This window comes from Quercus robur, chromosome 10 (assembly GCF_932294415.1).
Source record: "Quercus robur chromosome 10, dhQueRobu3.1, whole genome shotgun sequence".
NCBI classification, from domain to species: Eukaryota; Viridiplantae; Streptophyta; class Magnoliopsida; order Fagales; family Fagaceae; genus Quercus; species Quercus robur.
The window spans coordinates 37,598,027-37,664,174 of NC_065543.1; the positions used below are offsets into that span (position 1 = coordinate 37,598,027).

The following is a 66,148-nucleotide window of genomic DNA, read 5'->3' on the forward strand; positions in this document are numbered from 1 at the left end:
CATCCTTTATGACCATACACTCATATCAAGACCTTCTAGAGTAATAATATTCTCTATCCATACTCAAGTAAGTGGTGGCTCTAGGATTTTTTCCTAGGAGGCTCAGCAGTGGTGGAGCTAAGAATTTATCTTGGGGGACAAATAAATTTTTTTTTTTTTATACGTACAACTTCCATATTATATACATTATACAATAATCTAAAATAGTATTCTAAATATAATTTAGTATAAATATTAGTAAGACAACAAACACTTAATGCAAAAAAATATATAATTAAATAACTAATCATACATGTGATCAGCCTCTTGGAGTTGGACTAATGGTAAATGTGAAACTAAGGAAAAAAAATAGTAATTAATATAAGTTTTTACTTTTAAAGTGCATGACTTCCTAACCATACATGTAGTCAATCTTTTCGAATTGAAGTAAGCACTAAAAGACTTCTTGAATTTGGAAATCTATAGAGCATTTATCAAACTACTTTATCAAATAGAGAGAAAAACTAAGAAAATATAGAAGGGAAAAAGAAAGATAGAGAGAATGAAAAAATAATCACAGATATAGATATAGATCTATTGGTTATAACAGTGGTGTACTTTTTTGTTGATAATAAAGAAAAGTGTAGGGAAAAACAACTTTATTCTGCTGTCAGTGGAAAAGGAAGCTAAAGTCCTAGAAAATAAATAAATAAATAACGAATAAGCAAAAATTTGAAATGATCACATTCAATTTATATCAACTGGGTTTAAACAAAATTTAGAGTCAGGGATTCAAAATTTTATTTTAGAGGCTCAAACAAAATTATTAAAAATTATATATATATATATATATAAATGGCCATGTTAGGGGATTGAATTGAACCCCTGGACTTAAGGTAACATCGCCCCAAGTTGGGGAAAGAAATAGGGCCAGGTATAGGCAGTTGACTTATAATGAATTGAGCTTTAATGGATTCAATAGATTATGTAGATTAAGCCATCTACTAATTAAGAAAGGAAAATAATTGTATACTCTCGGAGTACCATAAATATGTACTCTCTCCTCTCACATGAATGATAGCTCCCACTAATTAAATTCATGCCACCATCCATGTGAGAGGAGAATACACATTTATGGTACTCTGAGAGTACCTAATAATTTTCCATTAAGAAGTATAAGTCAAGCTCATCTAAGACAGCCTTAGCTAGTGATCCATACACAGGATGGGGGGATAGGGGTTTGGGACAATTGAAAATGTATTGCTTTCCACTCCCTCCTTTTCATTTTGCTTAATTTTCTACCCCCACCTCACATTATAAATATGAGTTGCCTAATATTTTCCTCATCATAGTTGTCCTCTTAGTAGATATACATACAAACTATCAAAATATTTTGAGCTAGTTCTGCTTTCAATCGATGGAATTCTCTTCTTCCAAAATGAATCATGAACCCAAAAGCAATGAGAAAGTAGACTATAGGTCTAACGATTACAAAGAGAAAATCTCAACCTTCCCAAAAGGAAAAGGATGGTTGTCTGATGGAGTCCACCATTACCAAGGTTTTTGGTATAGTTCCTTCTACTTAGAAGGACTCTTGTTAGCTCACGAACATTTCAAGCCTCAACCCAACGACCTCATTTTGAGCAGCACTCCAAAATCAGGCACAACATGGCTTAAGGCCTTATCTTTTGCCATCGTGACACGATCCAGTTTCGATGCTTCTAAGAACCCTTTGCTCACAACAATGCCACATGAGTGTGTACTCTCTCTAGAGAGTGATCTAGCACATAACTCATTTCACCAGAATCTAGACACTCCACTTGTAGGTACGCATGTTCCCTACACTTCCTTACCTAAATCTATAATAGATTCTAGGTGTAAAATAATTTATATATGTAGAGATCCTAAGGATGCATTCGTATCTCTATGGCACTTTCTTCGCAAGGCAAGTCATAAGGGTGTCGAACAATCGGCTAGAGAAGATGCTGAGTTTGAAGAGGCATTTAAGCTCTTCTGTGATGGAGTATCTTATTCTGTACCATATTGGGATCATGTGTTAGGTTATTGGAGCGCAAGCTTACAATCTCCGGACAAGGTACTATTTTTAAAATATGAAGATTTAAAGAATGACTCTGTGTTTTATGTAAAGAAAATGGCTGAATTTATGGGTTACCCTTTCTCCTTGGAGGAAGAGGGCAAAGGAATGGTACAAAAGATCGTAGACCTATGTAGTTTCAAGAATTTGTCCAAATTGGAGGTGAATAAAAGTGGAAGGCTTCATGATCGCCCCTATGCAATTGAAAAAAATGCATTTTTTAGGAAATGTGAGATTGGAGATTGGAAAAATCACCTTACATGGCTGCACATCTTGACCAAATAATTGAGCAAAAACTAATAAATTCTGGCTTGACATTGAATGCCCCATCTAAGGCATGAATACCATGGCGTACCACCCATTATTGTTACCTTTTGATTGAAATAGTAAAAACCTGGAATCTCAAAAGGTTTTTTTTTCTATTTCTTTTTTTTTTTTTTTTTTTTGATACATGTAACTTCAACCATGTTGGTTTATCATTCAAGGGCAAGGGTTGGATCCAGTGCATCTGTGTACCGATGCACTGGACCCATTGAGATGTGTACATGTGGTAATTATTTGACATGTACAAATTCCAAAAGGTTGTTTCATCATTAAAACGAAATATCTAATGGATGGATATCTTATTTGCCCAAAAGTTATTTTCTAACTTGAATGAATTCAACTTCAAGGGTTCAGTAATATGAGGACCTCTTGACAAAAAACACAATAAAAGAATAAAACTAATGCAAGTAGAATCAACCTAAGAAATTGAAGAAACTTGTACTAATCCGACACTAAATTACACTATTTCAACTTGCATTAAGGTAATTAGGTAAATAAACTACCTAAGCTACATGCACTATCATATTCCTAGACATGTTGACAAATCTTTATTAGAATGGGGGATAATCAAGCAAAGAAAGAGACATGATGTGGGGTGGGCCGGTGGAAGATAAAGGAGAAAAGAAAGCCCAAAAAGGACTGGAAAATCCTTAGATAACGCCAATGAGGAAATACAAATTTCAACGTTTGTTTTGTCTCTCTCAAAAAAAAAAAAAAAAAGTGTACTGTCTGGCTTGCATGCTACTACCTGGGTTTGGCATTTTAAGTTATTTTTGGCGAAGGCATGCATTCTTGAAACCTCCTTGGAAGTCTTTTTCAATTTCTTTTCTAAAGCTTAGGGATACACAACATGGACCATAAACCCCACAATTTGAAAGAAGCCAGTTTAGGGTCTCTTTAAGATCTTCTTATTTTGTTGAAACTGAAAACTTTTTATTGAAAGTACTGTAAATAAAGGTAAAAATTAGCTGAAATAATACAGTAAAACCAATAAATAGTATCAAAAAGTGCAATAGAACCCATGAATAATAAAATAAACTAACTTTTTAAGTTGGAGCCAAAAGTACACTTAGTGTTATTTGTACCTTTCAAATGTGGCATTTTCATGTTTAAGAACTAGTTCTGCAGCCTATCGATCTGAAATATAGACGACAAAAGATGCTAAACCACTCAAGGGAAAAAAATAATAATAAAAGTGAAATTGACGACTTTCTTTCAGTTCTAAAACTACAGTGGCAACCAGGAGTACTGTAATTCAATAACATTACATTCTCTTTTTATATAATTACAGTTCAAAACTCTCCTTCATCATTGTAGTGAACCGTGGTGGGAGCTAACTGAACATGTAACCGCTAGATAGAAAGTTGATAACAATATAGTCCCAAAATTTATATCAATACAATGAACAGAATTTCCTGTAGAAGTTACTGCAAACAAAAATACAAGAACATGAAAGGTTCTTTTTTGTTTAAATATTATTTTGGTTCAGTTACATTATAATTTAAAAAAGATGAAATATTATTACAAGAATTGCTAACAAATAATTCTACAGCTTGTCGAAGGGGAAGAAGCAAAACCCCATTAGCCCAAAAAGAATCCTCCAAACCTGTTCACCTAGTACATTTAAACTTTCTAATGTATAAAAATTGTTCTTTTCCTTTCAAAACACTATGATGGAAAAATGAAAAAGAGAACCTTCTATCAAAGTCAAAATTTCCTACTTCTGACTCTACAATTATGCGATCACAGATTGGAGTTCAAAAATAATGATCATCGCATAAGTAACCAGCAATCAAGAAGTAGCAGATTTTAACTTGTGACACAATCTTGGAGATATGGGTGGCTTTGATTTATGTACCGTTCCCATAGAGGCTTATACCTGCGAATGGCCAACTTTAACCATGGCTTCATATTCCCATTAAAGTGAATCACCGCCGCACTCTCAATTAAACGGTTGTCAATATTTATATCATAACCCAACCCTAACACATGCCATCTCCGATCAAGTGGCTCTGTGAGACCATAGAAAGTTAGAAGACCAGCAGGAAGGGTGCCCAGCTGCCAAAGTGTCCCGTCAGCATTCTGCTCCTGCCATTGATGATACCGTGCAGTCACATTTTCTTTCCTCCATGCAATCAAATCAAAAACATTCATACCAAATGCCCATCCACACGTTTGTGGATCAAACTTTGAACTGATAATTGAGTTCGAGAAATTGAGATATTTGTAATAACGATGAAACGCTTCCAGACAAGTTTCCACTGCCCCATTCACATTTCCATGCAAATCCAACGAAAAAAGTGGTGTCAGATCCTTTTGGACAACAACATCATCATCAAGAAAAACTACCTTCTCAAGCTGCGGATAGATCTCTGGAATGTAAAACCGAAGGTGATTCAGCAATGACAGGTACTTTGGGTTCCGCAGTTTTGGCTCAATCTTCAAATCTTGATCTCCCCCAAAATAGTAGGCCCGTGAATCTGGATCAAGGAGTTGTTTCACAATGGGAGCATAAGATGCATTTAACCAAGAAAATTCCTCAATGTTCCGCACTTCTATGGTGGACCCTTTGAAGTCATTATTAAGGAACCAAGCCTGTATTGCTCCATAGTTAACTCCATTTGTGACAATGTGGAAGACCAACTGCTTTGGATGATCAGCATTGGAGACAGTAGAGTTGACAACTACAGAGGTAGCCAGCACATTATCTGAAAAGATACAGAAATGGTAGAGATTGTTGTCTGTAAGGCGAGGAGAGTTTCTCTTGTCATCTGCAAGTTCTTGCAGAACTCGCTTAATAAGCCAATCGGCTGTGAGTTTAACATTAACACAATGAAGGCTCTTAGGTAGTGCTTCAGCTGCCAATTGACCAAACACTGTGCTTTGGACTGTTGCTGCATTTGCACGCTCTTCAAGTGCCTGAATGTGGGATTTCATTGTCATTATTGTGGTTGCAATGTCATAATGGGCGTTTTGTGCCTTAAATATGAGAAATGATAAGCTTTTAATTATTGGCTCTGCTTCCTCTAATGTGATGGGCTCCCCTCTCATGGCAGCTTTCGAAAGCAAAAGCTGACAAGTTCTGATCTTTGAGCTCAGCTCCCACGCAAGGTGAAGGTTATTGTGCTCTTTGGCAATAATGACATAAGCCTTGGCAAGTATCATTTGCTGTGCTAGTTGCCGGGAAAATGAGGTAGGACTCAATATTTCTTCAGTAAAATTCAACTCCCTGTGGGCAACCCGTTCAATTCTTGCATTTCTCTCCTAGTAAAGGGAGCTAAGTTAGTCAAACAACAAATTCAAAAGTGATAAGCCATATTATAAACTTTGCCGTAGTAGAAGTCAATTCAGAATATGAAACAATGATTTGAAAATAATTTACCTTTTGTAGATTAATAATATACTGAAAAGGGAAGGGAACCAAAAAAAAAAAGTCTGGCTTGTCCACAAGCAAATCAAACAAATCAAGATACTATATACCACAACAATATATATGATTTTATCACTAATAGAAACTAAAAAAATACATCTTAGGAAGACCCTCAATGTCCATCAAGGTTAGAAAAAGCAGAGATGAAATCTACATTTAAAGTGTCTATCTTCATAAATGATGATCATGGACAGCCCATGCAAAATTGTGTCAGCTATTCATCTTTTTATCTTTCTTTTTCTGGTAGAGGTCCCTCCCAATTCAACCCGAAGATCCTTTTTCGTTATCTTTCAATTCACAAATTATTAAATTTCTGTTACAACTTGATTCAAAATCTCTATTTGCATAGTTGTTTTGGCTTGGCCTAAATGAAAAGCCACAATATCAATAAAGGAAATTCTAGAAATAAAATATACTTAAATAAAAATAAATCCTAGAAATTGGAATTGGCTCATACAATATCCACCTTAAAGTTGAAGATTTTTTTACATTCATGATTAATTGAGGTGAAGATTACTGGTAGCGGTAACAATTATATTGTAGTGACTCAGATTTTCTCCAATAGCAGTGACAATGGTTGTCACGACCCAAAGAACTACCAATCACATCTACGCTATACCCCAAAAAAATTAGTCAAGTTACAATTAGAGTTCCTCATAATCGCTTATATAGCCCTGATTAACCTAGTAAATAATGTGAGACTCGACATATGTCTGCACAACACTATCAAATAATCAAATCTATAATATGATCCACATAATACAGAGGGCACCACAATCTCCCCCCTTAAAATTCCAACATCTTTGTCAAAGCCCACGTTACACTGCATTGCCTCAAGCCATATGATGTTATCCGGATAAATATAATACCATTTAACACAACAGGATAAAAGTGCCAACCAAAACTACACAATACCCCAAAAGAATTAGTCAAGTTACAGTAAGGGTTTCTCATAATCATGTATATAGCCCAAATCAACCTAGTAAACAATGTAAGACTCAACACACACACACACGTGCAACCCACAATCAAACAGTCTCATCCAATCTAATCCACATAATGTCAGGCACCACAGTGGTGGTGACAGTTCATTGATATTGCTAGGATATTTAAATAGGTGGTGGTAGTGGTTGTAAAGGCAGTCACAAAATAGAGGCACCAGTGAATAGCTACCAAAATATAGATGGGTGGCCGGGTGGCCATGTTAGTGACAAACATGTATTTTGATTTTTCTCCCCGCATCATTTTTTCTTCTCCAATTACTATCATTAGGTTTCTTATTAGAACAGGAAATGCCTTCACTCAAAGCCCCACTTCAGTTCCAGGGCTTCCCTATAAAGCAAACACTATCAAACAAATGCACATAACATATGAAACAACATCTTTAGTTTTTGTTTGAAATGGCAGATAGAGCAATGTCCTTACCAGCAAAATAGCTATGTGCTGGCACTAAGCATATACGTGTCCCTCAGCTCCAATTCTCACTTGTAAATTAAAGAGGTTTTATGTAAATAATAATGAACAGTAGAAACCAGGTCAGATGGCGTACATAACACCACACAAAATACATGTCTCCAACGAGCAGAAAATGGCATGTAGCACAATCCAAACAGTTGGTTCTAGTTGAGAACAGCTTTTTATTTATTTAAGTGACATTACAAACCTATATTCAGAATGATACATCCAGAAGCTTCATGTCTATATTTTGACAATCTATTGTTAAATTTTGTAACTCTGAAAGTAACTGGGAACATTTTACAACTGATTGTTGTATTTGGAAACATCAGTTTTTGGAATTGGATAGAAAATGAGCCACAAATTGGGATACGCAATCTGAATTAATCGCCCAGGGCCTAGGGTAATCAAGTATATAAGAAAAATCATAATTAAATAGGCATTAGATTTGTTATTTTTTCAACATGGGAATAAGTTATGACTAACAGTATAAAGAGTTCTGAATGGAGAGTTTTATGAGCAAAATGAGGATCATCAACTGTCTTCCTAAAACACCAACATACTAGAAATCAATACTTGAGAATATAATGTGAAACATATAACACCAGAGATTTGGTAAATTCTTGGACATAAAAATCTTAGCTCTATGAGTCTAAGGTTTATGTCAGTATAGCCATTCATATGACCTTGTTTAAGGGATCTTCTACAAAGAGACATAGGACTGTTTTTAGGATAACAATAACTACTTTAAATCTATTGTCAATAAAACTGCTGAAGAGCTCTAAAAGCTTAGTCATTTTGCAAACGCATACATGTAACAGAGGATTATTACCAATGTAGGTTTCACCAGAGCTTTGACTTTTATTTTTTATTGGTAACTTACTCTGTTGGGTCTTGAACCCATAAATGCAAATTTAACCTCACAGAATGCACTTGGCCATCATCTGAGATTGTTACTGGATTGCATCCAAGAAAGCCCATTGATTAGATTAAATTGCCTCCAAGTGCAAGATCAAGTGCTGAAGTTGAAATCTTTGCTAGTTATTAAGGGTGATTCATGATGACTTGCAAAGAAAGATTGTACTTAGTAAATAGCAATACAAAACTCAAGCTAATATTCAAAGATGCTTGGCTGAATTTCAAGGAGATACGGTTATGGTTCATATACAACATGAGCAGTTTCCTAAGGTGCTTACAAGAAGCTTCATTCCAAGAATGTTGGTCCATACAAGATTGTGAAGAAGATTCTTTGATAGGTATGTCCCTGAGTTACCATTAGACATGGGCATCAGTAATGTGTTCAATGTTGAAGATTTAATATTGTATCTAGGACATTATGTTGATGAGAATGAGGCATAGGCTGTTGTTCAATTGCCAACAACCCCTAACATAAAGGAAGAAATCAAAGATGTCCTTGATGATCAAATTGTGTCAACAAGAGGCAGTGGCCTGGTGGGTACCTAAAGCATATGGCTAAATGGAAGAATCGTCCTCTTTTGGAGTGTTCTTGGTTTACTGCTTTTCATGCATAGAGTAGCCTTTCGTATATATATCATTCTTACTCATCAAAAAAAAAAAAAAACCGCAACCTTTATGAATGCCTTCGTTCTTTTTTTCTCACCAACATCGAGATTTTCCAAGCCGGGCAGAGATGATGGGGAACATAACATGCAACCGGGTTTGAAGCCTTACAAGAGGCAAGGAAAAGCTGGTTCTAGTGCTCAAGAATTAATTTGTGATGTTTTCAGATGGAGAGCTCTCTTGGGACCTTGCCTAGTTAGTCTAAGTTAAATGGAGTCTTATTTTATTCTTTATTTGATGTTGGATCAGTTTTAGTTCAATGATGGAAGTTTGGTAATTTTCAGATTCTGGAATGAGCTTCCAGATTTCCGGAATGGGCTGTTCTTGGCTATACCAAAGGCCACAAGTCTTGTTTTGTGTTTTGAGTTCTTTTCCTATTTGGTTCAGAAGTTCTAAGATACTTTTTTATTTGTCATTAGTAATCCTAATCTTTCTAGGAAGGGGTTATTTAGGAGTACTAGTCCTATGAAAATATAACAAGAGCCTATATAAAGGCTTTATTGTATGACTAATATAAAAGTGAGATTGATTTTAATAAAATTACAGCAGCTTATTTTAAGCTTTGAGGGTGTGATTGTCTTATTCTACCTAAGTGTGATTGCTTGGGGTAACATAGGTATGATTGCCTAGTATTTTATCTTTCTTTATTTCATGTTTTATTCATTGTTTTAATACTAAACAGTCATCAACACATTTAAGATTTCATCAAGAACCTAATTTAGTATTGAATTCCTAAAGATCCTACAACATAGCGGCACTACTTGTAAAAAGCATACAAAAAATTAATGTAATGCATATTATTGGCTAAGAAGCATGGACATGGATGCGACACGTGACAAGGTGAAATAGAAAAAAATTCCTACAAAATTAGGATATGATAGGTGGAGATACGATAAGAAATCCTAGTTCAACTAAAATTAGGTATTAGTCTTCTATTTAAAGAGTTGTAGTACTTTCTATTGGGTTGATTATTAATGAATGTTTTCACAATTTAAGAGCTATGCTTTCTTTTATGGTTTCTGTGATGCAATCTTCTCCAAGGTGTGATGCCAAGGAACCCTAGGTGTGATGCTTAGGAAGTCTAGGTGTGACTCCTAGAATTTATCTATTTTCTTTAATTTTACTATTCACGGTACTATTCACAGCAACCCAAATCTTGATTTTCTCCTTTGCTTTCATTCCAAAACCCTATTAATCCTTGTCCCCTTTGAAAACCCTATAATCCCTATTACTTTCTAGCCTATTCCCCACCAAAACCTAACCCTAATTCCTCAAAACCCAAGCTATTCCAGATCTGCCCCTGGTGTTCTAAATCAGATTTTGTGGTTCCCCCTTGTCCTACGTCAATCCACCACAACTTAACAGTCCAATATAAATCAGATCCCTAAAGAGACAACCAACTCTAATTCCTAGTCTTAGACCAGTTGGACAAAACTGACATCCCAATGGTAAATTTCCCCTGTAAAAGACAAAAGCTCCTCCACTGAGGTATCCCTGTCATGTGCTATATGAAAAATTTCAGAGAAACTCTCTCAAAGAGGTAGCACCACACACCAAGAATCATGCCAAAATTTAATACTAATAAAACGCTTAAAAGTTTCCCACCCCTTCCTAATATTCTTCCATGGGCAAACCCCATATAGGCCGTGAACACTGTTATAGTAACCAACACCCCCCCCCCCCCCCCCCCAACATACTAACATACTTATTAGTTGCCACTACCCTTCTCCACAAAGTGTTGTGTTCTGCCACAGCCATTTCCCCAGCAGAGCCTAATAAAGAATTATTTGATGCTTCTTATTGTGAAACACAGCATTGAAAAAAACAACCAGGTTTCTTACATTGACACACCATGGGATCAGTATCATAACAAGCTCAATACAAGAGACATATACACAGGAAAATTAAGCTAATAACAATCTAAAACAACTCAAAGAATGATATTTCCCATTTGGCTTGGTAGAGCTTATTCTTTCAGCTTTTTGAAAACAGTTGTACCTAGAAAAAATTAAGGTTTAAAAAAGCTGTACTTTGAAATTGTGGAGTAATGGGGAGATAGTTGATCATCTGTTGTTACACTGCTCTGTTACTCTGAATTGTGGAGTTTTGCATTAAAAGATATTTTGAGATTCAATTAGTGTTACCAGAAAAGGTCATTGACCTATTGTTTGGTTGGAGGAATTGGTTTGGCAAGCATTTGTCAAACATTTGGAATTTGGTCCAGAGCAAGGGGATTCAATACCACTAGTTTGTACATAATTCTATTCTTGTGTATTCTTTAGCCTACTCTATGTCCTTCCTACATGGCATAGTCTTTTTGCAATAAAACAAATCTTACTTATCCCCCCCAAAAAAAAAAGAAAAAAAAATTGTACTTTGAAAAAGTGTGGTTTCAAAACAACATACCAAACAGGTTAATCACATTGACTACATTCGAACATATAAACCAACTTCCATGCACTTCAAATTAGATGCCTAAATGTTGGTTTCAACATCCAATTCAAAATTATTGAAAAGCTTAGATCATATCAAATCCTATTAATTGCACAGTCCATCCTAACCACAGCACCAAAAGTCAGAAACCAATTCAAATCACATACAAGCTGCAAAATCAAAAGGGTATCCTCAAAATCAAATCCATTAACCAAAGAGAAGCAAAGCAAATGAAAGACATAGCATAGCAACATAAAAAGGGGTCAATACTCAATAGTATCCTTACCAAAGCTGTGTTTTCCACCCGATCTTCATGTTGATTATGATGAAGTACAAACAAAACGAGGCCTGCAATGGAGAACAAGCCAAGCAGCGCCCAGATCCAATGCGAAAACTTCCTTCGAACCGGGCGCCGGTACTCGGCTGCCCGCCGCCGCATCTTCCGCCGATTCCTTCCACAATTCACCACCGAATCAAGGATTCCACGCCAACACCGACACCCATATCGCAAATTCAATCCAAAAAACTCCGCCGCCAAAAATCAAGTTTTGAAACTGACCCACATCCCAGATTCAATCAATAACCCCAAACAAAACAAGGCCTATGCTTATGCCTATGCCTATCTCTCTCACCTTATCAAAACTTTTCAACTTCTGGGTCACACCCAGATAAGCATACAATCAAGGATTGGAGAGAGTGAAAAACACTCGGAAAACCATGTGTGTTTGCTTGAGAAGTGGGTGATGAAAATGAATCGAGCAGGGAGTGACGGTGAATCTGTAAGTGTGTGTGTGTCAGTGCTTGGAAAAAACAGAGGAATTGAATTTTCAATTTAATATAGAATTTAACCGAAGCTTTTATGTACGTGACAGGAAACATGGTAAAAGCCTTAGCACATGAAACCATGTGTGATGTATTTTTATTTTTTACTATTTTAGCAACCTAGTAAACTAAATAAACTATGACAGTGTTTGCTCAAAAAAAATAAATAAATAACTACTTTTTCTGTTTTGGAAATTAAATATCAGAACTTACCAACTTAATTGGAGTTTCATTAATAAATAATAAAGAGTAATGTTAAGTTCACAATATTTTCACAATAATTTTATAACAAATCTTGAATGACAATTTTTTTTTTTTTTTTCATAAATGACAAGTTATTACTGATGAGTAAAAAAATTATGTTAGTAGAGTATACCACAAATTAGATGTCTAAAATCTTTCTAGTGAAATGCATACTTTTTTTCTCAACAGTAGTGAAATGCATACTTAATAAAAAGATTGTTTGTGTGTGTTTCACTTAGCTTAATCACTAAAGTTTCTTGAGCTCGAATCTCACCAACACAAATTGATATATTAAGGTATTAACTTAATAATAAAAAATAATTATTATAAAATAGATATCATGGATTCAAATTCTATCATATTTGTTTTAAAACTAAAGAATCGGATTGAGTATGGGAGAACATTTAGTTTTAGAGAAGCAAATTATAACAAGTGAGTTTTTTTTTTTTTTTAAGAATGAAGTGAGATTACTTTAATTTTCATTTTCCTGTTGTGATATTATAGGTTTTTTTTTTTTTTTTGGTAGAATGATATAATAGTTCAGTCCATGGAAAATAGTATCCTAATTAGTCTAACCACTCTGCCCATACAAGGAAGTGTTGTAACTTGCAAGACTATGCAGATGCAATATATTTGGTCAACTTAAAATTTCTGAAATGTCGCAAATTTGATATTACAAATCAACAAAGTGTAAAAAACACTGATTTGTACATTTAGTGAACAAAAAAAATATTGATTTGTAATCTTAATCTATTACTATTTTATAGTTATTTGTAATCTTAATCTATTAGTATTTTATTGTTATTTTGTAAGTGATAGCCTAGAATTCAACGTTTTATCAAGGCATGATACTAACAAACAAAGATGGCCCCAAGAATCTCGATAATACCTTTCAAAAAAAAAATCTCGATAATAGTTCCATAAACAATCTTTTGTGCTTTCCCCAAGCAAGGATAGAGAATCTATCATGCCTTGAGACACTAGCAATGGATCTCACGATCTAAAAATAGTAGGAATAAGTGTTCTTTACCATTCCCCAAAAAAAAAAAAAAAAAAAAAAAAGGTGTTATTTACCATTTAACAAAAGGAAAATGTCAAAATTACTATTAAGACTTCTCACACATGTTACTTCAATTTCTCATTTTTCAATAAGTTCAATTTATAAAATCTTTTATAGTTGAATAATGAAAGGATGGATTCAAATCACACACCTTTACCAAAAAGAAAATCCAATAAGACCTTAAATTAATGGTAAAGAGCAATTATTATAAAATGGATATAAGTTTCAAATCCTATCATATCTATTAAAAAAAGCCCACATTTGGAACATGTTTAACCCAAATTTTATTTTGTGAAAAATGGAATTTTCATAGTTACCAAAAAAAAAAAAAAAAACAATTACCACATATAAAATTTAAGCCAGGTTCAATAAAAACAAGCATTGAGACTTGCTTGATCAAAAGACCAGCCTAATAACCCAGAACCCATTTCTAGTAAACCTTGTTAATAAATTTGCTAATACATTTCAACATAACAGCAGATTTGGGCATAAGATTAAGATATTGGACTTGACTTGTTACTTAAATTATTCATTGGGACCCTATGAAATTCAGATCATTGTTGTGGGACATGTCATTTACTGGTTACCCAGCTCTGACTAGATATCACATGTAATTGTTATATGATGCTCCCAATTTGTTCCCATATGCTTCACTCATGAGTGGGCAGTGAACATGTATATGGATATTATAGGCCACCCACTTGGTTGAATGCACATATATGACTTAAACTTGACCTATAAAAGGACCAATATCAAACTTTCAAGGTTAAACTAAGTTTGAATTATTTGACAATTTCTAGTCCAAGTTTCTTGATCCCATAAAACAGTGCAGCCTGTAATCAAACATATAGGACCATATTCAAAGTTGTATATCATTACAGTTCTTTGTTTGGTCCCCGACAGAATCTTCCATTTTCTTGACAACTTCAATCTTTCACTAAATAGTAGTAAATACTTCACTCCTCGTCAGGGGGTAGTCACTCTCTTGGGTTAATGTCAAACTCTATTCAATCTATTAATTGTTTTTAATTGCTTGTCATGTAGCATTTTATTTGTCCAGCCAAGAAACAAGAAACCAAACCAAAAAAAAAAATGGTCATCATCAGCCGGATATGCCAAATAAGGTTCGGTATAAAGGTTTAATTTTGACGATTCTTAATATTATTGTTTGAGCCTTTAATAATCATTTAATGCAATTACTGCTGCTGCTGTTGCTGCTACTACTACTCCTATTATTATTATTATTATTATTATTATTATTATTATTATCCTCCTTCAAATATGTTTTATCAACTCCACCAGGACAAACTTCTCAAAAAAAAAAAAAAAAAAAAACTCTACCAGGACAATTGATTGGGGCCTGTGTTTTCTTTCTTTTCTTTTTTTATATAATTCAATAATTGGTGTTAGTTTTAGATCCCTGAGCAGTATTTAACCAATTTTCAGGCCAAAAGTTGTAAATTAAATCAATTATGAAAGCTTTAGGTTAAATAATTAAGCATACATATGAAGTATAGCAAAAAAGTAAATATGACACAAGATATGGTGACCCATGAAACCTTATGAAACAACTTGTTCCAAAGGAAAAACTTAGGGAGATTTGACTTAATCAATCCCGAAGTAAACAATTTCACTATAAGTTGGTGTGGGGGATTTTCCTGCGCACACTCAGCTCGTTGTCCGCTTTGAGGAGCCAAGCCCGCACGGATTTGTCCTCGTCCCCGAGTGTGGGAACCTTGGATGGACGGATCTTCGGGCCAAGGGCTTGCCTTGTAGCCTTTTACACCGCATCCTTGGAGTCCCACATCGGTTAGAGAAGCACCCCACGCATGCCTTATAAGCCCTTGGAGCAAGGCATGGTGTACCACTTGGCCACACATGTGTGACGAGTGGTACACCATGCCTTGCTCCAAGGGCTTATAAGGCATGCGCCTCAGGGACGAGAACAAATCCGTGCGGGTTTGGCTCCCCAAAGCGGAGAACGAGCTGAGTGTGCACGGAAAAATCCCCCAGACTTGACCTATCCACACATTTCCAAATCCCATTGCAGCTTTTCTCCAACATAGACCTCTAGTCTACAACTCCAAGATCACACTTGAAGATTTAGATTCAACACCTTTAATGACTGGTTTAAGGTAACAACTTCTATAACATCGGATCTTAAACATCCTAAAATGAGCAACATAACTCAAATACTTCGGTAAAAAACACTCTTACCAAACGCGTTGTTTTTTTTGGAGCCCACAGTTGTTAGTGTTTAAATACTAAAAACAATTGTTCAAACACCCTAACCAAACAGACCTTAAGTTTCTTCAAAAAATATCACTGGTAGAAGATATGAGAGAGTTTTGGATACAAAAACCACAGATCTAGAATAGAAGGCACAAGAGCCACTTCTTTGAATTGCAAAACTTTACAACAATTTTGTTTTCAGAAATAAACTTCTAAAAACACTTAAAACTTATGTTTTGATCATGAATTGCCAACATACATAAGATTTAACAGATGGAAACGAAATATTTGAATTTTAAATGTTTTCGTTATATCAAACCAATTGAATTACAAGTTTCTTGATAATTGGCATGTTTTACTTTGTTTCTATAATTTTTTATTATTATTATTATTATTATTTTTTGGCCTTGTGGTGCAATAAAGTGTTTTTATGGAGAAAGGCGACACAGAAAATAACTTTAATAAGTAAAAACAAGTTAGCTTCAAATTCTCTCAAAAAATAAAATAAAATAAAAAAGAGTTAGATTCAAACAAGCAAGTCAGCTTATTGCTTAGGCAAATATGCATTACCAAATGCACACTGACTAGATGGTGCGTGAATGGATACTCAACGTCAATTTTTATTTATTTATTTAATTTATAATAACATGATATATTATTGGTTGAAAATTTAATCTTATCCCTTTGTGCTCACTGCCCGTGTAATATAACTCTGTTTTGTTGTTAATGAAGTCCTTCTTTATCATTAAAAAAAACTGTAATGTGTTTTCGTTGTGACTCATGATAAATATATTAGAATTAAAATAACTTTCGTTTTAAGGGAAAAAGCATGCAAGAAGGAAACAACTTACTTACTTCCTAAACTTTGGAAGAACTAATGGGATTGGTTAGAGGCATTCTGAAGATCAAGTTAACACAATAATTTTCAAAATCTGGGAGTGAAAAATCACAGTGATAGTTATCTTAAATGCATACCTTTTGTAATAGTTTGAGGGGGGAATGAGGTATTTTGGAATTTCGTTGGTAGAGTTGGACATGGTATTAAAAATTGGACCATTCAAAGTAATAAGTATAATTCCTGAAGCTTAAGTAATACCTGACTACCCTGTAGTAGCTGACGACACTAAGTACCCGTTTGTTTCAGCATTTATAACCCAAAAGCCGTGTTTTCAAAAAAGTCAACTCCAAATTAGTGTTTGGTAAGTATAAAACGCAACTTTTTGGAAAAAGTTGCGTTTTGAGTTTGTGAAGAATGGTGAGCTTGGTTCAGCTTTTTGTAAAAGTGCATAATGAAAAAGTGCATTTTCAAAAAACTGAGTGTTTGATAAAAACTGTTAAAAAGTGCTTTTTGAAAAAATTGAATGTTTGGCTAGTACTTATAAAAGTGGAGGTTTAAGTTGTAAATGACCAAAAAGGACAAGATATATATATAAGTGAATTTTTTGTTTTAATTATCTCTCTTAATGCAAGTTATGGACACAACATTTTTACAAAAATTTCACAATAAAGTCTATATGACAAGTTGTTAATGGTAGATAAAAAATAATAATAATGTCATTAGTAGGTTCAAATGAGAACCAATAACAAATTACTGTATAAAATTTATTATGAGAAGTGTTACGTTCACAACTTTTTTCACAATATTTTCACAACAAAATTTATGTGGAAAGTTGTTACTAGTTCTAATTTGAACCCACAATTGAAATTATTTTTTTACTAACCAATATTAACTAATAACAATCTGTTACTTAAAATTTATTATGAAAATATTGTAAAAATATTACGGTAGCATTTCTCAATTAGGATTTTTTATTTTTTATATTATTTTTCCTTTCTTCATTTCACTTACAGCCATACATTTCATTTCTTTTTCTTTTCTTTTTTTCCTTTTTTTCTCCTCCACACACATGTCCACCATCTCTACCCCCTCTTTTATTTTCCTTTTCTCCCTCATTCTCCCTCATTCAGAACGTTCCAGAAGCTCCATTCTCTCTTTCTTTCTCCAGCTCCCTCTCTCTCTTTTTTTTTTTTACTTGATTCCAAAACTCTCTCTGTGATAAGAAAATTTTCCTTTTCTCCCTCATTCAAGAACATTCCAAGGAGCTCTCATCTTTGTCCCCAACCCAGTCCAAATGGGTCAGATGGCTTCTGTCCTTTGTCTTTTTTTTTTTTTGTGGTATGATTTGATTAATTTTAAAATTGTGTTTTTGAGTTTGTATTCTGATAATCTGATTATGCTTGAGTTTAGAGATATTTGAGAGAAAGATTGTTGTGTTTGTAGTGTTTGTTCTGTAGCAGAGCAACACGGAGAGGACCTTTGTAGTAGTGTACAGTGGGCAATTTGGTAATTTAACACTGCCTCAATGGTAATATTGATGAAACGCGCACGGACTTTCTGATTATGGACCTCCTGAGCTCCATTTTGCAAATGCACGTTTTCTTCACAAACTCAAAACGCAACTTTTTCCAAAAGGTTGCGTTTTATACTTACCAAACACTAATTTGGAGCTGACTTTTTTGAAAACGCAGCTTTTGGGTTATAAACAATGAAACAAACGGGTACGAAAACGTGCATTTGCAAAATGGAGCTCAGGAGGTCCATAATCAGAAAGTCTGTACGCGTTTCATCAATATTACCGTTGAGGCAGTGTTAAATTACCAAATTGCCCACTATGCTGCTACAAAGGTCCTCTTCGTGCTGCTCTACTACAGAACAAACACTACAAACACAACAATCTTTCTCTCAAACATCTCTAAACTCAAGCATAATCAGATTATCAGAATACAAACTCAAAAACACAATTTTAAAATTAATCAAATCATAACAAAAAAAAGAAAAGAAAAAAAAAGACAAAGACAAAGGACAAAAGCCATCTTACCCATCTGGACTAGGTTGGGGACGAAGATGAGAGCTCCCTGGAATGTTCTTGAATGGGGGAGAAAAGGAAAATTTTCTTATCACAGAGAGAGTTTTGGAATCAAGTAAAAAAAAAAAAAAAGAGGGAGCTAGAGAAAGAAAGAGAAAATTGAGCTCCTGGAACGTTCTGAATAAGGGAGAATAGGGAGAAAAGGAAAATAAAAGAGGGGTAGAGATAGTGGACACATGTGTGGAGGAGAAAAAAAAGAAAAAAAGGAAAAGAAAAAGAAATGAAACGTATGGCTGTAAGTGAAATGAAGAAAGGAAAAATAATATAAAAAATAAAAAATCCTAATTGAGAAATGCTATTGTTATATTTTTACAATATTTTCACAATAAATTTTAACTAACAGATTGTTATTAGTTAATATTGGTTAATAAAAAAAAATAATTTCAGTTGTGGATTCAAATTAAAACTAGTAACAACTTTCCACATAAATTTTGTTGTGAAAATATTGCGAAAAATGTTGTGAACGTAACACTTCTAATAATAAATTTTACAGAGTAATTTGTTATTGGTTCTCATTTGAACCTACTAATGACATTATTATTTTTTTTTATCTACCATTAACAACTTGTCATATAGACTTTATTGTGAAATTTTTGTAAAAATGTTGTGTCCATAACTTGCATTAAGAGAGATAATTAAAACAAAAAATTCACTTTTATATATATAAATATATATATATATCTTGTCTTTTTTGGTCATTTACAACTCAAACCTCCACTTTTATAAGTGCTAGCTAAACATTCAGTTTTTTCAAAAAACACTTTTTAACAGTTTTTACCAAACACTCAGCTTTTTGAAAATGCACTTTTTCATTATGCACTTTTTGAAAACTTCACTTTTTCATTATGCACTTTTACAAAAAACTGAACCAAACTCATCCTAAAGTAAGTTGATGACTTTGCTTATATTCTCGTGACTGATCCCAAAAGGCTGACGATCCATATTGGGGATGACAGGAACAACTAAAGGTCATCAATGCATGGGTTAGGGATGGCCAGAATGACGTTCATGGAAGAATAAGTTGACGAGATGAAGCTCATGGGTTCAACATGTCTCTTGCGTGGTTTGCACGCATAGGTATATAAGGAAAAATCTTGCGCCCCACACTTAACCCTAATCAAGAAGATTCCTATAAGGAAAGGATTCCACAAGATACGCAAAATAAAGAGTTTCTCTCCTACAAGGAAATATCTTTTTAATCAAGGCACGAATGTCAACCCTACACTACTATAAAAAGCCCTAAGACCCTCACAAATCAAGGTACGCATAATTTTTCCCAACTTTGGCACTCTAGAGTTGTGAAAAGTTCTAACTCAACTTTCGGAGGATATTTGACCGACACCATACCGGTGCTCTCACTGGTGATTTTTCGGCGTCATCACAAAGAATCATAAAAGGGAGAGGTTCAAAGTTTTCAAGATTAGATCGATGTCCAAACGAGGTTAGACCATGATAATGTCATAATTTATTTAATAAATAAAAAATGGAACAAATTTGTAAAAATGAGCAGTCATGATTAAAAAAAAAGATATAGAGAAATTAAATAATTTTCAAGTACATTTTCACAACTTTTATATAAAAAAATACTACACAAAAAAAGTATAATTACACTTAATCCTTCAAATATAAGAAATAATTACTAAACAAGCAAATAATTTTGATATTTCACATATAATAATGTTAAGTATATTAGTCACAATAAAGATTTATGATTTTAATTATATATTGTATAATGAGAGCATTTGATTGTTTTTTTTTTTTAATATATCTAAGTTTTTGAAACTTAATCTAAAACCAACTTGTTTTCACTTTAGAGCGTTAGAAGCCTCACGCACAAGTTCTAATCCTACTGTTTGAAACTTTAACCCATTTTAATAAATAATGAGCATGGTCTAAACTGTATTTGAATCCTGTCCGGTTCTAGAAATCAGCCGCTTCAACTACGGTTTGAACAGTTCATGGACTTTTAGGGTAATTTTGGTTCTTGGTGCTTAAAACCAACCCTTGAGCAAGTTCCCAATTAACTTAATTGGACAAGTTAGTTTGGTCTGGGTTTCAAAACAATGGAATTGGTTATCAATTACTTATAAAGTGGAAGAGGTCCTAACAACATTACATTCTCTCAAGTCGATTAAGGAGACATGTTCTTAATGTATTCCCTAATGCTGTAAAATGGTAGTCTCTATCTTGTTGCATTTAATATAAAATGATAGCGATCGGTGAAAGGCAATAAATGCGGATGTGATGGGGAGGTGACCTCTTACAGATGCTCCTTTGAGATTGGGGGTAGGGAGGAGGGGTTTCAATCATGAGTCTAAGTCTTATTGGTGAGAGTTGGCCTAAGGTAGGCTTTCTATTGTCGTTGTATAGACCTTGAGAGATACTTCTCGTCCACATTTCAATATTCTAACCAATGAACTATGTCTGAGTTCCTAATCATCATACAAGCCTTGTGCTGACAAAGGATGCCACAGAGATGCTTAAGGATTCTAGCCTTTTGTCTAAGGATGGCAATTTTGCCTTGTTCTGTTTGACCTGCCCTTGACCGCTTCCTTCCGCGTAGGTATATCTTGCCCCACAAAAGAGGTGGGGTGAGATTTTAGCCTCGCACCACGGGAAAGGACAGGGATGGATTTAGACTTTTTAGACCCATCCCGTCCCACCTCGCCCCGTGTTGACAATAGTTATAATTGTAAATTTTTCATATTCTAAAAACCTACTATTTAAACAAATATATTAATATTAGTTTATTTTATTCTACTTAATGTGGCTCTCTACCCTTCGTTTCTCTTTAGCAAGGTTGGAAATAAGGTACCAAATTTGTTATGCATTGGGAGTTTGGATTATTTTGTTATGTGCTATAATATGAGATTTTTGTTTTTGTTATAATATTATATTGTTAAACACTTGGATTATATTATTAAGTTTTTGTTAAAACTTAGGTTGATTTAATGGGATAAATTTAGTTGTAATTTCAAGTATAATTTTATTAATAAACAGGTTTCATTAAAAAAAATTGTAATAATTGCAGGGCAGGGCTAGGAATGGCAACAGGTCAAGTTCGAGGTAGGTTCCTTTATATTCGAACTCGCCCCGTTTAATAAACGGGGTTCTTTTAACCCCCAAACTCGCCCCCACAGGCCTCGCCCAGCCATGTGACTTCAGGGTGCAATCCGTGGCCCAAATGGTGGCCAAATAAAATATATGTTTTGCATGAATCTTTATGCCCTGTACCATGGCCCAAGTGAAACATAAACTCAAATCAAACATAAACAAGCAAAAAATAAAACATAAAATTTGGATTCTTGGTCCTAATGGGCCCAATTCAAAATCCATTGTTTTCAATCAACCACGTGATAAACATTAAAAATAATAATAATAATGAAGAAGAAAAAAAAAAAAGCTACAAAATAAATCTAGGACCATTACAACAAGTTCAAAAGGCTACAACATCATAAAACTAACATCTTAAAAAACCAACATCATAAGAAACAAAAGCTAAAACTTCAAACTAATCTTCCATCCTCTTCATTAGGATCCACATCATCAAGAATTTGCATCTAGTGCTTGGTTACAATTCTAACTAATTTGACTCTAAGTATGTGTTACAGCAGACTCTTCCAGCCTCCCATGCTCCCTCCAATTGCTTGCAATTGACTTGGAAATTGCTTGGAGACTTAATTAACCTCCTCAACAAAACTTGGCATAGTTGAAGAACCTACAAAAAAAAAAAACAAAAAAAATGAATTAAAAAATAGAATAAACTTCATCTATAACTAGCAAATATAAAAATACAATTTTTACAGATGAAATAATACACAGAAATCCTAATATTTTTCAAGATGAAATAATAAAAAACCTATAAAATACCAAATAATATCACACAAATATACAATAATTTCAGATTTCTCATTTCCCCTTTCAAAATCACAAACACAAACACAAAAATCCTACATTTTTTTCAAGATGAAATAATAAAAAACTGTAAAACACCAAATAATATCACACAAATATATTATAATTTCAGATTTTTCATTTTCCCTTTCAAAATCACAAACACAAATACAAAAATCCTAAATCTTTTTCAAGATGAAATAATAATAAAAAAATGTAAAACACTAAAACAAGAAATTTAACACAATTAATGCATGAAGCCACCATAAATTTAACACAATCCATGTTAATATATGTTCAAGACTTTTATCAAAGCCAGTTATTTGTGTTCAGAATCATTAGATATGGAAACGAAACCAAAAAATAAAAAAGGTGGCGAATGAACTCATGAGATAAAGGGGTAGATGGCGTCAACGCAGGGAGGAGGGAGGGCTTACGGTGGGTGGCCAGCGGCAGGTTAAGAGAGTGAGAGTGAGGGCGTGAGGGTGGGTTGCGTTGGTGTCTTGGTGAAAGTGACAACTTGGGGGGAGGGGCGGCTAAGAAAGAATGAGAATTAAGAATGTGAGATTAGGGTAGTTTAGTAATTTTAATATATACGGGTTGAGTTCAGGGCGGGCTTGCATAATACCCGCACCCAACCTGAACCCATTATGGGTTGGTTTATTAAAACTCAAACCCACCCATAATGTTTCACGGGTCGGGTAAAACCCGCCTCATTAAGGTCAGGTCGGGTTGGGTAAATATTGTCATCCCTAGGCGGAACAGGGATAGGGTAAGACAAAACCACGTGAGGCAAGGGTGAAGACCCTATCCTTCGGCCTTGCCCTATCACATTGTCATCCCTTCTATTGTCAAGCTCATTTGGGCTAGTCTAGGTTGAGTGAGCTCTCACAATGGCCCGTGTACTTTGGGCCTATGTATTTTCCCCCTTCCACTAAACAATGTAGAAGATAAGACTGGATTGCATTTTATTAGTTCCAATAACAAAAGAGTAAATATGATGTTAATGCACAATTGGCCTAGATCCAAATAAAATAAAGTCAAGTACAACAATTTTATAACAAAGCTAGGTGGCATGTTATTAATGGTAGATAAAAAAGTTGTATTAGTAACGGGTCCAGGTGAAAACCAATAACAGTTTGTCATTTAAATTTTGTTGTGAAATTATTGTGTTCATATCACTACACATCTAAATATCCAATCCATGTTTATATTACCTGATGAATCCATAAAAATTATTAAGGTCGTCCATCTTAATAGACGGTTATTGCGTCATTAGTAGGCCATCATAGATGAGTAACCACCCAACACATTCAATAACGACCATTAAAAGCCTTAAACTCTTTTATCAAGACAAAGAACATTACAATTAGGGTAATAATCACCCTCATTTATGATCAACAGCTACCTAAGTCAACTATAAAAGGGACAATCTATCCGTTTGCTAAGGTACGTCAAAAAACTATTACAAAATGCTATCTACATACAAAATATATGAGCTAATAATAACTTGAGCTTTGGAGGCTCACTCACCAAGCACAATCTAGTGGTCTCTTCGATCAATCCATCATTTATTTTGCAGGTCCTACAAGATCATCAAGAGCTCCGAATTGGACGAGTGACCCAGCTGATGACTTTGGCATCATCATTACCCACACCAGAAAGTTGAACCATAAAAGCCCATAATAATAATAGGTTTTTTGTTAACAGTATCTTTAGTATTTGTTATTGACGATTTTAGAAAAGTTTTAATACAATTTTTATAAAAAAATTTAAAAAAATTAATTTTTTTTCTAAATCAATACATTCTTTTTATCTTTTCCTACAGTAATAATCTATTCCGATTCTTGAAAGTTGTTTCCTTCATCCATCCAAATTCCAAATTCCTACCGCTAAAAAAATGATTGATGTAGCACAACCGCACAAACAAAAACAATGAAACGTGACAATATGACATGACAACTAAAAATTTTGGAATCCACTTTTGGTGTGAATTTTCCAATCCTAGTCCATACAATACATTAGTGTCGGGTGAGGTGTGATTTGTGAGCCACGAGAGGAGAGTCCCACTAATAAACATCCCATTTATCTCAATTCTCAATAACCCAACCAGCCAAGCCAAGCCAAGCCTCACCCACTTCGCCAATTTCCTATCTCTCAAACATTTTCCAGGTTCCTCTCTCTCTCTCTCTTTAATATTATATTTCATTGTTACAACATTTGATGTCATGCCCGTTTGGTTGCTGAGAATATCTTGGATTTATAGATGAAAGTCTAGTTTTTGTACTGTTTGGATTTTCCAATGTTTTGGGACCCGACAACCTTAAAAACCATAACATTAACTGAGAATTAGAGATATATGTCCTTTTTTTTGGCTTCTTCTTATCCTTTTGAATTTCTTGGGGATGAGTTGGGATTGGCTGTGTGTCAGCCTTGTTCAGTCACATTTACCAATTATAGAAAAATAAAATTCTCATTCTCAGGCCTAAAAGTTTTGGAGCTAAAGTTCTCAAGCCTAAAACTTGCGAACTTGTTAGGTAGCATTAAGCTGAGAGGTTGAACATGCTATTGGGATTATATGTTTTCTTTGCTAAATTGGGCATTTGGGCTAGTGATAGAAACTCGAGAGTGTTGGTTCTGGGGTTTGACATGACTAGGAGTGTTCAATTAGGATAATGGAATGGATATTTTTGGATAGCTCGTAGCTATATGTGAATGTAAATTAGGTGCAATTAGATGTAAAGTAGGTGTGATACAAACATTTCGTTTTTTGTTTCCATTTTTTTAGATTAACTAATTTAATTTTTGTGATAATTCAATTGTTATCACAAGTGGGGAATGGGGAGTTTGAACTTGTTCTTCTTATAAAGGAGACTAGACAATGCCACTAATGAATGAATGAGATTAGCATAGAGATTCTCTGCATTGAATTTATTTGTAGAGACTGGTATGGTTTTGAAATTTTGTTGTTAATGGAAGGTTTCGTTTTGAACTGGTTGATGATTTCACAGAAGGGGCTCTTTGAAGTGGGATTTTAGAAGAATATTGGTATAAGAATATTGCTTTCCTGAAGGAGGGTTTCTATCTTTTCTGACAATTTTTTGATAAAGAGGATTATTTGAGGTGGTTAGTGCGGAGATTTTATCTAAGTCCTACGGTTCTAAGATGTTGTTGTGATTGGGATATTATTAGTGTTGATTGGACGGTCACGTCAGATTAATTTCATAGGAAATTCGATTATGTGTTGACTGGAGAGAGAGAAAAAAAAATGTCATGCTTCAGTAATAATCTTGTATGTGATTCTAATGAGCTGCAGACTGGAAGTGCTTCTAATTATGAGGAATGTTTTTTTGTTACTCTTACTCAATGCATCTTCTTATAATGGGTAGCTGTAAGATATAATTTAAGGATGGTAGACATTTTTTAAGTAGAAAGTTTATGATCTATAGTACTAGTTGTATATGTAACATACTGGCAGAATTTTTAGCATATCTTTGCATGAGAGTCTTAATTGTTCCTGTTTTATTTGTTTGTGGTGCATTGGGTAATGCCAAGTAGGTTTTAGAAGATCCAAGAGGAAATTATTCAGTGATTAAAAGATTCTTCTTTTAATTAACTTCCTCAATCCGCAGGTTGTACTAAGATGATAGAAGTCCTTTGCCAATGGCCTTTGGGCTAAATGGCACTTTTAGCCCCATTAGCATGGGGTGGTGGGTGAGGATGGGGTTTCAAATCCCCTTGGGAGTGCAAGTATTTACCTAGCACATGAAGAAGAAGTCCTTTACTTTAAATTCTTTGACATAATAATTCTGTAACTCTTGAATCATTGTCAAACTATTACCAGTAACCATGATATCGTTCACATATCAATAAGAGCTATAAAGTACAATCTAACAAGCTTAAGGGAGAGAACACGATACGCCTGACTATGTTCATGTTGACCTTTCTTATAGAACCAACAAGCCTTTAAGGTTTAACCACGCTTAAGTTGATTCTTGAAGAGTACATGGAGCTTTTTTAAGTTTAAAAATCCTGTTGGAACTTGGAAGCACTTTAGATAAAACTCTGGTGATGTCTTCATATTGACTCCATCAATTTTAGAGGAAATTCTTGAGGAACTAAAATTTACACCATCCGGTTAAGCTACCATGATTGATTCTTTGAAAGTGAGAGAGTCCCATGTTGAAGATTAGATGGAGCTTTCTTAAGTTTAAAAATCGTGTTGGAGGCACTTTATATAAAATTCTGGTGATGTCTTCATATTGACTCCCACAATATTAGATAAAAACCTTGAGGAAGTACATATTATGTGATCCGGTTAAGCTAACATGATTGATTCTTTGCAAGTGGGAGAATTCAATTCATAAATCTGAAATGAGAATCTAATAGTAGTCTATACCTTTGTAACAGAAAAATGTGAGCTTGGCAAAGTTTGGTTTTATTGTGGGAGAAAGGATCTGCTTAGCATTTTGAATAGTGTTAACAAAAGTACACATGAATATCCACATACACAACATTAACTATGTACATAATTTATACCCTAGCAATTATTGTTCTTCTTTCACTAGCTTACATTGTTATGTCAGATTCTCAAAACCTTCATCTTTTGGTAATTATCATTTCCAGTAATTCTTGTACTTGCTTTCCCCCCTCTTTTGGTTGACTGTTGCAGAGCTAAAGAGACAAATTGAGAGATAACAGGAATGAAGACACAATCTGAGAAATTTTCTCTAGATTTTGTATTGGGAGGTGTAGCGGCAGTGATATCAAGGAGTGCAGCTGCACCAATGGAAAGAGTGAAACTTTTGTTACAAAATCAAGGAGAGATGATAAAGAGAGGACAGCTCACGAGACCTTATATGGGTGTTGGTGATTGCTTCAAAAGGGTCTTGAGAGAGGAAGGCCTGTTGTCTTTCTGGAGAGGCAACCAGGCAAATGTCATACGATATTTCCCTACTCAGGTATTTTTCTTTTCCTCTCAACATCTTGTTTGCCCTTTAAGATTTTGGGCTGGATATTTTTATTTTTAACAGTATGGTTTTATGTGTATTTTTATTATGGATAAATTTATAGTATTGCTCCCTGTAATGTGAGAATCTATGGTTACTCTTTTTGTTTGTGAGCTTGTTTTTACAATTATTCTTAGAATAGAGCTGATCCTGACATTGTTGTCTTAATTTTTTTTTTTTTTTTTTTTTTTTTTTTTTATGTGATTAGTTTTTCCCTTTTCACAAAGACAAGTAATTCAAAAATTGGAATTTGTAAATATAATTTCTGCAAAAGTATGTTGAAAACTGCCCACAGGATTTATTAACATGCAGAATTCTTTATTTCATGAACTGTTTGCATTCTTTGTTTCCCATTCTGTGGAGCTTACATTTGGGGTTTCTATTATTAATTCGTATATAATCCTGGCTTAGATTTGTTAATAATAGTGTTTCAAATTTCAGTTCAGAGTATAAAATGAATTTCCTGTTATTTTCCCCCTCCTTGGGGTTATGTGCTGGTAATCTCTTTAGTAATATGCACAAATCTTCAATTTTATTATTCTTGAAAAGATCAGTTAAGTCCTACTTCAGACCAGCTTTCCTGTAGAAACGTACATTGGGTGCTTGGGATGGCTTGTTAGAAATGGCTTTTTACTCTCTATCATAAAGAACTTCAGCTATTGTCCTACCTAATCACTTGAAGGTGTTGCATTACTTAACTACATAATTATTTAAAATGTGATACTAACTAGGAAGCACGGACACTTCATTAAGGGTAACTCTATTATGTTACAATTTTTCAAAAATTGCTCATGTTGTCGTGTCATACTCGTGTCTATGTCTGTGCTTCCTAGGATATTGATGTCCAATTTTGTAAATTTCTAGCATAGAGAATCAATAATGAGCAGATAGTAAATTTCTGCTTCATTGTATCCATGCAAGGCCTATGCTTATTAGATTGCAAAAACCTTACCATATATATGCAACATTCTTCTTAGAAAAGGATATTCAAAGCTGTATACAAAAAGGATTGTTTTTCTACTATATCATTTGAAAGTTGCACTTTTGTTTGCATGCTTAATGCCATTTGACAGTACATTTTAAAAATTATTAAAAAATTTATCTGCAAATTACAATCCTGTCAAATGTTTTCACCAAACAGATGTTAAATTGTCCATAGGCTTTCAACTTTGCGTTCAAAGGTTACTTCAAAAGCATATTTGGACGCTCAAAAGAGAAGGATGGATACATAAAGTGGTTTGCCGGTAATGTGGCTTCAGGAAGTGCTGCTGGAGCAACTACTTCATTGTTTCTATACCATTTGGATTATGCACGTACTCGTCTAGGCACTGATGGAAGGCAGTGCCAATTTAATGGTCAACGCCAGTTTAAAGGGATAATAGATGTATACAGAAAAACCTTGTCAAGCGATGGAATTATTGGCCTGTACCGGGGTTTTGGGGCTTCAATCATGGGAATTACTCTGTATAGAGGCATGTATTTTGGGATCTATGATACGATGAAGCCTATTGTTTTGGTTGGGCCTTTTGAGGTAAGCCTCTATATTTAAAAATAATTTTGAGATCTTTGTTTGAATATAGTACTATGATCACGGCCCCGGTGAAGGGGAAGTCACATGGCTTCATTGTTAGTTTTTCGGATCATATGCGTCTGCTTGTAATTCTTTGAGGAGACTACTTTCTTCTAATAAATTATCTTATAAAAAGAAAATCCTGTGGCTGAGAATCTATTTAAGAGCGAGTGAATTAGCATCTTGACCTCTAACTGTATTCTGGAAGCATGATCCTTGACTACTCTGGGGGGGGGGGGGGGGGTGTGGATGTTATTTATCTCCATTGTTGATTTTTTGGATCATGTGAGTGTCCTCTTGTAATTCTTTGAGGACACTAATTCTAATAAATTATCTTATAAAATTAAAATAAAAAAATAAAAAACCATGTGCTTGAGAATCTACTCGAGAGTGAGTGAATTAGCATCTTGACTGCTAACTGTATTCTGGAAGCATGATTCTTGACAAAGTTAACTGACATTCAAATGGTTGGCTATTGTTGTGATAACAATAACTCATGGTCCCCATGTAGGAGATAGTCAGTTGGTCCAATGAATTTGAACAGCTGATATAAGGGAAGTTGATAACTTTTCACGAAATTATTTCATGATTATTTTCATTTCCAAATTTATCTGATCCTTGATCCTTGATCCTTCCATGTTCTGTTGAAATCACATGAATGACATTGTGCTTTACAAAACTATTTCAAGTTCTTTCATGCTATTCAAAATAAAGAATTGCTGCCCGTTTCTAGACTTTGTTTTCAACCCTCCAGAGTAAACCATCTACCTTTCTGCAGGGAAATTTTTTTGCTAGTTTCCTACTGGGTTGGAGCATCACAACGGTCTCTGGCGTCTGTGCCTACCCCTTCGACACAGTGAGACGGAGAATGATGATGACCTCTGGACAACCTGTAAAGTACCGTAATGCCATGCATGCTTTTAGAGAGATCGTTCACCAAGAGGGTTTTGCAGCATTGTTTCGTGGAGTCACTGCAAATATGCTTCTTGGTGTGGCAGGGGCTGGGGTACTTGCGGGATATGATCAGCTTCACAAAATTGCATACAAACATGGTCATTCCTTTGAGCCACATCAAGGAGTTCTTAAGTGAATCATGGTCATAGGATTTGTATATTATTATAGATTATAAATTTTTAACCCAAGAAGGGTCCATTGAAATTTTTCATTTAGTAAAGAGGGGAAAAGATGAAGGAAAGAAAGAAGAGGCTAGGAAGGAAGTAAACATGGATCTTTTGGGTCAGCTTCCTCCTTGAATGCAATGTCTTTGTACAGTTAATAACTCTGCTGTTTTATTTGTGATACACTTTGTACGATAATAGTTTTTATTAATAGAACTAGGTTTTTTTGGGTAGTAGTACCATTCTGTCTTATTTTGGAACTGTTTCAAAGACACGAAGTGAAAATTTTGCCCAATGTCAAGTCACATAATAGGTGGTGGTTTTGTCAGTTATCTTTTTTGGACTCACTAATATGTTCATGTATTTTCTTCTTTTGTTGTTTCATTTCTTCTTCGAAATGATTGTGTAGAGAACCTAAATCTTCTTGTATCATCATATTCCGCAATCAGGCCATCAATCGTGCTTTACATCCAAATTTTAGCATCGGAGGAGTGAAGAAGTCATGCCCTCAAAAATCTTCTTTCCTGTGCTGCCTAAATTCAATGCGAATGATTATGAGGCATTATATTACCTTGAGCAATATTTATTTTACACTTGTTATTGTACGCAACTGCACACACACTTTGGGTCTGTTTGAATACCATTTATTTTGTTAAAAACTGAAAATTTATTGCTAAAAACACTATAGCAAAATAATTTTTAAGTTATGAATAATGCAGTTTGGTTGGGTCGTGAACAATACTGTGGAACTCAGCCAAAAACGCAAAACGCACAATAATTCTTAGGCAAACACACGCTTTGCACTAAAATTAGGACTTGAAGTCATTATTTCAGTAGAAAGTAACAATTTCAGTGCAAAGTGTATATGTATATGGTTATGTGCAATAATGAAGCGTGCACTAGTATTTAGTTAAATCTTTCAATTTTCAACCAGAAAATACTTTTTTTTTAATGCTTCAAGGACTAGCCCAAAATGACGGCTAATTATGTAAAAATTCCTAGAGTCCCATAGTGGTTTCATAATAGAACTTACCTTCCCCCAAAAAGAATTTTTTTCAAAATAAAATAATTAGGGGTTTAAGAATTTTATTTCAAAGAAATTATAAATTGATTAGTTGCTGAGCATGGGCCCTTATCCTGGTCTACTAGATTTTACAATTGTTGGGTTAGATTTGTGTTTTATTCTTGAGAAATATTGAAGCTACTTAACAAGGAAGAGCGAAATTTCATATTATTCCCCCTTTGCTGTGACAATATGAATGACTAGAAACCTCATTATGAGGCAAAGTGAAAGAGAAGTTCTTGACCCTATGCTTTCAAGTAGAAAAATTAATTATATTTATGCTTCCCATATCCTATCTTGGGATTGTGCAAGTGAAGAAAAACCTAGAAGGAGCGTGTGGGACTCCATTCCCCTTTTATGAAAGTAAACTTTGATGCACCAACAATGATGAGAGAGCATACTTAGTAGTTGATGGTGTCACAAAAAACATCAACTCCTGAACTTGTCCATATGGCTTGTCCAATGAAAGACCAACTAGGGCGAACCGGACAAGCGAAGTGATCGTCCCAGCATCCTTGCTAACCTCGTCCGTCTTTGGGCGGACAAGATCCCATGGGAATCTTATCCATCCTTAATCATTTGGACAAGGACGAACCGCCCTAGATAGTCTCGTCCGTCCTTAATGAAAGATGGACGAGTTCACTGGATTGAACTACTAAGTGCCAAATTCTCCATTAACCACTATGGAACGAGTCGTCCAACTGAGGTAACTTCCATAGCGGTTATGGAAGTTACCCCAATTCTCCGGACTCCTCGACATTAAGAACGGTTATTAAACAGATAACCGTTCCACACATACTATATAAGGATTCTTCGATGAGAAGGTAAGTCATTCAGACATTTTTATTCAAGAAATCACTCCCTTCTTATAGAGAATTCCAAGTTCACTAACTTTGCCATCGGAGGACTTTTGGCCAGTCCCCACCGGTCTCCTCTGATTCAGTGTTCTTGTTTTATAGGATACAACCCAAAGATCATCAGCGCTCGAGACTTATCAACCTACTGATATCCAAGGAACTATCAATACTGGTGGGTAGAAATCATTAAAAAAATAAATAAAGAAATAAAGAAAAATAAAAGAAAAAAGTACTCTTTGCTTGGGCAGAATTGACAGTAGACTAAGACCCTCTAAAAGTAGAAGCTAGGTGGATTAGTTGTAGGAAAAGTAACAAAGTTGGGTTACAAGCATGTTATTTGCAAAAGAGATGTTCTAATAAATGTTATTTTCCTACTTCAGAAACTGCAGCCCATGAAAGTGCGTTCCCTTAATATAATGCAAACTACAAAGATCTATAGCATAATGAGTAGATATGGGAGTGACATAAATTGATTGATCAAGTGAACAACATAGAATATGATAGGTCAAGTAATAGTGAAACAGGTAAGGCTACCAACCAGTTTACAGTAGAGTGTGGCATTTGAGTGAGGTTAGCTATCAAAGGCAGTGAGCTTCACATAACCTCCAAAGAAATAGAAATAGTCTTGCTATCAGTTCATCAAACATAACCTTTTGCCAAAAGGTTTCAATACTAGCCTTGCAATAAGTATGGGGTTCATGAAGAATGGCAATGATAAAGAAGCAATGGCAATCAATGAGATGAGACGGAGGAACTCTTTCCTAACTAGAGCTAATAAGGCAAATGGAGGCTCAAAATAGTGTGCTGGAGCAGGATCCAACGTGCATTAAGAGGGGTCGAAGTTGAAGCATCTGTTGAGTTAGATTCCATGACAAAAGTATTTGAGGGCTTGTGTTAAAGGGCAATAGAAGGATATGTGAATATAAGAGACATGACAAAGAATCAAGATACTAGAGAAGGTTTGGTGCTTCCAAATTCCTCATGTCAGGAGATATGTACGTGTGGCAATAGGGTCATAGCAAAGATAACCCTTGAAAGCTCAATAATGCAAAACACTATAGCTTGTTTAGACCCTCAATTTTAAACTAACGGCTAAATTGCTTTTACCCTACTTAACTAAGTGCAAAATAAGGGTAAATGAAACGCAATAAACCGAAACTACTCTCTAGTGCATAAACATAAACAATAATCAATAAATGAAGCACAAAGAGTAAGGGAAGAAAGATGCAAACACAAGATAACACAAAAACATGTTATCGAAGAGGAAATTGAAGTACTCAGCGAAAAACCTTTCCACGGCTCTCTAAGCCGAAATGATCCATTAGTGAATAAAGTTGGATTACAAGGATATCAAAAAGACTCTCCAAGCCTAATCTACCCCCTATACTTGAACCCTCCGAGTTCCAGCTACCAACGGACTTTACCAAGTCATTTCTTCACTAGTTATCCGGATCCCATAATTAGTTTCAAATTGCATCCGCCAATCAATGGCTTCTTCCAATGCTTCCCACATGCACCATAACAACTCTCAACACTTAGATTGGGTGAGGTATGTGTTTGGGCTAAGAACCTCTCAAGGTTAGTATTTTTAGATAGGACAGTGGAGTAAGGTTCATTATACTTGTAACCGCTTGTTTCTTGATTAGTGGATTCTTCAAGAGTAGTGAACTGAAATTCACTTGGTGGGGTTTTTTTCTACAAAGATTTTCCCCATCGTGATTAAATCGTCATGTCAAATTTATTTTCTGCTGTATTTAATTTAGTATGGTGATTTGATTGTGCCTCCACGTAATTTACATATAATTTGAATAATTAATCAACTTGGGTAATTGAATTAATAAATATGAGTCAATCTCTTTTAACCTAACACCTATTGAGAAGGGGCTCGAAATTGGTTCTTAAGTTGTAACTTGCAACACTTTGAGGTGAGAGGACCATATTGTCAACAATACTTGTAAAAGGCATTTTCTAGTTTGGTTGTCAAAACTCACTTAGTGTGTAAAACACTTGTGAATGTTTAGACCCCCAAATACAAATTATTCAATACAAACTTATATTCAAACAATGTATGTGCAAAACATAAAATATAAGCAATACCCAAATATGCAAACTACTCTAAGCCATATTTTAGTAATAACTAAGCAGTAATTAAAAGTAAAGAGTAAGGAATAGAGAGAAGCAAACACAAAATAACACCGGCACATGTTATTAAAGAGGAAATCCAAAAACCTCTCTGCCGCATTCCAAGCGGTAAAATGATCCACTAGAAAATCAGTTAGGATACATGAATAGTAAAAGACCCTCCAAGCCTAATCTACCCAATGCACCTAAACCTTCTTGCTCTAACAAGGTTACACCTAACCGTGTCTTCTCTAGTTTATTGGATCCTGTAATTAGCCCATTGCATCAACCAATATGAATTGGTTCTCTCTTAAACTGCTTCCTAAACACCAAGAGCCTTCTCATTGCTATGAATTGGGTGAGGTTATGATTTGGCTTAAGATCATCTCATGGGTATGATAATGGAGAGGGTGAGAGTAGATGAATTTAGAGAATCAAATGTATAAGATTGTGGATGAATCAATCTTGTTTTTCTTTAGGGGTTTTCTCTCAAAATTCTCTCTGAAAGCTCTCTATATTTCGTGGGTATAAGGGTACTTATAGTAGGGTATGAGATGGAATGTGAAAAGTTAGTTTTTAGCAAAACAGGGTGTATTGGCGACTCATTTCATGACTAGGATGAGTCGCGAGTTCCAGTTGCCAGTTACCAGATTGGCTAGACTGTACTTTTTGTCTTGTAGTAATCCAGTTGTCCTGACCCTTTAATTTCCTACATGCTTCACATGTGTGCTACATTTTGGCAAGCTATCACTCACGAGTCAGTCGCGAGTTCTAGTCACAAGTCACTTCTTGTTGCACACTCTTGATTAAATCTTCACACTCTCTCACACGCAATCCTTACATTATTCCCACCTAAATACAGGGTTTTTAAATGCTGAATTACAAGTAAATTTGGCACGGAATAAAGTCAACACATAGTTGAATAATTTCAACTTTACAAGTTGAGAGGAGGAACACCTCGAGGTTGGTTTAGATGAAGTTGGATGAGCACTAAATATGGAAATATTGGAGGATTTCATGTGCCTTGGCATCCAAAGAACAAAACGTTGGAAAGATTTTTTAGGCCAGGTGGAGATTATTGAAGGCCACACAAAAGTGGCTCTATGGCTCTAATACCATGTATAAATAAAATGGATAGAAAAATGTTAACATAGTGTTCTAATTAGAATCTCTATATGCCTGATTTATATAAAAAATAAAAATAAAAATAAAAACTCTGTCTCTGCATAATTTGTTTACAATACTAAAAACATGAAAAATGTGCGAAATATGCTAACAAAAGGGTAATCAAATAATGGCACAAATAGTGTAGCTGTAACACAAAAGAGAAGATAACTATTTGACATAACCACGAATTCCAACTTAAAAATTTATTATATAACATATGATATCTATATTTAGGAATTGTATCATGTATAAGTTAAGAACCCCCAAAATTTTAGAATCGTAAGGGGTGTGAGAACAATGATAAGTTGGAGTTCTATATATATATATATATATATATATATCATGTATAAGTTAAGAACCCCCAAAATTTTAGAATCGTAAGGGGTGTGAGAACAATGATAAGTTGGAGTTCTATATATATATATATATATATATATATTATTTATTTAAAAAAGTAGGATTAGACACATTTGATTTTGTAGTCATGTGCTGATGTGCATAAGGACATTTTGAACATTAGTTTGATATGTTAAACTTTTTATTAATATATCCTTTTTTTTTCTTCATCTTTTAAAAAAAAAAATTTTTTAATTTAAAATAAAAACATAAATTCCATTTTTCGGAAACAAACTTTACATTTACAGACAGAACTCCCAAGCAGAGCTAGCATATATCATATATATATATATATATATATGCCAATTCTCAGACGTTCCACAGCCAAATTATCTCACACATTATCAGCAATCATATATTAAGCTAAAAGCCAAAAATTCTTATGTCGCTTAGTTGTAATCAAAAACCCTCCAAGCTTCTTGCTCTTCCTCCTCACTGCAATTGTCATGCATGAAGCATTTTGAATACAGTATTCCACAACTTCGCTGCTGTGATCCCTCTTTCCTGCCCATCTCTTCACTAGGCACCATAATATAGACGATTTCTTTCTTTGTCCAATGACCAATAGTGACACTCTCTGTTGCTTTGCTTCTTCCACTATTATTGGACCCTTTTCCTTTCCTTCAAGCAATGCTATCTCAACTTGCACCTATGCGAATCATTATCAAAGCATCACACAGAACAAACTTCAGTAACTGTGTTAATGTTTCAAGGAGAAACATGTCTATGTCTAATTAATGAACTATAACAATCATTGCAATTGCAATTATATATGTATCTCAGCACCTTACACGTAGTTGACTTTTCATATACACAGGCACACATTGCGAGGATCGGCAACGTTAGATGTACCTCACCCAAAAGAGACAAGATATGACACAACTCTTCTATTATTTTTCTTCTTTTTTCATTTATTAAGCTAAAAGGTGTGCACTCACATTTTAGAATACTATTTATTATGTTGATCATGAAATTCAATTTTCTGTGCCACTGAATATAATAAGCATTCTTCACTGATAAAATACTAAAAAGAAATTAAAAAACATAAACAAAGTTGACACCTCTCTCTTAACCACAAAAAAAAAAAAGTTGACCTCTCTCCAATCGATATACACGACCAACTTTGTAAGTAGAAAGATCAAAATTGAATACAAGTATACAGCTTACCCCAGGCCTTCTCGTTTGACACGTATTTTTCATGGAGTGAAGAAATTCATACGCCCTTAGGTTACTCTTTCCATTAGACCCTGCACCAATAACTAAAACTAACCTATTAAAAATATTACAAATTTTATTATATATACCTTACAAATTAACGTGTCAACAATAAATAAATAAATAAATAAAGTAATCTCACCTCTTCTGGAGGGCTTGGCTACGTGAAGAAGAATAATGGTATCTTGGGTTTGAATTGTGTTAGAGAGTGCCCATTCAAGAGCCCCCTTAGCTTCAAGGCTGGAATCAACAACTACCATTATCTTGTTGCCAATCTCCGATCCAGCTTTAAACCCTTCTGCGGGGTCATCGTGGCTAAAGTCATCCTTGCTATTGCTTGAAAACTCGGTTTTCTGATTACCAGTAATGGAACCAGAGGTGGGTTTGGTTCGAAAAAATAAGGAACATATTCGAGAACAAGCAGGAGCACGGCCAAGACACACACTCTGCACTCTAACTCTTTTCCTGCCCATGTGAATTCTTGACAATGAGAAAGGTCTTGGTGGGAAAATAGAGCTAGCTAGGTGTGTATGTATATATATATGATTAGGCCGCAACTACTGTTTCATCTTTGTGGCACTCGTTTTCGTGACTCTTCTCTTCAAAGTCAATATAAATTTGTCTCTGTTTGTTTGTTTTTTTTACCGTATTGTTGGGTTCTCCATGACCATAAACGTGCAAACCATGAAGTTTTATAATATGTGAATTCTTTTATTGGTTCTACACGTTTGATAGATCAATTATTAATGAGAATATTAGAGTTTTTCTCCTCTTGTATCAGAATCTAATATATGTAAATAATTTATAATTAAGGAGACAGTGTCAGCTTGGCAATTAGAGTGTTTTATTAATATTGAACAAGACATACAAATTTCTAATAGATTAGATATTAGATAAACTCAAAGACTCCACGATTCAGTATATTATTCGTTAAATATATGTATACCATATTATAATTGTTAATTTTCAATCGCATATATTGTTGTATTTTATTATAGTATGTCTGAATCCCTAGAACAAGGCAGGCATGACACGTTGCAAACTGCTTTATAGTTTGAATTAGGCTCACGGCAGCTGTTTCCAGAAGTTCGGCAAAATTCCATGAATAAGAAATGACTCCAAACTCGAAAGTGACTTGCTTGCATTCTTTGCCACTTTCTTCAATCCTCTCGTTGACTTGGATACAAATGACAATTAATGCATGGCACTGTATTGGAATAATCTCTCACTTTCAAAGGGTATAGAGGAGTAATTATTCATACTCTTCCATTATCTCTCACATAATAGTACATATCATTAATAGTAAAATCTATTACATTTATCTCAGAGAAAAGAATATCAGTGTCACTATCTTCTAAAAGTACTTAATAACGCACCCCACACAAAATTATTGATAAATTTAAAAATTATAAAAATAAAAATAAAACCTCTCCTCCCATCCTCTCTTAAAACTCAAAAAAGAAAAAAAAAAAAATCATTTCTTTTTGGCTTCATAATCATACAATATTTTCAATCATTAACATTTAATTTGCAAAAAGGATTATCTTAATTTACTTTCAATTCTCTTAAAAGCTTTGCAATAATATTTGGGAAAACGTATTGTTGTTAAGATTAATTATTTTATGGAAAATGCTAACGAGTGCCTTTAGCGCACTAGTTAAGAATTCAATTAAAGAAAATTTTTATGGAAAAAAAAATAATTAATGTTTTGATAATTTTTTTCATTTCTCATAAAAGTGATATCAAATTTTTTTTCATTTCCCATAAAAGTAATGTCAAAACTTTCCGAAAATAAATTCTTAACCAATGCCTTTAAGACATTCATTAGCATGACCCTTATATTATTTCCACTACTTCTACTCATTATTATTATTATTATTATTATTATTAAAAAAGAGAATCCTAATTTTTAAAAGGAATGTCTTGTGTCTAGTGCACAGATCACCTAACTCAATTTTTGTCTTTTTCTTTTTTTAAATCCCAAGAAATGGCTTGGGGTTGGGGCACCACCACAAGAAATTTTAGACTACCGACTTCTAGATCATTGGTGTGTGTTTTATGATTGATACGGATTAATCCAACTGTTCAATTAATGGTCCTGACAGTTCGATTTTTTGATGACTGACGGCCATTTCTCATCATGGTGATAGGAAATTGGACACATATTTGTGTGAAAACAATGAACAAAAGGTAGACTTTCGTCAGAACCTCACATGCGATGCACTAGACTTCGCAAGTGTATGGTCATCATGAACTCAAGCTGAAGCAGACATATTATGCATTTATGCCTAAAAAACCCATTTTGATAGCACTTGCAACTCTCCAGAGCCGTAATCTCATGAAATTACTGGGTGGGCTACTTATGAGTTCTTGTTTGCTTGCTGGCTCTAATGAGTGCATAAAACGATGAATGTAAATGTGATTTGCATAAGCCATTAAATGATTACATGGGGCTAACAATATATCATAACTTTTTTTGTCTTTTGGGTTCTCATTTTTGCTTTCATACATTAAATTTGAAACCTTAAGTTGCCAATAATTGAAAGAGTTCAGACACTACAAAATGTCTGGTATCTCATAAATAAAAAAGCAATTTTTACTCTCACTCTTACAAGAATAATGGAACTCGGATTTTAGCCATTTTATTACTTGCACTCACTTGTATACAAGGGCGGACCCACTTAGAAGGGTGGAGCCATGGACCCAAACTTTTCTAATTTTATAAAATTACCCTTAAAGTTTTTTAAATTTTTCAAAAAAATATATGATTGGCTCCTGAAACTGAAACTTCTCAAAAATTAGATTTTAACCCCCAAATTCACCTAAAATTTTCAAAATAAATATGAGTAGCCCCCAAACTTTTCATATTTTTTATATAACACTATCAAATTGGTTTAATTTTATATTTATTATTATTTTAGCCCCCATTCATAAAATTTTAGTTCTACCCCTGCTTTTATAAGAGGATGCGAATAATGCATAGTTATTTGTCTCATGGTAATTCAGTAACTCTTATGAACTTTATCTAATTTTTCCTTTTGTTATAATGAAAACGGCACATGCACCATGTAGTAAAACCTACATAATTTTTTATGTTCCATAGAGGATATGCATGCATGTATGTATTATATATACATTAATGGGTCTATATAGTCTGACTATATAGGCGTAACACTTATAGGCTATATTCATATAACACAAACTAAAACATGATAAAGTAATAATATAAAAGAAAAGACTTTCCACAATTTTAACTAGCTCATGACATAAATGTATGTTGAGGACCAAAATTTCACAAGAAAGCTCATTCCATGAAAAATAAAGAAAGGCCATGGGTCTTAACAAAAGAAGGCCCAATTCATGAAACTAAGAATCAACATCAAGGCCCTATATATGTTCAGATTTCCAACAAAAAGGCCATTAAAAATCTAACAAAATTCAGTGAAAGAACTGGGTCGGGATACCCAGAGACTGCCAGAGGCTCAGGATCCTCGGGACGTGTAGCATAGCTAAAGTGGGATTGAGACAGCTCAAAAGGGGTACCATAAATACAAGAAACGAAGAACAAATATGTCCTTCTCAAGCACCTAATAGTGCAGCAAAGAACCAGAAAACTTGGAAAGTGACAATTCATGAACAAAAGACTGGTACCTCGGGAAACCCAGAATGAAGAACTATAATAGAAAGTGGCTGGAAAAACCTTCAACCCAGCAGGAATGAATTCTACTCAATTAGGAAAAATGAAAGCAAGAAGGACAGCCAAAAAGGTAAAAAGCCTTGAAAGAAGAGAGGGTGAAGGTTAGCTCTCCAAGGACACCCCATAATGGAAAGTCAGCAAGTAGCTTTTAGGAAAACATGACTAAAAGAGGAAAACTATGAGAAACAGAAAAAGAATCAGCTGTTAGAATGGTTGGTATAACAGGGGCTCTGGTACCTAGGGAGCCAATGGGGGGGAATCAGTGGTACCCTGAACCCTAAAATGACACTATAAAAGGGGAAGGTAGCCAACATTGAAAGGGGATTCAGCAAAAGGGAATCAAAACAAGAATCGTTGAGAAAACTCTATTAAAACTCAAAGAAAGTAGAAAAATAGCGTATGGTATCCTAGAACAGCCACTATAGAATATAAACTTGGATTCAAAGGGATTCAAACTTTGCAAGTCTCAGAGGCTTAGATAGCCATCTAAGTATGTAATTTTTGAGCTTATTTGGATCTTGTAACACATCTTAGTGAGCACATTCTAATTCACAATTAAGAAAAATAATGAAATATTTCATATTGACTTAAGGATCCTTAACAGTTATTTCGTGTGTTTCTTTATAACATTGTTTTCCTTTGCTGCTTTCTTGTTATTCAATGCATATTTTCTTGCTTGCTAGTTTTCCTTTTACTCAGCCAAAAGCTGAGTCTTTTTACCGGGGTCCTCACTTCAACTTGGGCCTTGGACACACTTAGCCCCCAAAGAAACATATGCCAAAACATACACACATTAGATATCACTCTCTCCCACAAAAATCATTCTCACCTAACTATCTTGGAAGGCAATGCCCAAGCAAAGCCACTTGGACTTGAGTTCCAAATCCCACAAGTCTTGTGCAAAACCACTAAGTCTGTGAGAATTAGGGCCAGGATCCTCGTGACTGAATCATTCTCATAAAATTCGTTTACATATATGTATATGTATTAAAATGTATATCTTAATCTAAGAAACTAACAATTATTTAAAGATATGTGTATTATATAGTGTGTTCTTATGTAGGACCTATAGAGGTAAGGGAAATGACAAAACTCTATTGCATAATAAGTATGGAGAAAGATTGTATAGTTCAGAGAATCAGCATTCTGGGTTCTTACAGGCCCAATACGTCCAGAGTACCATGACAGTACGCCTGGGGTATCACAATAGTACGCTCGAGGTACCAAGTAAAGGAACTCTTTTAAATGTTTACACAATAAAAGATAAGCCTTAAATATTCTATTTCAATCTCCTTCTCACTGTGAATATTATGAATACTTATTTTACTTATTTTGTAAGAGTAAATGATCATTTTATGACACTAAAACACTTATAATGGTATTTTTTTTACTGCTTAGGAGGAATCGCATTTTGCTTGAAGAACTTTATGTGACTTGCGTATAACTTGGTTCATAATCAGTCCCTATTTAGCTACGGTGAACTAAGCTCAGTCTACCAAACAACAAGTAAAGGGTCCAGGATCCTTGTTTTTACTTGGACTTGGGTACTGTCCAAAAAGGACCCTCACAATGTCTATGCAAGTTCTTGAGATGATATTTTAGGTTTGATTCTCCTATGAGATTTGCTATCTAAGATAATAGCATGATCAACAAGGAAGTGGGGAGTTCACGTACGATAACTATATAATATGAGAGCACTCTCAAATATAAAAAAATTAGCATGCACTATTTTGCTCACATCTCTTCAAAATCTGAAACTGATCAATTCCCGAAACTGATCAATTCCCAATACACTTATCACCCTCCATCCTCATAGCTAATTATTACAATCTCATAATCTACATTTGCAATAACATTACTGTCCAAAGAAAGTGAGGATTAGACCCAAAATTATTATTCTTTGACAATAACAAGGCTTACTGTTGGTGTATTTTAATAAAATAGATAAATAATAAATAATAATTTTCATACTTTTGGGCTTACAGAATTTATTTTAAATGAGAATTTTTTTGAAACTTAATTAGACCATGTGAAAAATTTTGGCCCTGTATTTGGCCCATTGTTTGAGATATTTATTTGTCACTTCAAATTAGAGTTTGTTGTATTGAAAAACCGCATTGTAACTATCTCTGTAATTTTTCCTAACATAATGAGATCGCTACAACTCTGTAGACAAAGACATATTGCCAAACCACATATCATGTAATTATTTTCTTTACACAAATTTTCTCTATTTTTTTCATCTCACAAGTTTTAAGAATCAGGGTAAATTCCTAACAATACACAATATAATGCCGGACTACTCTCACCAATCAGCATACACCTACCATATACAAAAACTCAGGAAGCCAAAGTATGTCCCATATTCATAAGAATATGCTTCATTTTTCTCAAGTTAAACATTAAATCCCGCAAATTATGCAGCTTTTTAGACACGGACACAGGTTTGTCATCCTTCCAGCATCCCATCAATGGTTGCTTTCTATTAAATTCAAGATATTTACCATCATTTTCCTCAAGAATCTCTTTAAGATCCCTACACTAGTTTTGAGTTCAGATGTACAGTGAAAGAAAAACCCAACTCCATGGGCTAGCAAGGAAAAATAAATTTGAAAGAGGGAGATGCAGATCAGCAACTCCATGCCAAGGGGACAATTAACATTTCAAAGTTCAAACACAGCACTTATCAATACATAATGTAAAGGGGTCTCTCTCTCTCTCTCTCTCTTGGGAGGGTGGGGGGGAGGGGGTTAATAACGGTTATTACCAAGTTACTTCGCAAGTCTCCATCTATATCTATGTACACAAAGCCATGCATAGTAACAAACATTTTGAGACTGTTCTATCAAGCATCAATATTCAATACAACACAGTTTACAATGTTAAAGATTCAGGATCACATCCATATCTAAGCACACAAAGAGACATAAAAAATTGCATAGATAGGAGCTCGAGCCTTGAGGGTATATATATATGTCATTCTATTGATTAAAATGACGAAGCATCCAAGGGGGTAGGAGTGTATTGGCTTGATTTTGAGATGGAGTTGTTTCTTCCTCTCTTCCATTGCCGCTTGCTTGGTAAGACCTGCTGCATTGCATATAGTTTCACCTTCGTTAGTTTTCATATGTAATAAATCTTGAATAAGAATCAAAGTTCTGGTTCAATGCTTTGATGCTACAAAGTATTTAATAAGCGATGCTCTTGATCATTTTTCTTATGATGCTTTAGGCTTCCAAATTTTATCTGATTAGGCATAGCATGTATGACAAGAATATGCACAAAGACAACCAACCACTCACATTAGTAGCAAACTCATATACATGAAATGTTGTCAGGTACAATGGGCATATAAAATGCTCCCTCACATGAGAGTAGACTACAAGCGTGAGACTCATCCCTATGTAAGAGGGTCAGATACCGACCCCATATACACATGTTAGATGCACACGTGGACACATAAGACAATGCATGCATATATGCACATTGCAAATGAGAGAGAGAGAGAGAGAGAGAGAGAGAGAGAGAAACCCAATGTTCCAAGGCTGCAACGGTTGGGGAAGGACGGAGGATGATTCCAAGGTATGATTCTGCTGCTCCCATTGTTCCTGTTGGGCTATTTCTTTCTCCTTCTCCTTAACCTAATGATTGCTCAAAATGTATCATGTAACATATTTTTTAAAATTTGAAGCCATTGGTGCTAAGAAGAATTCACATTTGTTACCATAAAAAGTTTACCTTTTTTGCAAGCGAGTTGTTTTGCTCCTGTAATGCCTTATCCTGTCATGTAATACGTTAGGCAACCCATCAAATAACTTGAATTTCAAGGTCACTCGTTAAAGTTGCGTTTAGCAAGCCTATATATTAATGTAAAAATACATTATGACCTAATACGTTCTTTTAAGACATTGCGTTTGGTATTATTCTAAAACTTTTATTGAAAAGTAATTATATTCAACATAAACCGTATTTGGTTATGTCATTATAGAAAATATCTTTTATTTTAAATAATGATTTATTATAAAAATGTTATGCAATTAATTTTTTTTAAAATAATAAGCATAATACAAAAATAAAATATAACTTTATTCCAAACATAAGTCCAATATAATTACAGTCTCTATTTAAAAACAATTACCCTAAAAAGAAAAGAAAAAGAAACTCATTCACAATGAGAACAAAAAATATTCTCATTTCCAATGGGATCCCACCACAAAAAAGAAGTGATGAATAAAATAATCTCAATACAAGACCCAAATGCATCAACTACCCCAAAAAAAGGGAGGAAGAGCCAGCATATATGATGAATTTACAAAAGCAACAGAAAATAGAAAAGTTTACAATAATTATATTTATAAAATTGAACAAATCAGATATTCAACGTTTCTGTGAGCAATATGGCCATAGATGTAGAATTCATAAAAAATGCATAGGATGACTCGGAGACTGCTAGGACCTTGGCTTATATATAATGAATGTGTCCACCAAGCGGGACAGAGTGTGAACCCTTTGCAAATGGAGGTTCTGGCTCATTTTAAGGGTTCATATCATTTGAAAAATTTTCTTGTTATATTAGTACAACTAAATTTGAATAGGATTAAATGAGCCCGTTCTCTTTGGTCTACTCGGGTAGATTAATGAATTTACAAAGATATGATCATTGGTAAACAAAATTAACTAATTTGATCATAAAAATTTACAAAAACTTAATTAAGGTAGCAAGTTAAAGGAAAGGGGGGGGGGATTACTAGGAAGCATAGATATGGACATAGATACAGGAAACAGCCGGTATGACATGGGTACGACATTGATATAACACAAATACGGCATTCTAAGTGAAGTGTCTATACTTCATAACAAAGTTATTATAAAAACCCATTTTATAACTTAGATTGATGTAGAAAACCCAACATCGGCAGAAAACAACGACGGAAAATCAATTGGTAGAAAAATTGTAGTTGATATCACTGTGAGCCACAGCCGTCAATTTTGCTAACAAAAATTGATAATATATCGATTAAATATTTTGTTTATTTTGTTGGGAGTCAGAGCTAGCATTGTTTACTTCATCGTGACCACGAAACCCTTGAAAAAGCCATGAAACAACATCATCGAAAAACACACACATTGAAGCTAAAGGAGAAAATTAAGAAAGAGGGAAAAAGAAAAGAAAATAATAATAATAAAATAAGAGAAATACATTTTTTTAATAGAGAAGGAGAAGTAAGAAGAAATAAAAATAAGAATCCTCAATTTTCAAAAAATATCATTTTGGATCTAGAAAATTAGAAATGAAAAAATAAAATAAAATAAAAATGAAGGACAAAATTTGGTTACAAACTTGGCTGTAGTTTAAGGCTATAACTTCACTAAATATCTTTTTATTAAATGTAAAATTTGACAAATCCATCATTAAATTACATTTTCTTGATAAATAGTTATGTCATCAATCAAATGTTTAGATGGTATGTTTTTGTAGTTTAAAATTACACATAAAAAAATAAGTTTATGGATCATATAGCAAATAACATCCGATTGACACAAAATTGACATGTATGTTAAGAACATAAAGAACATGCAATCCAATAATTAAATTTTCAAAATGATAAATTTTAGCTACAACCGTTAGATTGCATATTTTCAAAATTCTAACCGTTAGATTGCATGTTCTCTACGTTTTTAATACACATGTAAAATTGTGTTAATTGGATATTAGTTACTATATGATCTATAAAATTATATTTTATGCATAATTTTAAACTATAAAAACTTGCGACTTAAATAACCTATTAATAACATAACTATTGATCTTTAATTTTCTAGAAATTTTGTAAGCATAAAGGATATAAGAAGAAAATATAATCCAATAGTAGATTTGTCAAAATTTACCTTTAATAAAAAGATATTGAGTAAGATTGTAACCTTAAGTTATAACTAATTTTGTAGTTAAATTTTGTCATTTTCAAAATATGTAGCAATGTTAATTTTTAAAAAAAAATAAATAAAGTTGTAGCCTAAGTTTGTAACCAAATTTTGTCCAAAAATGAATTTCCTAGAAATTAATAAACTTGCCCAAACACTACCAAAAATTGCATGAATTGAGAAAAAGAGCCAGAAATAGAGAGCAGAAATAAAAATTAGCATGTTTCAACTTTCAACTTGAAGGCCTATGACCACAGTTGAAAATTACAACGGATGGAGTATGTGATATATATAGGAAATATAAAGTAATATATGAATTATAATTGCATGTTGAATTGCAAAACTACTATAATCCATAGTAGTATACAACCATGGTTTTTAAGTATTTATAGTATTAACTTATTGTATTTTATTATTTCCTTTTTGGATATACACCTTTCTTTAAGATCTTCTCGCTCTTCCTTATATGTGTTAAAATACTTAATATTCTAATAAAAAATAAAATAAAAAGAGTAAAAGCTTGAAGACACCTCAGAATGGAGGATCAGGCCTGATATGGAATATAGAAAATGCGAGATAGTTGGCAACAACAAACGACATATGGAGACAAAAGAATGTGGTGAAGTACATGACAAGAAAATAGTGACCGAAGAATGGCATAGCAAGACATCAGCAAAGGACAACTTTGTGGTGAAGTACATGAGCTAGCTGGTGGCCTTTGGGGGAACCATACAGGAGCTTCATCTTGTTACCATGTTAAAATCATTTTAAGTGAATGAGAAAGTAAGAGGGATAAATAGACTGGTACCAAAGCGTGACTTGGTTTGGCTTAATAACCTACTTCCAAACAAGTTATACCTCTATTATATTGTATTTTTTAGAATCACAACTCAATATCTTTGTTATATGTAATAGTTATTCATTAGGATTTTCAGTTCCTTAAATTGAGCAATAACACTCCTCTTTAGAAGGTGTGTAATAGTTGTTGCGAAATTGCCTCAAATTCCAAATGTGGCTTGGAAAGTTAATTGGATTTTCTAATTGAAGAAGAAAAAATTAGTTTAGTTATTTTTGGATATCTTTTGACATGGAAAAAAAAAAAAAATCTTTTGAGTGACAGAAAAACCTATTCCTTTTCATATAAGTATTGTAGTCCTTATCCACCAAGGAATAGAAATTGAAGTATTATAAATAGACTGTGCTATAAAGAATTTAATGACTTTAGCCCAAGGATCCTCCCCAGTGGGGTGAAGAGAAAAATAATAGAATTGGACATGAAACCAAGAGAAGAAAATGAATTTTTGCTTGGTAGGTAGCACAATGAGAGATACAAAAAGGTTTGGGTTTTGTTGATAATTCCTTCTTTTTTTTTTTTTTTTTTTTGGTAAAAGCGCACAAATCAAGTAGAATTGGTGGGGGCTTTTGTTCAATGATGCAAAGTGAAGAAAGACGAGTATATCACAGTGCGCAGTGAGTATGTGTGAAAAGAAGAAGAAACCGCAATGAGCACAACGAGTGTGTGTGTGACCAAAGAAGATGTTTTCTTTACACAAGGAATATAAATTTGAGATTTCTTGAAAAATATATTGCAATTGATTTTATAATTGTGGATTTATTCAGAGTTTGATTGATTGAAATTGTTAGTTAATTTTGTTAATTCATACGGGACTAGATTGGGACTCAACAATATCTATTCTTTTTTTTTTTCTCCTGAGATATAAATCCTATTCCAGTGGGACCCAATACATGAGATTTTTAACATTTTAAATGGAAGGTAGAGTAAAGTAAGAGGGACAAAATTTAGCTACAAACTTGGTTGTAACCTAAAACTACAATTCTCAATAAAAATAATTAACATAGCTCTATATTTTGAAAATCTAATTGTTAGATTGCATGATCTTTATGTCCTTGACACACATATCAAATTTCATGTCAATCAAATGTTATTTACTATTTGACTCATAAACTTATTTTTTATGCATAATTTTAAACTACGTAAATTTAAAATCTAAACATTTGATTGATGATATTGCTATTAATATTTAATATTCTGAAAATTTTGCAAGAATGGAGGATATATGAAGAAATGTAATCCAATAGTAGATTTATCAAAATTCACATCTAATAAAAAGATATTAAATAGAGTTGTAGTCTTAGGTTATGACCAAGTTTATAGCCAAATTTTGTCAAAACCAGGGATCGAACTCATGATTTTTGCTCTAATTTCATATTAAAATTACTAATTCTCCAAATACCTATCAATCCTCCCAAAAATTTAAGCTATTAAGAAATAGTAATTTAACGTCTATATTCAAGGACATCATCAATAAGGCATGGCTTTAGGGTCATAAGTTTTTCAGCTTTATAATAGATGACCATACAAAGTTAATAATTGTAAGGACCACATCTATGATTACTCGTGAATAACAATGAAAATTGTCTGCCATTTATCAGTTCGATAAACTATACTCATGAGTTTATCCCAAAAAAAAAAAAAAAAATGATAACTATACTCATGAATAACAATGAAAATTGTTTGACATTTATTAGTTAGGTGGTTCTCCGCTACATCAGTTATAAAACATGAGGGAGAGGCAGCTGGGGCTTACCTTTTTCTGAAGATCTGAAATGGATTCGTGCATAACCTGGTTCTGCAAGTGAAAGATTATTTTATTAACCATAAAAGCTTTGGCTCACACCACATCACCAAAAACTCAAAAACATTTACTATTACGATGATTTTTACCTTTCTTGTCCTTATATGTTTGAGAGCAGAATCAAGCTGTTGCTCCAAACTCTGAAGCTCTTTAAGACTCAAGGAATCAAGATCTTCTCCCCTGAAATGCCTGCAAAGAAGAGGAAGTAAGTAAACTTCTCTGCTGTTTCTTTCATTATAACAAAGTACATAACTGCCTGTATTCAAGTTTGTACTTTTGATTTCTTTGTAAAACCTCCATCCTTGCTTTAAGCTTTGCATGTTCAAGGTTCCAGCTTCCCTAGAAAAAATTAATGGGTTCAGTCAACAAAAGTACCATTCTTTGTTCTAACTCTTTATACTCCCTGTCCAACTGGTGTGGCAGTTGCAATCTGTAATCAATGCCAAATTGATTGCCATTTTGGTTTTGAAATAGAAAAATAAGAAAACTGGTAAGCCACATCAGTCAGAAGCTAGAGTTAGCTGGTATCTAACAAGATTCTTGAATTTGAAATTTATTCAATGGATTGGAAATCACACGTTTGGTTCAAGATCATTTGCAAGAAGCTGCCTCTCTGCATATGAATATCTCTCATATCGTTCAAGGATCCTTTCCATACTGTTATCAAAGGAAATAGCATGATAATCTATTAGTCAATTGATGAACCAAAACTTCAAGTACATAAAAAGGAATTTGTAGTTATAACAAATTTAATTTTAATGAATAATTTTTCTCCAAATGCCATAACATGATAATCTATTTCACATAATGTTATACACACAAACTATTTTACAACATTTTTACTAACTGATGTTGTGGCCAACTTCTTACTGGTTTTCATCTAGGCTCACCATTAACATCACTTTTTTCATTTACCAATAATTACTCACCACATCAATAGTTTGTAAATTTTTTTATAAAATAATTTTTGTATCTCTAGCATTACTCATCTATTTTTAATAATCCAAACAATCCTCGTAATGTGATTACTCTTTTGTATTCGTTAAGAATAGATTTCCCAATAATTTAGATGATGAGATTTTTTAATCTATAATTAGATTTTAAATTCAATGAGAAACTAAATAATATGAATTTTCTTTATTAGTTTGCTTGAAAATAGGATAAATAATTGAACAAATACATAATTACTTTATTAAATTACTTAAATAATATCCTAAATTAGTTTTTTTTTTCTCACTTTTTATAATTCTGACATAATTAGCTTTTATACAAAGAGTTTTTTTATATGAACTTATTTTTATTGGCTTATTTTGTTTAAAAGATATGTTGCGTAAAAGTTCAACTATAACTTTTAAAAAGTAGTTTTCTAAAAAGATGCACGCAAGATGCTGGTGAAAGGAACTAGTATTTTAAGCTAAAACAAACAGATCCTAAGATAGAATAGATATACTATTAAATTGAAATATAACAAGAAAATGATCTAATTTATAAATTTGTTCTTTGTGTCCTGAATTTTTCATTCAAACGGTAATGCACTTGTACATACTTTTATTCACGTTTTATTTTTATTTTTATGCCAAATTTTTTGCATGCTTTCTGCCTTAGGTTAATTGAAATATGTAAATATTATATGTTGTACATATTTCATTCTGGACATTATTAAGAATAATAATTATATATAATAATCCTGTATAAAAAAAAAATTATATATAATGATCCCTAGATTATTTGATTGAGATTTGAGACATGAACGAAGCATTTATAATCAAAGAAGAATACAAGAAAGCCTGAAAGAGAGAAATATAAAGTACAGGACTAAGATGCAACGTATGTCCCACGCGCATGTAATTTCTATTAAGAACTTTTGTAACTTTGTAATTTCATGGAAGTACAAAATTTGGCTATAAACATAGTAGTAGTCTAAGAGCATTTGTATCCGTCAATGCAAAAAAGAAAAAGTGCTTAATTTTACACATCCAAACCCAAAAATCACCCACATCAATTAAACTAAAAATATGTAAATTTGCAAAGTTGTTAAAGTTTTTATGTAAATTTACATTGACACTATTTATTTTGCATTTATTTTTTAATTCTTTCTTTAGATATCTTAAGGATAAAGAAAAAAAGTAAATAGTAGTTGTTATATGTGAAGAAAGAAAAACAATTAAGAAATTAAGAAAATTGATATTTTAATGCAATAAAGTATATAATAGATAATCTGATGTCAATGTTTTTGAAAAGTGATTGTGTAAACTAGAAAAAGTAAGATCTTATCATAAAATAAATAGAAATTTTTGTACGAGCTAATAAGAATGCTCTAAGGCTATAAACAACCTACAAAAAATTAACATGGTTACAAATTTTGAAAATCTAATCGTTAGATTGCATGTTCTTTATATTCTTAACACATATGTCCAATTTTGTGCCAATCAGATGTTATTTATTATTCAATCCATAAACTTATTTTTTATATATTAAACAACAAAATTTTGAAATTTAAACATTTGATTGATAACATAACTATTGATTTTTTATTTTCTGGAAATTTTGCAAGTATGGAGAATATAAGAAGAAAATGTAATTCAATGGTGGATTTGTCAAAAGTCACATTAAGTAAAAATATTTTGAGTGGAGTTATAACCTTAAGCTACAACTAAGTTTATTGCCAAACTTTGTCTTTCATCCATTATAAACAAAATATTGTAATAGAAATAAAAGGGATGGTATTACATGTTTCAACTACATATATTCACACTCTCACATAAAGGTGGACACCACCCCTGTGGGAGCATTCCATGTGAATGGCTGGATACATATAACCCAAACATGATAGATTATCCCAGGGTAAGGGTGAGGGTGTGGCTTTTTGCCTAGACTATCTCAGACACACTCCACTGTGTGAGACATGGGATATGGTGGTGCAGAATAATCAGAAATAAAAATGGAAAATATCATTTTCCTAAACAAAAGTGGAGCATTTTCTAACTAAAAATCGCCACTCATGATGATGATAAGTTAAAAGAAAATCTTGACTAAGAGAGGAAAGTATTTTATTAATCCAATATATGCATCTTTCTCTTATACTATATGAGTCTTACACAAGTATGGAGTCTACACAGCATAAAAAGAAATACGTATACCAAATATATATATAAAATAATTATTGGATTATGAAGGAGGTGGCCATGCTAAATATTGTGATAAGTAACGTATAGCACTTTTATGAAAGAGGTTTTGAGGAAGGGGGAGGGATGTGGGTTACAGCTAACTCATCTAGTAAAGTTTCTGATAGTTAAATAAGAGATTTAGGAGTTGGCCGTAAAATATAAACCGATTAGTGACTTGGTCTGATAATAATGAGCTATCATAGAAGCAGTTGCCATATGTCAAAACTCTCTCCAAAAAAACATCTGGGGAAGGGAGGTTATCGGCCAGTAAGGTATTAAAAAACATTTAAAAGTTTGGCATAAAAATGAAAATAAAAAAAAATAAAAAAAATAAAATATTATACACTGATTTTACTAACAATATTACGAGTATAATTATTTACTAACTCTTGATTCTCAAAAAAGAAAAGAAAAAAAAATACCAACTATTGGAATAATTATGTACACAATTGTAGGTTTCATTAGTGGTAGATTCAATATCTGATTTTAAGGGGTGAAAAACATTTATGTAAGACATACATAAATGTGCTCACAAGTACATGAGACCAATCAAAATATTAAAAAATTATTCATGTGAATACTAAATGATATTTTAATATAATTTTTTTAACAGAGTAACTCACTATATTGTAGTAATTATCTATGACGGGTTTCTTCTTTTTACACCTGAATAAATTCTTTTTTTAAGTCGAAATTCCACCTAGGATTCATATGAATGGATTTTTAGTAGGCAGACAAACCTTATGTACAATTGAGGGTGAAATCAAGGGGTGGGGTGGGAATTGCCCCTTAGCCAAACCCAAAATCTTTTATATATATATATAATATTAATGGATTTCCTTTATGCATTTATTTTTTATATAGTTTTTTTTTTTTTTTTTTTTTTATGTCATAAGTAATGAATTATATACTTTTCATAGTTCAAACTTCACTAAGAAAGGAAAATATTTCCTATTTTATTAATATCTTTTAAGGTTCAAGATTTATAATGGAAAATAAGGATAGGGAAAAAGATAAAAGAAATGAGTATTAATTAAAAAAAGGAAAAAAATTTGTTTCTTTTCAAAATGGTAACAAAATTGATAATAGGATCTCGAATTTCTTATATAATAATTAATATTTCTTCAAAAAGTTTTATGTAAAGTAATTAATTATGAAAATAACTACATACCAAACTGCCTATTTTGATATTATTTTTTAGATTAATCTTTGAAATTTTCCGTGCAAAGAGGATCATGATATGGTTCTAAAAATTTATTACAATTTGAATATTTTATGAATATATATTAACCAAAATAACACAAGTTTATTTATTTATTTACACAAATTTATATAAATAAATAAAAAATAAACACAATACAAATTTGCTATTTATTTTTTAGATTTCATGCATTAAAATCTCACTTAGTGTGGTTGGCTTTTTATTTTCCAAGTTGCCTCATACATTTATGTGTGGATAATAAATTTTGCCTCCCTAAAATCAAATTTTAGGCTCAACCACTAAGTACAACTCATGTGAATTTGTTGTTTTGGTTAAACCTTACATGTGGATTCTATACATGGTACCCATATTCATGACAAAAATTTCTGTTGGGATATTCTACTATTCATGTGGGTGGAGCGATTATCACTCCCAAAATCTTGAATAATCTTCTTATCTATATAATAATTTATATAAAACCAAACAATTTTACTTTTGTCAGACCTTTAAAATTGTGCCACAAAAGGTTTGTAGGCCTCACAATTTTAAGTTCAAGGGTCTGTTTGAATATCGCTTATTACTGAAAACTAAAGACACTGTAACAAAATAATTTTTAAATGTGTGAATAGTGCCGTAAGACCCAATTTTAAAGTTGTTTTTTGTTGAAAAAAGTACTTACAGGTTTCGTGAACAGTGCGTGGAACCCACAAAAAAACAATGCAAATACGCAACATAAGCTCAAAAATGCTATCCAAACTCCACCTAATTATACGATACTTTTTAGTGCAATAATGGCATATTCTTTCCTAGCACATAATAGTGGATTCCATTGCTGAAAACTAAAAACACTGTAGCAAAATAATTTTTAAATGTATGAATAGTACCGTGGGACCTAGTTTTAAAGTTGTTTTTGTTGAAAAAAGTACTTGCGAGTCTTGTAAACAGTACACGGGACCCACAGAAGCACTCCTCTCTATCTCTAAAATTGTGCCTCGCAATCTTCCATAGCCAAAGCTCGCCTTGAGCTCCATCCAAGGTCGAGAGCCCCAAAGCCTTCGCCAACATCGATGGCAGCGAAGATCAACAGCACCACCACAAACAGTGGTCAAAACCCGATCCTTGAACCATTATAGACCCGTTTCGGGTGGATATGGTCCGATCTTCACTCTCTCTCTTTGCAGCGACGAACACTCCACCCAAGCTTCCATGGCAGCGGCGATTCGGGATGGGTTTTGGGTTGATATGGTTTTTTAATGGGTTTTCCGTTGGATTTTGTTTTAGGTTGATTTTGTGTTGGATTTGTGATGAGTTTTTAGATTTGTTTGAGTTGATTTCTTGTTCTTCCTCCCTCTTTCTTTCTCTTTTTTTTTTTTGGATTGAAGAAAGCAAGGGAATAGAGAGACTAAAAGAGTGAAGGAAGCTAGAGAACGTAGAGAGGAGACAAAAAAAAAAAATTGATTTAATAATCAAGTACAAAACTATAGTAACCGTGTAAATATGCACGATTACTGTAGTATTTTTGGATATGTACAGTGTTATAGACCCATTTATGTGGGTAGTTTTTGAGCAAAAATGTGTAAAATTCACCACTTTTTCTATTTTCCATGGACCGGTGCAATTACTCTTATTGGTTCTAATTTAAATCCACAACTTAAATTATTTTTTTGCCCACCCATAACAGTCAATAACAACTTGACACATAAAATTTATTGTGAAAGTATTATGAAAATGTTGTTTACATAACATTTCTCATAAAGAATAAACGTTAAAAAGAGCAATATGGGATTCTATCTAGCTTACTATTGGACTTAGAAGCTAGATATTCCACGTGCCTACTATTGTAATTTCTATTAAAATTTACACTACAAAAATGGTAATTTGGGCAAATTACAATTTACCCACCTGTAATTTGGCCAAAATTTAAGTTGTTTACCTATGGTTTGAAATTTGACACTTTACCCACCTGAGGTTAGCTCAGTTAGAATTCTGTTACCCATCTCTGTTAAAAATATGGCTAAATATGTAATTTTGCTTCACTTTTATGTCTCTCCTACAAAAACACAAGATAAAATAAGATCAAAAAGATGTTGATAAAGAAAAACGAAGAAGCTTCCTTTGCCTAAACTAAAGTCATCATCCAACTCAACTAATTATGGACTCCCATTCTTCAATTCAGTCCACAAACAAACTTCCTACACGCAAATCAAAAGCTATTGAATCGTGATGGTCTATGTATCAAAAGCTATATATGGGTAAGAAATCCTTATTAAGATGGGTAAGAAATCCTTATTAAGATGAGTATGATAGGTTTGGCTTTCTAATGAACAAGAAGTTGCTGGGTTTTGGCAAATCTGGTTGTAAGTTGTGTGTTGATGGTACTTGGATCTAAGGTTGAGCCTCTTCCTTCAGGACTTGAAAGTTGTTACATTCGAGATGGTCAAGGAAGAACACCAAAAATAAATTGCTGCTTTTAACTTTCTTTCATGACCTTGAATTTGGAGGAAGCTCATCAGATGCAAATTTGCTAAAAAAGAGGAGCCTCGTTGGGCTGGATGTCAACAGCCTTGGTTGACACCCTTTAACCCATGTAACTGTACACTACTACCCCTTGTATAATGTGTATTCCTCTTTTACTCAGGTCTGGCATTTTGTTTTTCTTTAGCCTGACCTCGTCTCGTCATTTTTAGGATTTTTGTGGATTAGATGCTATGGGCCTATGGCTTCATTGGTTGCTTTAGAAATTGATGAAGCAATTTGTTTCTTTTATGGTATTTGTTTGAATATGTGTATTTGAAGCAATGAATGTAAAAGCAAGTTTGAAATGCTAAGATCATGAATAAAAATTTTATTTTTACCAACCGGCTTTTGATCTTCTGTTCTTTTATATTTTTATATTTTTTGTGTTTTTGGAGAATAGAGACATAAAAGTAAAGCAAAATTACATATTTAGCACTATTTTTAACGGAGGTGAGTAACAGAACTCTAATTGAGTTAATCTCAGATGAGTAAAGTGTCAAATTTAAAACTTATAGGTAGGCAACTTAAATTTTGGTCAAATCACATGTGGGTAACACACTATACACATAATTTGATTTTTAAGTTATGATTGCAGTTCAAAAACTAAAATATATGTGTGTTACATGTAATGGGCAACCTATATGCAAAAGGGTCCAAAAGAGGTATCACTATTTTCCTTTTATTTATTTTTTTCTTTTTTATTACATTGGTACGAGAGATGTTGGGCATATGGTGGGATCCACTGCCCACTAGGATATGAGACATGGTGGCGCTGAAGAATAAAAAAAAAAACACAAAAGAAAACTAGTGCATTTTCTTCTTAGAACACACACATTACTTGATTACAAAGGAGGGTGGTAACAAGGTGATCTTTGTGATAAGTAAGACATTAATCCTTCCCAAAGATCAGCTCCTAGCCAACCAAACCAACCCTTAACCAAAATCACAAGTTCCCCCTTTCTATCTAGAACTGATCATCATTATATTGGTGAAATAATCCCGTGAACTCTTTTTTTTATTTTTTTAAATAATCCCGTGAACTCAACTCAGTTAAAAAGTAGCTCAGGCAAAGGAGAGGCTTATTTTCTAGTAAGCATGGATAATCTATTTTTGTTCAAGCACCCAAATATGATCATATGTATCAAATTGGATATCTTTAGGATTTCCAATTCACATCATATGGCTCGCATACTGTTGTAACCCAACTTTCGGATAGTAAGAGATAGCCCAACAACTTGTAAGGATTTTTATTTATATTTTTTATATATTTACTTCAAGAGTCCGAATTTGGTAAAGATAGGGTGTAAAACTCATTTTACACCATCTAATTAGAGATATCCATATCAATTATTTACTTAAAACTTTATACATCTTATTACACCTAATAATATTTCAATAAACCCTCACTTGAGTTGAATTTTCAGATAGATATTAGAATTGATTGTGTGTGGTTGTGCCTACTCTTTAATATGTGATAAGATGGTGTGACATGTTGGGATTAGAAGGTGTAAAACTTGGGGTTTACACCACATCTTTATAGAATTTAATCTCTAATTTCAATGTTGAACACTTATCTAATTATCTTTTATTTACTCTTTTGGATATTAGTTTGTATTCTAAACATCATTTAATGACCACGAATTCACTTTATTAAGCATTATTACTCTTAAATTGATACTCCTATATGTTTAACAGTATATGAACAACAAAATGCTTAACAATATATAAAATAAAATAAAAAACATATTTAATTAATCAATACACGTATCTCCATCATACCCTAGTTTTTCATAAATCACCATATCTTGTATTGTAGTGTACCCATACCTTTGCTTCTTAGTTTATTTTAGGAAGAAGTAAACTTCAAACCATATCTCCTCCTATTAATCCACTACATGACGGTTTATAAAATTATTCATGTGTATTATTTCAACAAATCACATATAATTGATAAAGGCGTGTCTCCACATAACCCATTAACACACATTTATCAATCACAATCTGCTATATGGCCAGTTGTGATACAAAGTTATTAAAAGTGGTTTCCCTATCATTACTTTTCAAAATTATACTCTTTGTCAGATGGGTTTCAGAACTGTACTCATGTCACGGGAAAGCTAGATGTACCATTCAATTGTGTAATTTTGGCTCATAAGCTCATGATAGTATTACTAATTGTATGTGCCTACGTGCTTTTGTCTTCCGGTTACAATGAAATACAATCTCTTTTTTTTTTTTTTTTAGTTACATGTTTTGCTAGGGAGGAGCTTTAAGAATGCATTTTGTTCTTGAACTTCCCTAGAAATCGGTGCCAAGTTACAAAACCAGGCTCCTTTGTGTGTACACTGTACACTCTCGGATGTAGGTGTCAACTTTATGTCCAGTCATGGAGACAAATCAAAGTTACGGAGTGGTTCTTTTTTTTTAGAGAAGATTTACTGTTTTCTATCTTCAATTTAAGAAAAATAAAACATTGAATAAAAGTTTGTTTGTAACATTTTATTGTGTAAATAAGGAAAAAAAAATTTAAATCTATTTTCTTAAAACACAACTAAACAAACCCCCTAATCTCCTTTAGAGAGAACAAAGAAGAAAGGAATAAGAATTTTTAAGTCAATCCCATGTACAGCAAGAAACACCTGAAATAATGTGGAATGCTACGTTTAAACCTAAAAAATCTGCCATAGATTCTTTCTCTCTCTCTCTCTCTCTCTCTCTCTCTCTCTCTCTCTCCGTAGAAAACTTAGGATAATTGGACGGAAAAGAATCTGTATGTATTGTATGTATCATGTATATATGTCTAAAAGTATCTGTTACACAAAAAGGGTTGTTTTCACCCAAAAATCAAGAATGAAAACAAAAATCCTAAAACAACAATGGAATTATAGTTTCTCTAAATCTTGAACATTCCATCCCGCACATCAAAAAGAATATAATTTGCAGCAAGAAATGAGGGTATATCAATCAAAAAATAACAAGAGTAGAGACCATATAGTATTGACCAAAAAAAACAAAAAAAGATGGTCTTTTTGTCAAGAAAGGAGGCCTCAAAGAAGACTAAAAGAGAGACTTCTATATACATTGGACCGATAAGACCAAACAAAACCAAAAAATAAAAAAGCTAAGACTGTATGATATGATATTCTATATTGAACACAAAAGAAGAACAAAAAAAATGAAAGCAACAATAATAAATATTTCTCTTACCAAGAATCCGTAGAGTACTCAAAGAGCTTCCCTTTGGTAGAGAACACAATCAAGGCGACCTCAGCATCACAAAGCACAGAGATCTCATGGGCTTTCTTCAACAAACCTGACCTTCTCTTTGAGAAAGTGACTTGCCTGTTGATCTTATTCTCGATCCTCCTCAACTGAACTCTTCCTCGCCCCATAATTTTTTAGTTTCTTGACCCCAAACAAAAACCCAATAACACAAATATGAGGAGACAAACACAGAGAAAAGAGAGAGAGAGAGAAAGAGAGAAAAATAATAAGAAAAACAAAAAACAAAAACTTTCTCTCTCTTTCTCTCTCTCTGTGGGTATATTTAGGAGTGAAATTTAGTTAACACAGTGCAGATATGAAAGAGGAAGGTCTGTGTTCCTATGCGTATATTTATAGAAAGTCGAAAAACCAGTTGGACCAGTGGAGGATGGGTTTGATGAGAATGATAAGTGGGATTGGAAAAGCCAGGTGGTTTCATCAAAAACGTTGTCGATTTTTGATTGGTTTGACGTACTAAACAACAGTGTTATACCTGATTTGTAACTCTCTCTCTGTGTATCTCTATATAAATATTTATATGTATGTATATGTATATGGGGATCGAAGCCACATGTATCAACAACAACAATGGTGGTCCATATGGCTTTTGGCACGTGTTATATGTTCATGCCTCCAGGGAGTTTTGTACGATATTTACACCTTTCTTTTGCTCTGATTGTGTTTTGTTTGTTCATCTTACACTTTAATTGCTGACGGCGCTTTAACCATTGTGTATTTGAGCCTTTTTTTTTTTTTTTTTTTCCTCTTTTTTAAGCTATGTATATATTCTTTTGGGGGACCAAAGTTTATGTTGTTGGGTTGTGTTGCTTTCTGTTTCTTTTATCATTTTACTTACTGGAAATAGGGTTTTTTTTTTTTTTTTCAATCATTTTTTTTCCTCTGACTGAATGGTCCAGGGAAAAAATTCTTATGCCCTCCAACGTGGAATTGTGGGAACTAGGGATCTAGCTAGCTTGCTGAGATGTGGGACCCATTTACAAGTTACAAGGGTTTATGGACTTTTAGAGCATCAACATCAGCATCAGAAAATACTATCACATCCCATTTTACCATCTCAAAAAACTACTTTATTAATTATACTATACTATTTTACAACACACCCAACATCCCAAAATTCTTCTTTTCTTTTTCCATTTTATTTAAAAATTCTATTTTATTCATTTTTTTACTGTTTCTCTTTTTCTATTCCTTTTCCTCTCTTTCTCCCTCAACCTCTAGTACCGATTTCAACATACAGAGCCACACACACAGAGACCCATGATACACCGATCCACCTATCCAAACCCATCACCACACACACAGAGCCACACACACACAAACACAAACCATCAAACCATCAACAGAGCCTCACACACACACAAACACAAACCATCAACTGAGCCACACACACACAAACCATCAAACCAATTGGAGCCAGCAACAGCCACCACACACCCACCAATCGAAGCTAGCAACAGCCACCACACCTCCAAAGAAACCCACCATCGATGCCTCGTTGGAATCACTATCGGAGCCATCAGAGCTCCGATTCAAACCCATCAGAGCTCTCACGTTGATCCAAACCTAGCCCACTAACCCATCGTTGTCAAAACCCACGCTGACCCTGATCTCAACTTCTCAGAAGTACTTAATCAGATAGCCTTTCAGATTTTAAACATGCAAGCATCTAACTTATCGAAGAGAGAGGGCCATCAGAGAGAGCACGAGGTCTTGGGTCTGAAGAGAGCAGAGAGTAGATGAGAAAGAGAGAAGGAAGAGAGAGAAAAGAAGAGAAATAATGAGAGAGGAGAGATAAATTTCAAGGTTAAAAAGGAGGAGAGAGAGTATTAAAAAAAATTAATCTGATTCAGCTACAATACCATCTTACATTTAGAGCATCAGCAGTGGGCTTGTCAAATGCCAAATGTAAAGTACATTTGGCATATAGGCCCAAAATACACTCAGCAACTAGATGGCTAAAACTGGGAAAGGCCAAATTTTTTTAGCATAGCGCTACAATACCATCTCATATGTGAGATGGTACTGTAGCACTATGCCAAAACAAAATATTGTATTTTAATCCGTTCAAACCCCTCTCTCTCTTGCTACAGTATCGGGTTTTTGCTCTCTCATCCCCTCTCTCTCTCTTGCCATTGTCAAGCTTCTCTCTTTCTCTCCGAATCACCAAGCCGCTGTCACCAAGCCTTTGTCGAATACCGATTCACCCTCACCCATCTCCAAGTCCCTTTACCGATTCACTCATCGCATAAACCTAACATGCTAGAGAAGCTGAATGGTATAAGCAAAGAATATTTTGGATTCATGGGCATTGGCATGGAGATCGGATTCGTGGGCATCGAAAGTGAGATCGGGGGGTTTGGGTTGCCGCTTTTATGATTTGTGAGGTGAGATTGGATTGTCAGTTTTGTGATTTGTGGCTTGCTGGGTTTTGGTATGGTGGGTGGGTGGGTCTCAGGTGGTGTAGCCGTGGGTTTCGTGGGTTGCAGATGGGTCTCAGGTGAGGTTTCAAGGGTTGTAGATATGTGTGGTCATGGGTTTCAGGTGGGTCTTAGGTGAGGTTTCGTGGGTTACAGATGGGTGTGGTCGTGGGTCTCAGGTGCGTTTGGAATGGGTTACAAAGGGTTCACGGTGGTTAAGGTTTTGTGGGTTTTTTTGCCACCTGTGGTGGTGGCTGGTGGTGGCTAGCAGTGGCTAGTTGCAGGTTACTGGGTTGGTGGCAGAGCCTCTTTTGATTGGCAGGATGTTGGAAAGAAATAATAAAGAAAGATTAAAAAAAATAATATTTTAATAAAATGGTAAAATAATAGAGTTTTGGAATGTTGGGTGTATTGTAAAATAGTATGGTATAATTGATAAAATAGCTTTTTGAGATGGTAAAATAAGATGAGATAGCAAAACCGGTTGGAGATGTTCTTAAGATGGTACTGTAGTATTATGCCAAAAAAATTTAGCCTTTCCCAATTTTGGCCTTCTAGTTGCTGAGCATGTTTTGGGCCTGAATGCCAAATGTACCTTACATTTGGCATATGGCAGGCCCACTGCTGATGCTTTTATGGGCCATGTCATATATATGACTTCCCATCTCATATATGCATGGTTGTGTGCCTTGAGATTTTTTGTATTCTTTTGTTTGTCTCAATAAAAATAACATTTTTTTTTTACACGGCAATAAAAATGACTTGATTTAGAAAAGACTCATCCCTAGTCTTGCCATGAATTTCATTGACATTGTTGAACTCTAAAATATTTTGTTTTCGTATTTAAACTATTGAACGTGTTACATTTTTTGTCTTTAAATTAGGGGTGCCCATGGATCAGTCCAGGTTAAGTTTGTGCCCAACCAGCAATCGGCCCAACCAAATCAGGTGAGAAATTTCTAGCCCCGTCGTTGATCGATAAAGGACTCAGGTCGAATTGGTCGGGTTCATGTCGGGTGGCGATCGGTCTTCGTTGGAGTCAAGAAGGAGGAGATTCAGTCGAAACTCGTCGAATTCGGCAGATATTCAGCCGAATTTGGCCAAAATCCTCCAAATCTAAAGAGAACTCGTCAAGATCTCGCTGGATCTGTCGAGATCTTGCCAAATCTACACAAAATCTCATTGAGATCTTGCTAAATCTAGTGAGATTTGACCTAATAGAGCTTCATACAGTGGAGAACGACGGCTTTTGGTTGGTGGAAATCAGTCGGGTTGGTTGGAGTCAGATTTTGAAGCAACAACTCGACCGATTCCCACCAACCAACCAAGCAAAAACCGATTCCAGCAAGTTGGTTTTTAGAGGTCGGAACCCGCCACCAACTATCACAAGCCTCGGATTGGGTAGTTTTCGAGTTGGCCTGGTCGGTCTGGGCAAGTGGGTGTGACAGCCCTACCTTAAACTTTAAACATTTTTTTTCCTCCCTAAAAAGTTGGGAAAAAAAATTTTTGTCCATATATTCATTTCTAAACTACTAAAATAAGCTATTTCAAAATTTTAGAGATGAAAAATGAAACTCATGCAAATTTTAAGTATGGAAACAATATTTTAGCCATATATTTTTAGTAAAGGTTATGGATGATTATTTCCCATCTAATTTGCATAGAAAAAAATACCAAAACTTTATCCATCTTACAACAGGCTTATAAATTAATAAGTAAGTAACAAAGGCAATTAATGTCACTTTAAACAGTAAAAAAGTGAAGAGTGGGCAAGAGCCTTGTACCTTTAGTGATTGGCACTTCTTGATGTTTATAAATGAGACATTTAGCGTTCAAATTTTCCCACTCTTTGTACTAAAATTTGCAACCTGTGTGTTTAAGTAATTTTCACTTTTTTAAGCTATATATTCTTTAGGGGGATCATGTTGATGTTGCATACTTGGATTGTTGTTGGTTTCTTGTTCCTTTCTCATTTATTTTCTTCTATTTTTCTGGGGAAAAAATACGGTTTAATTTTTTTAAATATTTTCATATGAAAGAAAAGGGTTTGGTCAGACACAATATTATTGTCCATGGAAAAATTTGTAAGCCCTCCAATGTGGAACAATGTGGGATCTAGGATCAAGGACATTGCTCGTTCATGTTGTGGAACCCATTAACAAGTTTCAGATTGCGCCATATTACATGTTTCATGGGTGTCAAAGCTGTCGTACCCAACTTGGCCCCTGTCGAATTAAGGAGCGCCACCTTGAAGGAAGAGAGGAGGGAAAATGAAGAGGGGAGAGACAGACGACGGCAACCCAGACCGCCAATTTGCATTGCCCTTACCGCTACATCATCCACGCTAACCACCCTTACCACCACTCATCAGTCGGAGTCCTAAGGGACTGTGCCAGAGAGAAGAGAAAAGAGACGAGGGGCTTTTTGCAAGGAAGAGGGAAGAAGATGGGGGTGTCGGTTTGTGCGTTAGAGAGATATGGAAAATGTTTTACCGTTGTCTTAAGGCCGTATTTGGATCGACGAAAATTGATTTTCCAAAAAAATTTTCTACATTTATGGGTGTTTAGAGCAGCAAAAAATGTTGGTCAATCAAAAGTTGTTTTTCGGTTGACCATAAAATAAAGACAATTATAACGAAAATTAGTTTACACTTTCATTCTCCATAAACAATTTTCTTCCTATCCCAAAACTTATCAACTGATAAACCTCTTAGGCCCCACCACTGTCAATCACGATATATATATATATATATAAATATATATATCTAAAATTTTCATTTTTTTATTATATGTGCTTGGAAGAAGAAAACATGTGAGAAAGTAGTAGAAAATATGTTTTTCATAACATTTTTAGGAATGCAACCAAACACTTGAAAATATTTTCTGAAGTATTTTCAGAAACGCAACCAAACACTTCAAAATAATTTCTTTTCCAAAAAAATATTTTCACCTAAAAATATTTTACGATCCGAAAATATTTTTCATCAAACCAAACACAGTAGGGTAAAATATTTTACGAGTTTTTTACGCACAAATTTTTAGTCAACGGAAAATATTTTCAAAGTTTGACTATATTTTACAAGTAAACAAACACTTGAAAATGGGAAACTATTTTCCATAAAATATTTTACATCAAAACAAATGCAACATTAGTTTCGTTGTAAAATGTTTTACGAAAAATATTTTTAGAATTTTACTGTGTTTGTTTCATTGTAAAACTTAGTCAAAATTGAAAAACAAAATTTGTTGACCATAAAATCTTTTAAAATCTTTTACTTTTAAAAACTTGGTAAAATAATTTACAAAAACACACAGTAGCTTTCCTATTTGGTGGCTGGGTCATCAATTTTGTGGCCAAGGACACCGACTCTGTTAGCCAGAGGCAGCGATTCGACAGTTAGAGTCTTCAATTTGATGGTCGAAGCCGTCATTTTTGGTAATTTGTGCTTGGAAAATTTTACATATCATACCAAACACCTAAAAATGTTTTTAAAAATAAAATAAAAACATTTTTATAGCGAATCAAACGAAGCGTAAATTAAACTAAAAAATGAGTTAGTAAAATATATAAACCCAATATTTATTCACTTTTAATCATAACCTTTAAATATACATTTATATGAGTTCTGATCGAAGTTGTATAGAAAACTACTAAAGTTTTTATCAATCTTAAGGGTGAAGCTTATGAGTGCTCCCGTGACGATGCTGATGCATGGTTAATTTTGAACTTGTGTCTCATCATATCTGGTCTAGTACACTAGAGTCAAGCCGAATCCAATTACAAAGAACTTATAAATTGATATGGTAATAAATATGATTGATATCACTTTAACAACATAAAAATGAAGGGTAATGTTATGGATATTTCAAATTTTATTGTATAACCTTTACAAAGTGATGTCACCAATCACACAAAAGTGATTAATTTTGACATATATTTATTAGGTTTTCTGAATCCACCAATCACATTTATGGCCACATCAATTTGTAAATGTAATGTAGTAAAATTTGTAATATTTTTAGCATTTTATGAATGGAAGAAGTTTTCTTCCAAACTAGTTCACATAAAACTCCTTTGACCCACTACGTGGCGATTAATAAAACAATTTGTGTATATTATTTAAACAAACTACATAGTGAATAGTCATTTTAATGAATAAAACTCCTTTGACCCACTATGTGACTAAAAGTATACATGGATGGTCATTTTAACCGTCATATAGTGAATTGGAGGAATTTTCTTACAAATTGAGTTGAATATAAACTTTTTCTTTTCCAAAAATAAATGTGTGAGT

General features: G+C 33.7%; 4 protein-coding genes across 7 annotated transcripts; 1 reads left to right on the top strand and 3 right to left on the bottom strand.

Moving 5' to 3' along the window:
* Positions 1 to 3,838: 3,838 nt before the first annotated feature.
* On the bottom strand, positions 3,839 to 12,127 carry LOC126701626 (hexosyltransferase GAUT11). The gene is made up of 2 exons (XM_050399905.1): positions 11,584 to 12,127; positions 3,839 to 5,662 (listed from the first exon to the last, which is right to left on the bottom strand). Exons 1-2 carry the CDS (start codon positions 11,734 to 11,736, stop codon positions 4,208 to 4,210), a joined length of 1,608 nt encoding a protein of 535 aa, XP_050255862.1. The 5' UTR covers positions 11,737 to 12,127; the 3' UTR covers positions 3,839 to 4,207.
* Positions 12,128 to 24,486: 12,359 nt separating this feature from the next.
* Positions 24,487 to 30,408, top strand: LOC126702526 (ADP,ATP carrier protein ER-ANT1). 2 transcript variants are annotated; one of them, XM_050401244.1, is made up of 4 exons: positions 24,487 to 24,647; positions 27,148 to 27,436; positions 28,644 to 29,015; positions 29,833 to 30,408. In XM_050401244.1, the coding sequence occupies exons 2-4, from the start codon at positions 27,179 to 27,181 to the stop codon at positions 30,142 to 30,144; spliced, it is 942 nt and encodes a 313-aa protein (XP_050257201.1). In that variant the 5' UTR covers positions 24,487 to 24,647; positions 27,148 to 27,178; the 3' UTR covers positions 30,145 to 30,408. The 2 variants fall into 2 exon arrangements, with proteins under 2 accessions (XP_050257201.1, XP_050257202.1); XM_050401245.1 differs by having other exon boundaries at positions 24,545 to 24,647; positions 27,102 to 27,436.
* A 5,549-nt stretch (positions 30,409 to 35,957) lies between these two features.
* On the bottom strand, positions 35,958 to 37,562 carry LOC126703369 (uncharacterized). Of its 2 annotated transcripts, none has more exons than XM_050402326.1 (3): positions 37,134 to 37,562; positions 36,944 to 37,035; positions 35,958 to 36,425 (listed from the first exon to the last, which is right to left on the bottom strand). In XM_050402326.1, exons 1-3 carry the CDS (start codon positions 37,462 to 37,464, stop codon positions 36,135 to 36,137), a joined length of 714 nt encoding a protein of 237 aa, XP_050258283.1. In that variant the 5' UTR covers positions 37,465 to 37,562; the 3' UTR covers positions 35,958 to 36,134. The 2 variants fall into 2 exon arrangements, with proteins under 2 accessions (XP_050258283.1, XP_050258285.1); XM_050402328.1 differs by having other exon boundaries at positions 36,944 to 37,023; positions 37,134 to 37,561.
* Positions 37,563 to 43,501: 5,939 nt separating this feature from the next.
* LOC126702687 (truncated transcription factor CAULIFLOWER A-like) lies at positions 43,502 to 59,819 on the bottom strand. Of its 2 annotated transcripts, none has more exons than XM_050401509.1 (8): positions 59,360 to 59,819; positions 49,846 to 49,924; positions 49,542 to 49,606; positions 49,357 to 49,456; positions 49,220 to 49,261; positions 44,427 to 44,468; positions 44,220 to 44,329; positions 43,502 to 43,775 (listed from the first exon to the last, which is right to left on the bottom strand). In XM_050401509.1, the coding sequence occupies exons 1-8, from the start codon at positions 59,542 to 59,544 to the stop codon at positions 43,670 to 43,672; spliced, it is 729 nt and encodes a 242-aa protein (XP_050257466.1). In that variant the 5' UTR covers positions 59,545 to 59,819; the 3' UTR covers positions 43,502 to 43,669. The 2 variants fall into 2 exon arrangements, with proteins under 2 accessions (XP_050257466.1, XP_050257465.1); XM_050401508.1 differs by having other exon boundaries at positions 43,502 to 43,778; positions 59,360 to 59,801.
* Between the last annotated feature and the right edge of the window lie 6,329 nt (positions 59,820 to 66,148).

What these genes read in the sequence shown, in the direction of transcription:
- LOC126701626 (XM_050399905.1), bottom strand. Translation starts at nt 11,736, where the DNA reads ATGCGGCGGCGGGCAGCCGAGTACCGGCGCCCGGTTCGAAGGAAGTTT. An exon ending in GGGTGGAAAACACAGCTTTG is followed by an intron (nt 5,663 to 11,583) that starts GTAAGGATACTA and finishes TCCCTTTACTAG; the next exon opens with GAGAGAAATGCAAGAATTGA.
- LOC126702526 (XM_050401244.1), top strand. Translation starts at nt 27,179, where the DNA reads ATGAAGACACAATCTGAGAAATTTTCTCTAGATTTTGTATTGGGAGGT. An exon ending in TACGATATTTCCCTACTCAG is followed by an intron (nt 27,437 to 28,643) that starts GTATTTTTCTTT and finishes AATTGTCCATAG; the next exon opens with GCTTTCAACTTTGCGTTCAA. An exon ending in TTTTGGTTGGGCCTTTTGAG is followed by an intron (nt 29,016 to 29,832) that starts GTAAGCCTCTAT and finishes ACCTTTCTGCAG; the next exon opens with GGAAATTTTTTTGCTAGTTT.
- LOC126703369 (XM_050402326.1), bottom strand. Translation starts at nt 37,464, where the DNA reads ATGGGCAGGAAAAGAGTTAGAGTGCAGAGTGTGTGTCTTGGCCGTGCT. An exon ending in AGCCAAGCCCTCCAGAAGAG is followed by an intron (nt 37,036 to 37,133) that starts GTGAGATTACTT and finishes GGTTAGTTTTAG; the next exon opens with TTATTGGTGCAGGGTCTAAT. An exon ending in GTCAAACGAGAAGGCCTGGG is followed by an intron (nt 36,426 to 36,943) that starts GTAAGCTGTATA and finishes TGATTCGCATAG; the next exon opens with GTGCAAGTTGAGATAGCATT.
- LOC126702687 (XM_050401508.1), bottom strand. Translation starts at nt 59,544, where the DNA reads ATGGGGCGAGGAAGAGTTCAGTTGAGGAGGATCGAGAATAAGATCAAC. An exon ending in GTTTTACAAAGAAATCAAAA is followed by an intron (nt 49,457 to 49,541) that starts GTACAAACTTGA and finishes TCTTCTTTGCAG; the next exon opens with GCATTTCAGGGGAGAAGATC. An exon ending in TTTCAGATCTTCAGAAAAAG is followed by an intron (nt 44,469 to 49,219) that starts GTAAGCCCCAGC and finishes ATTACATGACAG; the next exon opens with GATAAGGCATTACAGGAGCA.